General features: G+C 30.4%; 6 protein-coding genes across 19 annotated transcripts; 4 read left to right on the top strand and 2 right to left on the bottom strand.

Annotated features, from left to right (window-relative positions):
- The first annotated feature begins 4,603 nt into the window (after positions 1 to 4,603).
- Positions 4,604 to 6,089, top strand: LOC111294987 (uncharacterized). The gene has a single exon (XM_022888306.2). It carries the CDS (start codon positions 4,732 to 4,734, stop codon positions 5,893 to 5,895), a length of 1,164 nt encoding a protein of 387 aa, XP_022744041.2. The 5' UTR covers positions 4,604 to 4,731; the 3' UTR covers positions 5,896 to 6,089.
- A 1,142-nt stretch (positions 6,090 to 7,231) lies between these two features.
- On the bottom strand, positions 7,232 to 11,000 carry LOC111294946 (obscurin-like protein). Of its 2 annotated transcripts, XM_022888249.2 has the most exons (6): positions 10,885 to 11,000; positions 8,992 to 10,695; positions 8,674 to 8,824; positions 8,438 to 8,582; positions 8,096 to 8,341; positions 7,232 to 7,754 (listed from the first exon to the last, which is right to left on the bottom strand). In XM_022888249.2, exons 2-6 carry the CDS (start codon positions 10,667 to 10,669, stop codon positions 7,476 to 7,478), a joined length of 2,499 nt encoding a protein of 832 aa, XP_022743984.2. In that variant the 5' UTR covers positions 10,670 to 10,695; positions 10,885 to 11,000; the 3' UTR covers positions 7,232 to 7,475. The 2 variants fall into 2 exon arrangements, with proteins under 2 accessions (XP_022743984.2, XP_022743983.2); XM_022888248.2 differs by having other exon boundaries at positions 8,992 to 10,998.
- A 3,740-nt stretch (positions 11,001 to 14,740) lies between these two features.
- On the top strand, positions 14,741 to 21,072 carry LOC111293559 (calcium-dependent protein kinase 1-like). 6 transcript variants are annotated; one of them, XR_016327468.1, is made up of 9 exons: positions 14,741 to 14,821; positions 15,444 to 16,247; positions 17,248 to 17,391; positions 17,554 to 17,706; positions 18,481 to 18,596; positions 18,837 to 19,004; positions 19,924 to 20,148; positions 20,257 to 20,551; positions 20,649 to 21,072. XR_016327468.1 is itself a non-coding variant. In XM_022886294.2 (8 exons), the coding sequence occupies exons 2-8, from the start codon at positions 15,491 to 15,493 to the stop codon at positions 20,769 to 20,771; spliced, it is 1,686 nt and encodes a 561-aa protein (XP_022742029.1). In that variant the 5' UTR covers positions 14,741 to 14,821; positions 15,444 to 15,490; the 3' UTR covers positions 20,772 to 21,072. The 6 variants fall into 6 exon arrangements, 3 of the variants coding, with proteins under 3 accessions (XP_022742029.1, XP_089599503.1, XP_022742028.1); XR_016327470.1 differs by having other exon boundaries at positions 14,741 to 15,003; XR_016327469.1 differs by having other exon boundaries at positions 14,741 to 16,247.
- Positions 21,073 to 23,222: 2,150 nt separating this feature from the next.
- LOC111293557 (nuclear pore complex protein NUP1-like) lies at positions 23,223 to 33,848 on the top strand. Of its 7 annotated transcripts, none has more exons than XM_022886289.2 (10): positions 23,223 to 23,621; positions 24,350 to 24,396; positions 26,875 to 26,987; positions 27,462 to 27,651; positions 27,779 to 28,081; positions 28,164 to 28,256; positions 28,342 to 28,998; positions 29,274 to 29,797; positions 31,577 to 32,355; positions 32,431 to 33,848. In XM_022886289.2, exons 1-10 carry the CDS (start codon positions 23,336 to 23,338, stop codon positions 33,369 to 33,371), a joined length of 3,933 nt encoding a protein of 1,310 aa, XP_022742024.2. In that variant the 5' UTR covers positions 23,223 to 23,335; the 3' UTR covers positions 33,372 to 33,848. The 7 variants fall into 7 exon arrangements, with proteins under 7 accessions (XP_022742024.2, XP_089599501.1, XP_022742023.2 ...); XM_089743375.1 differs by having other exon boundaries at positions 27,751 to 28,081; XM_022886288.2 differs by having other exon boundaries at positions 31,577 to 33,848.
- A 2,269-nt stretch (positions 33,849 to 36,117) lies between these two features.
- On the bottom strand, positions 36,118 to 39,419 carry LOC111294112 (prefoldin subunit 1-like). The gene is made up of 6 exons (XM_022887290.2): positions 39,215 to 39,419; positions 39,040 to 39,093; positions 37,731 to 37,836; positions 37,482 to 37,488; positions 37,283 to 37,367; positions 36,118 to 36,405 (listed from the first exon to the last, which is right to left on the bottom strand). Exons 1-6 carry the CDS (start codon positions 39,236 to 39,238, stop codon positions 36,292 to 36,294), a joined length of 390 nt encoding a protein of 129 aa, XP_022743025.2. The 5' UTR covers positions 39,239 to 39,419; the 3' UTR covers positions 36,118 to 36,291.
- A 2,044-nt stretch (positions 39,420 to 41,463) lies between these two features.
- LOC111294403 (uncharacterized) lies at positions 41,464 to 47,466 on the top strand. Of its 2 annotated transcripts, XM_089743373.1 has the most exons (6): positions 41,464 to 41,647; positions 41,781 to 41,904; positions 41,995 to 42,152; positions 44,842 to 45,227; positions 45,299 to 46,430; positions 46,536 to 47,466. In XM_089743373.1, the coding sequence occupies exons 2-6, from the start codon at positions 41,795 to 41,797 to the stop codon at positions 47,060 to 47,062; spliced, it is 2,313 nt and encodes a 770-aa protein (XP_089599499.1). In that variant the 5' UTR covers positions 41,464 to 41,647; positions 41,781 to 41,794; the 3' UTR covers positions 47,063 to 47,466. The 2 variants fall into 2 exon arrangements, with proteins under 2 accessions (XP_089599499.1, XP_022743430.2); XM_022887695.2 differs by having other exon boundaries at positions 41,512 to 41,647; positions 45,299 to 47,466.
- The last annotated feature ends 4,366 nt before the right edge of the window (positions 47,467 to 51,832 follow it).

The following is a 51,832-nucleotide window of genomic DNA, read 5'->3' as shown; positions in this document are numbered from 1 at the left end:
TTAGTGTAGATTGCTGCTTAGGTTGCGTGGGTGTGTGAAATGAGAGAAAACACCTGAGATTGTGATTTTATCTACTAAGTGTATGAATGTATATGCTTTTGTGATTTAATCGGCCGTGATGACTGATGATTCATTTTTCCTGTAGTATGTTTTAAATATGAGTGTATTTAGTTTTTTTATTATAAAAGTAAAAAGTTGGTTACATATAAAATTTTTCTTTTATTTTCATTAGTGTGCATCGTACTTAGCTTTAAAGAGTTAACAATACTTGTAATCCTCAAATTTTAATTTAAATTTAATTTTGTTTTTTAAAGTTTAAAAAATTTTATTCGAATTATTAATTACCTAAAATTGCCTTATTTTGATTCTTTTGTTTATGGAATCATTAAATTGACGACAAATGCTAATTAAAATCTTACGTGATAGATGTTAAATCAAAATAAAATTTTCTCAAATTTAAAGAGCAAATATGAAACTATTTTAAAATTTTATATATTTTATACATATCTTATAAAAATATTAATTTTTAATTATATTTGTATTTTTTTGTTATAATATAACTTATTAGATAGATTTTTGTTTTAAATAAAAAATAGATGTTCAAAACTTAAAATTAAGTTAAAAATTTCAAATTCCTTTTTTAAAAATGTAATACATTTTAAAAGAAAAAAATTATTAAAAATATTATTTTACTCATAAGTCATAACAAAACATATTATTTTCTATCCCAAAACTTTATTTTTTAAAATAATAAGTATGTTTTATTTTTTCTCTTCAAATATATTTTATAAAATACATTTTATAAAAAAGAAAAAATAAAATTTGTTTTAAATTATATTTTTTTATTTTATATGAATATAAAATTTGTATGTTTTTGAATAGATTAATAAATCTATTTTTGAAAATAATCTAAAAATTTTTACATAATATTTTAACATTAGATATAGGTTTTATTTAATTTCTTAAATCATTATAAAAATTTTTACTTAATTTTTTAAAATGATATATAATTTTAATAAAATTATTTTCAAAATTTTAACTTAATTTTAATTTTTTGAAAATCTATTTTCTATTAAAAATATTATTTTATTGATAAATCATATCATAATAAAATTTTAAAAATATTTTAAATTATAATATTTATAAAATTTATTTGAAATATATAACAAGCAATTTTTTCTTGAATTATTTTTATCTTTTTCTTTAGTTATTTTTATAAAATAAATTTGAAAAAGGAAAATAAAATATATTTAATATTTTAAAAAATATATTTTATGGATAGAAAATAATATTTTTATTATGATTTATGATTAAAAAATATTTTTAATAGAAAATAATTTTTTGTTTTTAAAATGATATTGAATATTTTAAAAAAGAATTTGAATTTTTAAAAATTTATTTTCTATTAAAAACAAAAATAACTAATAAATTATATTAGAACAAGAATATAAAATTTTAATTTTAAATTTAATATTTATAAAATATATATAATATAAAATTTTGAGGTAATTTCATTTTTTGTTCTTAAAATTTGAGAGAATTTTATTTTGATTTTTTATCTACCATGTGAGATATTAGTTGATATTATCACTTTGTGTCAATTAGCATTTGTTAGCAATTTAGATGATTTTATAGACAAAAAGATCAAAATAAAATAACTTTGTGTAATTAAGGAGCTTATTAGAATTTTTTTAAGTTTAGAAGAAAAAAATTCAAAAAAAAATTTAGAAACTACATATACTATTAACCCTAACTCAAATTTAAAAGTTACCATTTTATTTGCAAGAGATATTTTACTAAAAAATATTAATATAATCTTTATTTATATGTGCTAAATTTAACATATGTTCTTGAAGGGATAGTTTATAGCAAAATTATTTTATACATTAATGGTAAAATTTTTAATTTCATAAATAATTATAAAAGATTATCGTTTGTTTCATTAATCATATATTAATTTATTAAAATTAATAAATTAATCATATTTTGAATCTTTGATCCTAAATAGTTTTTTTTTAACATATTCGATAATTTTAGTTTGAAAAAAAAAAGCATATTTTAATGGAATAGTAATTCATATGAGAGGAAAAAAATGCCACTAGAAAGAAGGAAAAAAGAAAAGGATGTGAAAAGAAATAAATAAGAAATAAGGCGTGGAAATTAAAGTCAAAATAAGTGATTAATTTAATTTGTATTAAATTGAAATTATATTGCGGGTCCCATTCAATGAGTATTTTTTTTAAGAAAAATATAAAATAGATAAATTATTTAAAGATTAAGATAAAATATATTGATAATTTAAAATAATTTAAAATAATTATTAAAATAATTATAATAAATAATTATCGATATGATTTAAACTTAAAATTATTTTAATTAAATAAATTAAATATTAATCAATTAAATCAATTAAAAAACAATCATTCAACGAGTATAATTGAGTATTTAGTGGGAAGCAACTTAATCACCAAAAAAGGAAAACGATATATTAATTATTGAACGGCTGATTTTAAAGAATTAAATAAACGGATGGGAATATAGGGCCATGATTAGGTAGTGCAAAAAAGCCGGGCAATCCGCGTATTGCACATGGAATTGTTTGTCTGTAAGGTAAAATCACGATCGTTGATTGATAATGACAGCACATTTTGTTCTCCACTCAGCCAAATAAATCTATTTTTTTGGGATTTTACAGGAGTAAGTTGACGTTTGGTGAATTAAGTTGTATAACAATTACATTTCGTGTTTGTTCGAAACGAAAAGGACAGCTTGCACAACTTTCTTTATGCAATTAGGGAGGAATGGAAAAAAAAAATCGAAAAAATTAAAAATTATTTTAAATTAAGGTGTTTGATTTGTTTTGAATTTGTTTTTATATTCGGTTTGAGTTAAATTCAAATATTATATATATTATATTTAAATTAAATTTTGAATCAAAAAATTAAAAATTAAAAAATGAATTAAATTATATATATTTATATATTTTTTATAAAAATAAAAATAATTATTTTATACTTATATATTTTTAAATATATTAAAAATTATATATAAATAAATAAAAATAAAATTTTAAAATCGATAAATCAATTCGAATTGAATCATTTAAATTTTATTATATTTTTAAAATTCATAATTTTATACAATATAAAATAAATCAAATCAAATCCATTTTAAACCGTTACTATTTTTACAATCTGATATCAAAACCAACTGAAGAAGAGTGAAGAAGCAACTACTCCCCAAACCAAGGAAAAGCTTCTTCTTCTTCTTCTTCTTCTTCTTCTTCTTAAATATCTTAATTTACCATCATTTTATAAATTAAAAAAAATCTAATTTTTTCTTTTATTTTTTTTAGGTTATTGGCATCACTTTGCTTTTTTTTTTTTTTTGTGTTGTTGAAGGTGTATGCTTATTGGTGATGATCCCTTGCACTGATGCTCATCAACTAGCACCACGAATGAAGAACTGGACAAAGTATTATATTAGCTTCAAGGCGCGCTTTGGGAGTTACCTTTTTAGACTTACTTGCTCTCATCTGTTCTTGGATGTAATAAGAATTTATTAAATAGTTTATAAGATAAAATGAAACATTATTATAATTTACTTTGCACTAATAAATTATTAGTGAATTTATTATCATAAAATAATTATTGTAACCAAGCGTGAGGCACTCAATTAGTATATATATTTAATAAAGGTCAAATTGTATAATTTAATTTTGGGATAATATCTAATTTGATTCTTAAACTATATTACTTTTTATGATTTAGTACTTAGAAAAAATTCATGATTTGATATTTAATTTTCATTTTGTCATGTTATTTTCCCAAGAGATCAACTCTAATAATAATGTACTGACGTGATAAGAAATTAATCAATACAATCATAACATGTGTCATATTTTTTATTGGTTAATATTTATCATATCATTATTTTATCTAACATATAATCTCTTTTTCTAATTTATATAAAATAATCATCTCACTCAAAATCACATTTAATTAATAATTTTTTATTAGAACTTTTATTTATTTTAATTTACCTAAAATTTTGAGAAATATTTTGTAGCAATAAAATTTATAATTTCACACCATTAACATTATTTTGTTTGAAGTTGGGCTAATTCGACTATTTATAAATGACACGAGATAATAATAAATAAATAAATAAGACCAAAAAATGAAAAATTTTATTAAAAGAGAAAAATAATAATAAAAAGGAGAAATGTCAACTTACTGTAAAAGGGGGGAAAAAACCTAAAAAGAACGGAGGGAAAGCTAATGAAAAAATGAAACATATCCTCGAGCAGTTGTTGGGCCCTTTAAAGGAAAGTATGACCGTTACCCGCTTCCTCATTTCTGCTTTACAAAATATTATAATTTCAACTAAACTCGCCTCTCTTTATCTCCCACGTGTCCATTTTAGATATTTCTTGAAATCAACTCTCCACGTGGCATTCATTTAATGGTTCAGTTAACTTATCCGGAAGAAACTTTCTGCTACTGTCTGCATTGGATTTTTGCCTGATTGAACAATTTCCATTTTTGAAATTTTAAAATATCAGCTTTCTAGCCGTTGAACCTCAGCTCATTCTTTGGTTTAATCATTTTCAACTGTTAGAGTTGAACACCAAATCACCAATTTTATTGTTATTTTTCTTGTGTTGTTCCACAAACCAGATCAAATTTAACATCTGGACCTTTACTGGGGTGAAAAATAAAAGGAAAAAGAATGAAGAGTGTGAAAGGAAAGCTCGTGAAGAAGCTGAAATCAATCAAGCCAGTTGGTTACCTAAAGCCAGATCGAGTTCTTCAAGTATTTGCAATAGATGGGTTTATTGATTCTTTTCCGAAGGCACCAAATCCCAATGAACAACCCAAGTTGTTCTGCAAAGAATCAGAGCAAGGAGAGATTAAAGAGAGCTGCGTAACAGTTGAAGTACAGCCTGAAATCATTGATGTAGCAGAGCTAATGCAAGATCTTGAAGCTGACAGCGACGAGGAAGAAATGGATTTGAATGAAGAGGTTGAGGACAAAGAGAATATCAGTCCAGCAATGAAGGCAAATATTGATGCAGTTGTTGAGAAAGAGAATGTGAATGTTCCCATGAAATTTGAGACAAGGAATTGTAGGCAGAACGCACCGTTATCAGAGATTGATGTCTCGTCTTTTCGGAAGCCGGATTTGAATTCTTGTACTCTCTTTGACCCTAACCTACTGGCTGCCTTTGAACAAGCTGTGAAGGAGCATATCAAGATGAGTGAAGAAGAGAGGAAAGTAAGAATTGAGCAAGAGAATATTGAGAAGAGCAGAGAAGGAGCAGAGAAGAAGGAGAGAATTGAGGAAGAGAGTCTTGAAAACGAGGCCCCACATAAAACTTGCCGGATTGATGAGAATGTTGATGGTGATAGTGACCCTCTATTAGGCTATGAAGAGAAGTGTCCCGCTGGAGGTGATGGATCAGTCATTCTTTACACAACGACTCTCAAAGGAATAAGAAAGACTTTCGAGGATTGTAACAGGGTTCGGTTTCTCATGGAGAGTTTCGGGGTGACTTTCTACGAAAGAGATATATCGATGCATACAGAATACAGGGAAGAGTTGTGGAGGATATTGGACGGAAAAATAATGCCTCCTAGGCTTTTCATAAAAGGGAGATATATCGGTGGAGCTGAAGAGGTTCTAACTTTGCATGAGCAAGGGAAGCTCAAGGTGCTCTTTCAAGGCATTCCTGTTGATAGTTCCAATGGCCCTTGTGAAGGCTGTGCTGGAGTTAGGTTCGTGCTTTGTTTCAAGTGCAATGGCAGTCATAGGATCCTTGCCGATGATGGGTTGTGGAGTAAATGCCTACAGTGCAATGAGAATGGTTTGATTGTTTGCCCCATTTGCTGCTGAAAAATGATTGTCACTGTGTTCTTTGCTTGTCTACTCTGGATTCCATTTCTTATATTTGGGTGTTATTATAGTCATTCTGTTCCCATTCCTTTTGTTGTTTTTGACCAGAAGATGGAAATTGCCGGATACACACTAATGTCAAATTGATAAATATACTGAATTAACGTATCATGCATTTCAAGCTTTTCTGTAAATACATGGACACTGCATACCAGGCTATGGAAATCACATCAACTGATAATGTGATTGTCTCCGAAAGTCCTTTCATGACATACACATTTGAGGAAATTATTTTGACATTTGAATCTTGGATTTCAACTCGGAAAATAGATTTTATGATAATTTAGGATTTTAATTTAAGACGGCTTGATCATCTGCCCTTAACCCAATAAGTCTGCTGCTAAAGATGACGAGATTCTTGAAGAAAACAACCACATACTTTGTCTTTGGGCATAACTACACAAACAAAGTTGCCTCTTCCGTTCTAAATCATGCAAGTAGCGGTGATAAAGGACAACAAACAATCAAGTTTATAGAATAAAGAGATATGGTGTGATTTGAAAATGTCCTTGGTACTTTTTTGACATAAAATGTCGATTCTGACAGTTAATGGTGGTGTTCAGTCGGAATCTGCACAATAAAGGTAAAGACGAGGTAGCAGAAAGCGGGTGATACCTTGGTGTACGATTCAAAAAGCTCCATTATAATGAGCGTCAAAGCGCTGCAATTCTTTTGAGTCTACTACATGTTACAAAAAGGTACAACCCTAGTGATTGCTGCTAGTAACGAAGGTTCAAGGTTCAGCGATCAGCCACGACTCCAAACCTTGTTGAAATGCAATTAAAAATATTATAGTACATGATATAAGAACAAGCCACTGTGTTTTTCAAATACAAAGAAGAACAAGCCACTTTGACAATACTCTTCCCTCAGATAAATCATCCAAATAACTACAAAGGCAAACCAGTTAGAAATTCAGAGCATGCTAAATATCACCAAAAATAGGATGCACAGATCTAAAAGAAGAATTAAAGGAATAGAATCCTCTCTCAGCAGGAAAAGTCGTATGACTTCATATATGCCAAAGGTCAAAGCCTAAATTCTAGCCTCACTGAGGTTGGCATATCAATGCAGGTATATAATATGAAGGTTGTTGGAAAATATATTGGTCTAGCTAGTATGTGTGTGTAACACTGAAGGAGAAACCGTAGAGAAATGAAGAATATCCCTATTCATTATTTCACTGCGAGTACAAAATACAAACCGCCTATTTGACTTGAAGAGGCAGTATTGTAATAATTACAAGTGGTTCCATTTATTCCGATATCAAGATGAATAAGAAAATATATATATATATATATATATTTAGAGAGAGAGAGAGAGTAATACAATATTAAGAGCATGATACAGATAAGGAACAAGAAACATTTATTAAGAACTGCAACTAGATGTCTCTGAGATAATCGGTCTGTAGGCCCAGAAGAAGCATGTGACATCATCAGATTTGGCAACCTACGCATGTTCTAGCCATCTATTGGAGAATTAGCTGTGCCATTTAGGAAGAACTGCACCTAGATGTCTCACAGACGTGAATTTGGTCTATCCCAGTTTGATGGTTCTATAGTCACAGAAGAAGCAGAGTTTTCTTTGCTTTCCCTCCCTTTGGAGATCACCACCTCACTTTTAGCTTGAGAACAAAGATAAGATAATGACTGCAGCCATGAAACTAACGTGGGTTTGCGTGTGACATCATCAGATTCAGCAACCTGGGCATATAAGTCATTAAGAACCATGTTCTGGCCAGTTTTTGGTAGTTGGACAATTAGCTGTGCCACTGACTTCATTAGAGCTGGTAGTACCTACACAAATGAGTAAATGCTAAGATTATCTGGCAAACAACAGAGTCATCATATACAAATAAGCAAATATTTTTCCAACAGCATCTAGTCCGAGCACTTCAGGTTGCAAATTGCAATATATCAGGGTAAACATTTCTAGAATATACATTTCCTGCTTAATTCTTAACAACATTGTTACATTTATTTCAAATGAAGTGGCATAAAAGCAACAGAATAGCCCTGATTTTAACTAGTCAAACCCTTTAAGGGAAAATAAAGGGAAAAAAGGATAAAAGAAAAGAATGCTGAAAAATTGTTTCTTATGCTCCAATAAAAATGAATTAGCATATGTAAGTATTTACCTGTATATCAACAAGGGAAATAAGACGGAAAAGCAACTCTAGGATTTTTTTACAAGGCTCCGGCCCTCCTTGCCAGTTCTTCCACTCATCAGCATTTAAAGTGAAAGCATCACTGCAGAGCTTATTAGCTCTATCAACAAGACAATGAATACAATAAAATGTTGATGGGCTACCAGCAGGAAGATGTCGAACCAACGCTGCAACCCCTGAAGCCATGCCCTCAAAAGGAGTAATGCCAGGATATCCCTATATTAATCATAATAAAAAGATTAATTTAGTCTCACACAAGTTTGATAACATGTTCCAGGTATTCCACTGTCAGGTTCAGTATATCTTATGTACCTCTAAAGATCTTTGCATGTAATAAAAAACAAGTTGCTCCTTCAGCAACACTCTTTCATCCTCAGAGTCTTTTCCTGAAGATATGAATGCTACAAACATAGAATGTGAGGCTCGAGCTACTTTTCCATTTGGATGTCCCATATATCTAATCGCCTTTGTTATCAGAAACCATAGTTTATATCATTTAATATGAATTATAAGTTTTCCAAGTAAATTAATCATGTATTTTAGGATACAGAAACATAGTTGGAGCAACGACTCCCCTAAACACAAGAGCAGGCAATCGATCAATGCAAGTTGGAATAACCCGCACATAAAACAAAATGCGAGCAGTTTGCACCTCATCCTTGGACCATTCATACTCCATTTTCTTCTTGGAGGAAAAGTCTACAAGATGAAATTCAAATCCCCATAAAACTAACAATTTATGGAACAATATGAAAACTCATCTGGGAACTTTAAACTGCAGAATTACTTGAACATGGTAAGCTAACACTCAATTAAAACGGTACAAAAACATCAGCTTGCCATGGCCAAAAAAAAAAAAAAATCACCTTGCCAAGTGGTCAAGTCAACATAGGTAGGCATCGATTCCACAAAAGAGGTGCAGGCAGACTTATTTTCCTGAACACATGCTACAACTCTTCGAATTGTATCCATATATTCTGGCAAACGCATACGTCGAAAATACTCTAAGCAAGAGAAAGAAACTAATATCTGGACTGATTTCTCCCGCTGCATTTCTTGAGAAAAGTTTGAGTTTAGTCTCTGCTTTGTTACAGCCAAAGCAAAAACCACAACCATAAGAAAAGCAGATTCTGCAATTTTCTCCAAATCGACTAGCAGCACATCCTTTCTTTCACGAAGCAACAAAGCAACCTGCCGGTGACCAGAATAGACATCCTGACAGTAGTCCCATAAAAGACTCTCCACTAAACTTTTGCTCTCCTCATCTGCTGAGACGTACTGATTGCAGAAAACACCAGTTATGGCACCTGCTTCCTTAAAAAGAACACTGTCTAGATGTTTCTTAATCTCATTGAGCTCCAACTCAGACCCACTGCTATGGAGGAACTGAAGAATCTGCTTAAATAAGTGCCTTAAGGGAAAGATTTCCCTTAACAAGGCTGAAGCAAGGCACACAAGCACAGGGGCACTGAAAGACACTGCACCACTTCGAGCCAAGGCTAATGATATACATTGTAGAAGGAGACTGCTAGCAGGATCACTGTCAGAGTTTATAAATCCTTTAGTTTTAGAAATCAAGTTTTGTGCTATAAAGACTATTCGATTTTCCGCAGAAATCCTTAGTGTGGAAACAATCTCTAGCCCCTGGACATTAGGTGAATGTCTACTAGCTCTCAATACTCCACCTGCAACCATAACAAGAGCAAACGGAGCATAGTTTGCCTTCAAAGTCCCTAAAGTCCCCTGTGAAAAGGCTTCAATTTTCTTAAAAGAACGTGATTTTATGTAACCAGATACAACCCATTCAACCAAATGCAGGATCATGAGTGCAGTATGAACCAAACTAGAAGGCCCATCTCCCTTTCCCCAAATTCCCAACAAAGAATCCAAAACTCTAACAAAATGAACATCCAGAGAAGAAGACAATGCATATCCAACCCCTGCCAGCACATCCGGGATAGTTTCTTCCCATGATTTAACCAATTGGTAATCTTCTTCCAACAGCCTACAAAGCAACTCCAAGCACACTATTTTCGAACTTTCAGACACAGAAGGCACGAATGAAATGGCCCCAAAAATAAGAATACCCCCAGCAAGAAAAGAAGGGCTTTTCTTCAAACCAAATTCGGTAGCAAATACACGAGAAAGCACATCCACGGTTGAATCAATGAGCGCAGTAGACGGCCTGACAGACTTTCTGACCCAAATATAAAGAAGCCTGAGCAAGATAGGATACGATTCGGAAGGAAGATGGAAACTTTGAGATGAGAGTAGAGATAAAAGAAGTTTGGCTTGAGGATCAGCTACATGAATAGAGGCTTGCGAGTTAAGGAGGGTTTTCAAAGATTGGAGGATGTGGGGATGAAATGTTTGGTTCTGAAGTGAATCTCTAAGCTCAGACCACGCTTGAATAATGGCACGAGCAGACGAAGACGAAGACGGAGACGAAGAAAAAGAATGTCCAGAAACAGCGTGGCTAATTATACCACCACTATTAGTTCTCAACCATTGTTCAAGAAAAAGGGTATTAACTTGTCCTGCCATTTTATGAATTATTATTTATTCCCAAACTGCAGAAACAGCAATACAACTAGCTTCAAAAGCCCAATCCAGCAAATCAAAGAAAAGTCGAAAATTACAAAAGCAAGCCGGGCAAATTTTCTACCATTAACTCATACTTCAATTTCCAGTCTTATAGTCTGAGACTTAACTAAAACCCAAAGAAAAGAACCAAGTGCAGATGTGCTTTGGCTACTTACCTTGAGACTGGGATTTTTTTTTCCCCTTCTTTTCCTTTTTTCTACTAAGCACCGGCTTCTTCTTCAAATCAGCTTTTCCATTCTCCGTCCTAATTTCTCTCCCAATTCTCTCCCTTTCTTCTCTCTGCTCTCCAGCCATTTGACTGTTTTTTATGCCTGGTCCATAACACGGCAACGTTTTATGATCTTCAAGTTAAAAAATAAAAATATTAAAAGTGAATATTTAATATCTAATAATTTAATAACATCACCCCATAACATTATTAAAATATTTTACGATGTGTGAAATAATTTAATATAAGACTAAATTAAATTTTTTTGTTCAATAAAATTTAGAAGAATTCTTTGATTTTCGGCTAAAAATAATATAATTTAGAATTAGATTAATTCGTATTTTTATGGAATATAATCTAAAATTATATTACTTCATATTAATATTGCGTAATAAAAATTTAATATCATAAGTTTCATTATTATTTAAGTTTTTATATACTTATTACTTTTAATATTATTTTAATTATTATTTTATAATTATATAATTTAATTAAATATGGTAATTTATATTTTTATGTTATGTCTTGTGTTGTATTTAACACATGTAATGATACGAATTATTGAAATATAAATATAACACGAATTATAAAAATGTTTAAATCTTAAAACATGATATATTTATTATACGTGTTATGTGCGACACAATACAATTAACATATGTACAATTAATCTATTTAAACATAATATAAATAAGCACGAATAATATGAATATACATGAACGACATAACTAACAAGAATATATATAAAAACACGATTAAAATAATAAATAGCTATAAATTATTTATCATTTACAATTTAATAAACTTGCATATTACTTGCATATTAAAAAGACTAAAAAAATTTGATACCCATTTAATATGTATTTAATATATATTTAGATTTTAATATATATTACATAATTATAGTAGTTTTTAGTATCAAATTCAAAATGGTGAATTACTAAAAATCAAATAATAAAATAATAATATATAGAATTAGTATTAATATTTATATTTTATTTATATCATTAGTAATAATAAATAATTTTATAATAATTATTAGATGAATATCATAATTAAATATTTAAAATAATCTTTTTATATGGTATTGAAAAGCTAATTAAATATTATAATTAAAAGATTAAAAATTAAAATAATATTTATATGTTTATATTAAATTAACATAAATATAAAAAACATGTTAAACGTGTATTCGTATAACAAGATTAACTTAAATATATTTTTTATGTCAAGTCACGTGTTAAACGTATATTCATGTGACATATTCATCTAAACGTGTTTTTCATGTTTCATACGTGTTTAAACATGTCAACATATATAAAACACGAATTGTAATTATCAAAATTCGTATTAACACGAATAAATATGAAATATGATTTTTTAAAACACATATAATATTTTTTTAGTATCATTTTTATATTATATCAATATGTCATGTTTGAAATTATCATATCTAAATTTAATGATAGCTAACTCTAATAGGAGTAATTAATAATATTTAATGCTACAATTAATAGTATTAAATAAAACAATTTAATTATGAATATAATATTACTTAAACAAAATACTTTTATTTATAAATAAAATATTTTTTATTTAAATATTTAAATTTGTATTTTATGTATTAAATTATTATAAAATTATAATTGATACATTATCAATGTATAAATTTTATACACTATCATTAAATTACATAATATCATCTCACAAAAATTTTATTTTTAAAATTCTAAAACATAAATACATTTAATTTTAAAATATATTTAAAATTAACCTTTTAATAAAACATTATTGCATAATTTATTGATAATGTATAGCATTATACATTAAAATGCATAAAATATAAATCCAATAATTATATTGCAACAATTTAAGTATTTGTTTCATATTTATAATAATATTGCATACCAAAAATGTTTTATCTTGAAAATTTTGAAGACAAAATAAAATACAACAAAAATAAATTTAAAAATAAAAAATGATACTAGACGATATAGTTAATAGATGATAATAAAATTAGTCAAATATAAGTTTTTTAAGAAAAAGAAAAAGAAAAGGAAAATTGACACTATTCTAATAAGGGAAATGTTGACAAGTCTTTTAGTAGCATTAGTTAAGGTGATATTTAAGAGAAAATGGTTAAATATATAAAGATTTTAAATATTATATATTTTTTTTATCAATTTAGTATTTTAAAAATTAAAGTTTGTAATTAAGTACATGAACTTTAATTTTATTGTACATTTTGATATTTTAAACTAATATTATTAGTCAAATTTATGATATGATATCAATATCCAATTAAATAATGACATGAGTGGAAAGTATCTAGTCATAGTGAAATCATCATTGTCACATTAATATACGACAGAAAAAATTTTGAAAAATTCTAAAAAAAAAAAAAAAAAAAAAAAATTCTAAAAGCTTTTGAAAAATCCAAAAAATCAAAACAATATTCTTAAAATTTTAAAAATGTGAACAATAAAAAAATATAAAAATATCCAAAAATAGTAAAAATTAAAAAAACTAAAAAATCTTAAAAAATCAAAATTTTAATTCCAAAAAAACTGAAAAAAATAACAAATTTAAAAAATTCAAAAACAATTTCTAAAAAAAAGAATTGAAAAAAATTCCCAAAAATTCACTAAATATGAAAATTTTAAAAAATAAAAAAAGTTAGAAAAAATGAAAAATTATAAAATTGAAAATTTAAATAAAAAATTGTAAAAATTATTAAAAACCAAAAAATTTAAAAAATATGAAAATTTAAAGAAATTAAAGAATATTAAAAATCCTAATTTTTTTAAAAATTGTAAAAATTATAAAATTATAAAAAAATCAAAAAAATTAAAATGTGAAAATTTCAACATATATCAAAATATAAAAATGAAAAATAAAAGTTGGCCATGTATAAATTTTTTTTTTATTTTTTTGCTTTTCAAAAATCTTGTTATTCATTTTCTTTAAAATTAAAATTTTTCGTTCATTCCCTTTTATAAAAATTTCAAATCCATTCATTCCTCAACTACTGTTAAAACAAAATTACGTGTAGTACCTGAGCACCGGTGCGAGTCAAAATTTTTTTGTTTTGTCATCTTTATTTATTAATTTTTATTATAAAATTTATTTAATTAAAAAATAAAATATGAAAAGTAAAAAAGACAAATAAAGATGATACTAACATTTTAATTAGATTCAAATTCTTACAAAAGTTATTTAATAGACAATTTAAAAAAAAAACAAAAGAAAAAAAAAATTCAGAACACCTTCTTCGAATCGTTCAACGCCTTCCAATTGTTTCCTTGTTTTATAAATCGGTCCATCCACTTAATAAGGCGTATAATCATCATAACAAAAATACCTTCGATCTTTACAAATTTTTATAATTCAAAACAATTATTTTTAAAACTTATTAAATATAAAAGTTTATTAATTTATAATTTTAAAAATAAAAAAATTACTATCTCGAAAGCCAAGCGAGGGAAAATGGAAGATTATCGTGTCAAAGTCAACATTTTTGTGGGACAGTTATCCAGACTCCAACACTTAAAAAATAAAAAGAAAACCTTTTTCTTTAAGCTTTCCTTAAAATAATGACCCTAAAGCGGACTAAACCGAAATCCCCGGAATTGAAAAAAAAAAAAAAAACCAAAGCCCGGCCATTCAGACAAACATCTGTCAAACGCGTTTTCCTGGGATTATGTCCAAACACACGTATTGGCCTCTTTCTAATTTTTTATACAATATAAAGTTCAGATAAGATATAAGCAAAGTCAAAACTATGCACCCTGTTTTAATACATTGGACAGCCATAGAGAGTTCAACACCAGGTGTAACCTCATTTTCTTCTTTTTTTCTACTATTAAGCCAAATCCCAAGACCTGGTAAACCATATCCCAAACCTTCTCTTAACTTTCTCCATTTGGGTTTCACTGTTTCTTCCTTGTTGAATTTTTCTTCTTTTTTTCCTAAGCATTCAAGTCGAATTGTTCACTTTTTCAGCTTTCTATGGTTTCTATTTTATGGTGCCAAGCTTTCGCTTACTGAATTTGAGATCCACGGATTTGTATGTATTTTTCTGTTGTAGCATAGGTGATGGATTTATTAGTTGGTAATCAATAATTGTGTTGACTTTTTTTTTTCTTTCCTTCTTTCAATAACTCAGGTTCTTAAACTTGCTTCTTCAATTTTGTTTCATAATTGTTGTAATCATTAGTGTTATTTTTATGGATTTTTTTTTAAGTATGGAGGTAAGTAATAAGTTCTTCTCTTTTGGTATCAATTTTTTGCTCATTTTGTAAGGTATGGTTCAAGTTTTGATTTTGATATAAAATTTTTACCTCAAAGTCTAGAGGAGAATATAGGGATGTTGGTTTGATTAGGAGGATCAGAACTTTATGTGTTGGATTGGCCTATCTATTGGTGTTGGATATTGATGTTAAAATTAGTAATAGTATTTTGAGGAAGAAATTCAATTGTAAGAGTAGATGGGCAATACTTGTGTAGGACCAAGCATTTCCAAAAATGGATTTTTCCAATCGGTTTCTGCTGCAATGTGGCGGTCCCGATCACCTGATGACTCAGTTTCTCATACTAATGGTGAAACTGCGAGTGAGATAGCATCTAAAGAACCTGAATCGCCGCTACCAGTCCAAAACAATCCTCCAGAACATATGACAATGCCGAAACCAGAGAACAAACAAGAGACTAAACCAGAGCCTAAACCAGAAACAAAACCTGAGGAACCAACAAAACCCAAGTCCCCTCGTATGATGAGGGTGTCGAGTGCAGGGCTTAGGACTGATTCAGTGTTACAAACAAGGACTGGTAATTTCAAGGAATATTATAGCCTGGGGAGGAAACTGGGACAAGGGCAATTCGGGACGACTGTCCTTTGTGTGGAGAAGTCAACTGGAAAAGAGTATGCTTGCAAATCGATTGCAAAGAGAAAGTTGTTAACTGATGAGGAGGTAGAGGATGTAAGAAGAGAAATTCAAATAATGCACCACTTGGCAGGGCATCCAAATGTTATATCAATAAAAGGGGCTTACGAGGATGCAATGGCAGTTCATGTTGTTATGGAATTATGTGCTGGTGGAGAGCTTTTTGATAGAATTATTCAGCGTGGACATTATTCAGAAAGAAAGGCAGCTGCACTTACGAGGACTATAGTCGGGGTTGTGGAAGCCTGCCATTCTTTGGGGGTTATGCATAGAGACCTTAAACCTGAGAATTTTCTTTTTGTCAATCAGCAGGAGGATTCACTTCTCAAGACAATCGATTTTGGATTATCAATATTCTTTAAGCCAGGTATAAACTGATTGATCTTATTCCCTTTGAATTACCCAAAAGTGGTAATGTTAGCGTTTTTTAAGTTACCTATTTTAAGCCATTTCTTCGCTGATCTGCTTTCATTAGCATACTAGAGTAGGGGAAGCATTTGTATAAGATACTTGAACTTTTAGTTTTACTTATAAATAAAAAGAAAGAAAAGGGAGGAAACACACTTTGTCAAGTATTTAATTTCTCAATCCATAAACGTTTTGGCTAACAAAATCTTTTCAATTTGATCTACATTTGCCCATCAAAACTACATGTTTTTCTTAACTTTAAAATTAACTGAGTTCTGTCAAAGTCCAATTATTGAATCAGCAGAATTAAGAAATTCTCTGCTACATAGAGTTTATTTATGCAAGTAATTCCTATCAGAAATATGAAATTACATTTGAATGCCTTGTAAAATTACAAAAAGATCAATCTTATGCATTGCATTTCAAATGGTTTCTGACAATGGGTGTCGTGATACGCTACTAGCCCCCTGGTGTAATTCTGCTGCCAGCGATCCACTTGGCTATGGTATTACTTGCACATCGATATCTTATGCTCTCATCATTGATTTAGGCTTGTAAGTTGTGTTAGATTCTTTAAATGTTTGTGGCAGACAAGGTTTTTCTCCGTTGTACTCTTATTTGGACACTATTGTATTGCATTATCTATTGAGTCTTAGAGTTCTACAAGTAAATAGGACTTTGAGTGCCAATCTGAAAGCAGGAGTTCTACAAGAAAGACAGATTATCTTTTAGTTAGCATTGGCATAAAATTTACCAGGCTTTTCTTTTGTTTATTTGTAAAAAATTATTTATAAAGCTTTTACTCTTGCTTTAATTTCACTCTTTCTTAGTTTGCATGGTCAATATAACAAAAACTCCTGGTAAATTTGACCTCCACTTGTATTTGTTGACATCAATAGTGGAATCAGAGAAGATTTACTTTTTTATTTCATAATCCTCTTGGTCACTTTCTCCTGTAGGTGAAACATTTAGAGATGTGGTTGGGAGCCCATACTATGTTGCTCCAGAAGTCTTACGAAAGCGTTATGGTCCAGAAGCAGATGTCTGGAGTGCAGGAGTAATTCTTTACATTCTCTTAAGTGGAGTTCCTCCCTTTTGGGCTGGTAAGAAATTGCTGGTGCATAAGATTTTTCCATTTTTGATTAATCACAACCGAGTGCAACCTAATTTAGCCAAGTGCAATTATTTTAGCAGCCCTTTTGTTTACACCATCATGATTATGTTTTGATCTTCACTATTTTCTCCTTTTTTTCCCCATGATGTAGAAACCGAGCAAGATATATTTGAACAGGTCTTGCATGGTGACCTTGATTTTGAGTCAGATCCTTGGCCTAGCATCTCTGAAGGTGCAAAAGATTTGGTGAGAAGAATGCTCCTTCGAGACCCCAGGAGACGGTTAACTGCACATGCCGTGTTGTGTAAGTTACATTCTTCTACTCCAGCTTTTATATTATCATTATTTTTTGTTCTTACTTATGCTACATGGGTCCTGCTATTGGCAAGTGGGTGCTTCCCATGCTATTGGCATGGTTGTAATTCCCTTTATTTCATTTGGTGCTTAGGCTTGGCATCCTTAGATTTTAGACTTGTTTCATGTGTCATAGGATGGTTTCCTTGTTAAAAAAAATAAATGTAATAATTGGTTAATTGTTAATAGTGTATGTGGGTTTCTTGATTTGATAGCTATGAATTGAGTAATGGAATCTATTATTATTGAAAGTCTGAAACAGATTCATACTGGAGCTCTAAAATGCAGCATTGAATCACATCATAATGTGGCTTTGTAGCATAATTCCTTGGGTAGACAAAAGTAAACATCTGGACTTCCTAGCGGCTTTCATTGACATATTATATAAGTTACATTTTAATTATTTGTTCATTTTAAATCAATTATACTATTGTGTTTTACTTTTCACTTTTGCTTTATAGCAATTCTTTAAAATGCAAATAGCAAAACTCCAACAGTAAATGCATCAACCAAATGGAGTCTTTTGCTGCATCTTTAACAGTATAGCTGTAGACTTAATTTTTGCAGTTCTTATTGCCTAGAAAGATTTTGGTCTGCCGTGTTATCCACAATGTGGGTGGCAACTATTTATATGATTAAATGTAGAAGGCAGTGACTATAAATTTCAGGAGGGAACTTTTTTTTTTTATTTCTCCATTGCTAATATTGTTTAACTTCGGTGCAGGCCACCCTTGGATACAGATAAATGGTGTTGCTCCTGACAAGCCTCTTGATTCTGCTGTTTTAAGTCGTTTGAAGCAATTTTCTGCAATGAATAAGCTCAAGAAAATGGCCCTTAGAGTAAGTCTCTTGAGATGCTAGACATAATATATGGGAAAAGGGGGCTGAGAAAGAGGGAGGGAGGGAGGGAGGGAGAGGGAAAGGATTGAACTATGTATATAGAATTGGAAGATTTCACACTTGAGTGGATACACAAGCTACCAAAACCTATTTATCATGACATGTTTTTTCTCAAAATTTTGTACTTTAGTTTTTCTAGTTATGTTGATGAGATGAATTTTTCTTTCTTTTCCCTTTTAGGTAATTGCAGAGAGCCTGTCTGAAGAAGAAATAGCTGGCCTCAAGGAAATGTTCAAGATGATAGACACTGACAACAGTGGTCAGATCACCTTCGAAGAACTTAAAGCAGGATTGAAAAGAGTTGGAGCTAACCTTAAGGAGTCTGAAATTTATGATCTTATGCAAGCGGTAAGTATGGGACTGAATTTGGATATAGCATATTGAGATAAACAACTCTGAGGGTTTCTCCTTTTCTACACACTCCTAGTCAGCCAGGACAAGCGTTATGTGGATTTGGGATGATTTTCATAAGGGATAATGAGCTAAGCATTTTTCCTCATTCTATATTGAAAGAGAAGCATAGTGCATTATCTCAGTTGCATGGACCCAAGAATCCCTCCAAGACTATAGAAAACCATTTCGTGACCTTCTACATCAAATCTAGGCACACCTAACAACCTCTCTGCTTGTTCCCAAAAAAATTGTAAAATATCTTCCTCATTCCACCCTCAAGGAACAAGCATAGAGGAGGTTGCTTCAAGAAGAAAAAATTTAGAAAGGAGACATGTTAAGGCAACTCATGGCTGGTTATGATCTTCCAAAGGCAGATAACTAAGGATAGTTTGTGAATTTGTAGAACTCTCTTGGTTTGGTTTCCTCTAAATTAGGATCTTTTGTGTTTGAATTCAACAAGATATAGACTTACATAGAGAAGGAAAGGAAGATAGACCATATGATATGGGGTATCTTTAACCATGAAGTCCATCTGGATTCTCTAAAGGCCTTAAGTCATCTAACAACTGGATCTGGCCCATGTCTCGAACAGTTTTGTATGCCTGCAAATTTGCATCTGGTACATGTAGTTCCATCTTGTTGTCCAAAGGTGGTAGTGGCAGACATGATTTTAGTTTCACAAAACTGATATCCAGAAAGGAGCAAATAGTTTTCAATGTTATCCTAAATTTGTGGTGATTTTCCTAAGGAATTGGACTGGAAATATAGTTTTTCTTCTTTTTATTTTTGATTTTCTTTGTTCTATACAGAATACAAAATTAATTGTGAATAAGCAATGATGAGTTGTCTCTAATGCACACGCCTTAAACTACAGGCTGATGTTGATAATAGCGGCACAATTGATTATGGGGAATTTGTAGCTGCTACACTGCACCTAAACAAAATTGAGAGAGAAGATTATTTATTTGCTGCCTTTTCCTACTTTGATAAGGATGGTAGTGGTTATATTACTTTAGATGAGCTCCAAGAAGCTTGCAAGGAGTTTGGCATAGAGGATATTCGCCTTGAAGAATTGATCCGAGAAGTTGATCAGGATAACGTAAGTGGTTTTTTTATTTTTCATTTTTAATTTGATCATATTATAACATAGATTAACTAAATCTAAGAATGGGAAAGATTTTCATATCTCTTGCCAAAATATATGCAGTGAAAAGCTGTGCTTCAGTGGTTGAGCAACAGTTCACCCAAATAAGTGATCTGGGGTTCAAATTCTTAAGTTAGCTCTGCTTGCTTAGCCAAGATTCAAATTGAGTTGGTAGTCAGTTTCGGTTTTCTTCACTACCGCATTCCTGATCTTTAAATAGTCAGCTCTTGAATCCTGTTTCTGGGTTTACAATAAAGTTGTCTAATTCTTATACTGAAGCCATCAATGCATCCATTTGCCATAACCCCGTTCCTCATTTCAAAGAAAAAATTTGATGCTTTTGCATAACAGAGTTGTGGTAAGAATTATCATATGGAAAATAAACTCTATTTAGCACTTTGTTGCCTATATCATTTGTCCACTGATAATATATATATTCTACCGATCATATGCAGGATGGAACCATAGATTACAATGAGTTTGTGGCCATGATGCAGAAAGGAAATGTTGCCGGTAATGGTAAGAAAGGCCTAGAAAATAGTTTCAGCATCCGATTTAGAGAAGCATTAAAACTTTGAGTACAGGCAACCATTCAAGTTCTTGTTCTTTCTTTCCTTTTTAAGTTTTGAGGGAACTGAAATTTGTATAGTAACAAGTAGCATACTCATTGTAAGGAGCATCGCGAAGCATGTTATTTACAATCCTTTTTTATTACAATCGTCCGATCACAATTTAAAATTATGTAGAGATTCATTACTTATAAGTGTAGGATACATAAAAAACATTGATGTACCCCACAAAATTTTAAATTGTGATTGGTTAATGGTAATATAATAAATGTATGTGATATGCTCTTAATAGGCAAAATCATTGGTATAGCTACGTTTCCAATTTCTATACTTTCATGCAAGAAATTTAGGCGTTATTTTATTTATTTGTTTATTTTTATCGTGTGTGTATATATATATATATATATATTTTTATTTATTCATTTATCCAACAAACTGCTACAAGGAATTAAATTTTTTATTTATAAATTCTTTATGAATATCTATGATAAAAAACTTTAAAATGATAATTTAAAAATATGAAAAATATATGTTTTCCTCAATTAAAGTTTTTACCTATGTCCATTTTATTTATTTTAAATAATAATTATATTTTCAATGTGTGTTGGATGTTGTACAAGACTGAAATTAATAAAGTGCATATTAATCAAAATTTGAATTAAAATATAAAGTTAATACCATGTGAAAGGTATGTCATATTAACATAAAATTTATTATTTTAACATAAATATAAAATTGGAATTATGACATAAAATAATTCAATGTAAACTTTAACTTATCTTTACTTATCAAATAAATTAATTTTAACGAAATTTTGTGAATGCAATTAGGGTTTTTTATTTATATATTAGATAACTTTATTAATATTTATAATTAAATTATTTAAAATGATAACTAAAAAATATAAACAAAAAGATATTTATTTTCATCAGTAAATTTTTTTCTAACATCCAATGCTTATAAATATATATATATTATAAATTATAGATATTTATATAAATGGATAAATATATATAAATAAAATATAAACATCAAATATATTTGTTTTCGTGAACAAATTTTTTCTAATTATGGGTAGTAAATATAGATATAGATAAATAGACAGATTAAAATTATAAATAAATTATGGAGTAGATATTATAAATAGATAGATTGTAAGTTATAATTATATAGATATATATAAATATAAAATTTATAATTTATATCAATATAGCTATAAATAAAAGAATAGATATGGAAAAACTTTTGAACTGACTATGATCCCTTTTGTTTATTGTATTTTTAAATTGTTATTGTAAATATTTTTTTGTTAATGGGATTTAACTAATTTATATGTAAGAATTTTCATTTCGATTTCATTAAAGATTTTTATTAGTAAATTTATTTAATTATAAATAAAGGAGTTAAATTTTTCATTACATTGTTTTATTTTAAGAGTTTTAATTTTCATTCTTTAAAAAATAAATGAAATTACTTGATAAATAAAAAATAGTTAAGTTTTATATTGATTTTTTATCTTTATAATTTTAGTTTCACATTGACATTAAAATAATAAATTTTATATTAATTTGATAAAATTTTCACATGAAACAAATCATGTTAATGCCAATTTTAGTTAATATACACTATTATATTTATTTATTTTTGGAACATATAATTATATATTTTAAAAATAAATAACAAACTAGTATTTATGTGTGACACATGTGACAATCATATATGATAATAAATAATAATATACATAAAAAATAAATATTAAAATTTTTTTAAAGCAATGGAAAATTTTTTTTGTTCTTTTTATTATAAATATTTTATATTAAATAAATATTAATAAAATTTTATTCAAGTTATAAAGAAAATGAACTTTTATTAAATAAATTTATTTGATTAAAAAAGGTTATCCAATTTACAAGTAATAATTTTAATTAAATATACGTGTTAATGAAAATTTCTATTAATATGTAAATTTCAAAATTTTATATAATATAAACAAATATATATTAAATATAATTTTAAAAAATAAATAAATAATATTTAAGTGCAATGACATAAAAAAAACTCAAATAAAATAAAATATAGGCACGAATAGGAAATGTATATATATAAAAGAAATAAAAAGAAAAGAGATTTGTAAGAGTTTTTTATAATTTTATTTTTAGTATGCATAATATAAGAGGTACTTTTAAAGTTAATTCCTAGGGAAAAAAAAATTAAAAGAGCACCGTCAAATCAGCACCGTCCAATTTCGGTCAAAATTTTCGATCATTAAATAAAACCCACCAACTTTTTCCCGCAGTTAATAAATAGTCCATACTCGCCTGTTACTTTCTTTACCACCACAGGTAGTAAGTTTATCACTGCTCTCCGACTAAGAAGATACCAAAAAAACGTATACTTTCCGTAGAAATACATTAGCACAGAGTTTTTTATTTTAATTTCTCTTTTCTTTTTCCTCTTTCTGCGTGCAATTTACATAAAAACCCTAATTAACGCTACGTTTCTCTCTCTTTCAAGATTTTTTCAACAAAATTCCCACACCCTAACTTTTATTTCCCCTTTCTATTTATTTTTCTATGGCGACGGCGCGTGAGGAGAGTAACCCGTACGATGGTGGACTAGGAGTCGGAGGAAAGTTCAGGAAACGGCCGTTTCGGAGGACAACGCATACGACGCCGTACGATAGACCGCCGACCTCGATAATGAACCCCACCATTACCGGCGATAGAAATGGTTGGTTATCAAAATTGGTGGATCCTGCGCAGAGGCTTATTACTTACAGTGCTCACATGCTCTTCGCCTCTGTCTTTAGAAAACGCCTTCCTCCTCCGCCGCCTCCTCCGCCGCAAGCGCCAGAGTCAGGTGAGGCTTATTCCGCGGCTCTCTTTTATTGTTTCTGAAATTAAAATACAGAGAAAAACATTTTTTTTTTCTTTTCTTTTTGTTGTGGAAATGGGTTCGTTTAGGTTGCTTTCATTGTTGGGGTTTTCTAGTGCTAGTTTGTTAACATTTGGTTCGGGAATTTGTAGTTTCTGATTGAGGAGGACATGTGGGGGTTTAGGTTTTAATTTTGCTTATCACCTTTAAAAGTTTGAGAATAAGGAATTATTTCTTATGAATAATAATTCTCTTTATAATTGTGTTGTTATTGAAATGAGAGCAGTTTCTTCTTTGGTTTTCTTTTTGGTGTATAATATTTCTTACTAGTTGATGTATGCTTCATTTAAAAATGAATAATAACTCCCCAACAACACAAATAATAGACAAGAACCGGTGCCTAATGTTGCTTTTAATCGGAAATTAATGTGTACTTAAAAAAATATATTAATGAATTATCGACAGGAAGATGTCAAATATGCTTAAGCATGTACAGTATTTTACTTCAATTTCTTCTTGTAAATTAATGCCTGGGATATGTTAACCATGAGTAAATTATAGATTGGCGATTATAATCTGTTAATGTTTTATGTATTATTTATGTCAGGCATATTTGAAGTTTAAATTACCATTAATTAGGTTTTTTTTTTTTTTTTTTTTTTTTCGGTATTTTGGTTATGTTGATTATGCGCTGCATGTAATAATGTCATCAGAGACTAATCAGGAAGTAAGGGAGAATCCACCCGCAGCAACTTCAACAGTAAGTATTTAAGTTGCATATTTAAACCTAGTTGTCTTTATGTTCCTGTCTGCTTGATTAAGGATCTCTGTCCAATTAGTTGCTTATTTTTGGTTTTAACATTTTCAGAGCTGAAAAATGAAAAACTATTAATTGCAATCTTTGAACACATAGACTATTTTTTGGAAACTTTGAACATATTGAACTAAATTTTTTTCTTTCTATTGCTATGTGGTAGTATTATCTTTGTGTTGCAAAAGTCTATTAGTGCAATATTATCAAGTTCAATCATTTTCTTTGGTGGAAGATTGGACTTTGGACTCTTAGGCTGCATTTAGATAATTGAGTTTGATAGAAGATATTTGGATTACAAATTTAGTGTAAACTTTTTGATTGTTCATAAAAACATGATTTTCATGATTGTTTTCAAATGTGTGGGTTTTTGCTAGTCCTCTACTTGGTGATAAATTTGAGGTGCATATGTCAAATAGGGAATTTAAAATTTGTATTCTTATACCCTCTCAAATACATAGATGTGGTGAATCTTTAACTAATTTTTACATATTATGTGCATTTATTCTCACAGTTTACTATAAGTAACCAAACCCAAAACTTAGATTATGTTCCCGAATATAGCATTAAAGTTTGCAATTGTGTTTTAAGTGCAGTCGCACCTTTGAATAAATTTTTAAGGCAATTATACCATGGCAATTTGAGGGTGTTTGTGGCTTCTTAAAACATTTTCTATTTGTGGTATTCCTTTTGGTTTTCTGAAAACATTTTTGATTGCTTATTTTTCGATTTCTTGAATATCCTTTCAGTATGTTAAATAACTGTTTTCAAAGAATGAAAATGGTGAACACATTTGGTATCGCAATTTTCTTATTATCACACAATAAGAATGTTTGATGAACATGAGTAATTTTAATATCCTTAAATTAAGAGTCTGTTTGGTTTGTCTGGCACTTCTGTAAGAAGCCTTATACTTTTATTTGATACTGTTCAAAAACTGTTGTAAAGAGAATCTAAAATAATGTTTGGCAAATTTAATATAGAAGTTCTGTAGGATGTAGAAAACTATTTGATAATGTTTAATTTATGTTACAAAATAAAAACCAAATACTTAAACTTCATTAAACCAAATAATAAGTTTTAAAATGAAAGAAATAAATTGGTGAAATAATTTTGTATTATTTAAAAATTAAAAAAAATGAAATTAGAAGAAAAATTGAACCAAATAAAAAAGGTGAATGTTGACAAATATAATCCTCCCAACAATTAATAAATTGTTGAAGGGTAAAGTGGGAATATAAAAAGAATCTCATTAGCACTTTTTATAAAAGCTTTGATTTGTTGTTTCGTCTGAATGCCAAATGGGCCTTCTGCATTAGCTAAAAATTTAAAAAATTTGTGTCAAATATTTTGCTTCTGCTTTTATTGTAGAAAAACTCTTCTATAAGCTAGGGCCCAACACCTCCTAAATTTAAGATTGCACATACTTCCAAACAAAGAATAAAGATGGGAAAGGTGCATAAAAATATGAAGTGAAACTTGGAGTGAAGATAATGATTAGTAAACAAAATTTTGATTAAATTTGTACATGATTATATGCTTTTCACTTGTTTGGCTTGATAAAATAAGAAAAAAATGTCTATAATAGTGTATATTTATGTTTATATATTTGTGTAAAGGTAGATTGATGTTTGTATGCCTGTTTTGTGTTCTATGAAGTCATCAAACTTTGCCTTTATGTTTATGTTTATATATTTGTGTAAAGGTAGATTGATGTGTGTATGTCTGTTTTGTGTTCTATGAAGTCATCAAACTTTGTCTCTAAGGCAAATTGATTTGTGTGAAGGTTAATTGCAATTTACAAAGCCAATCATGTTAGGATCCATTTTTTTTAAAGCCATCATGCTGTGGACTTAAATGTGAGGAATTCATATATATATATATATATATATATATATATATATATATATTGTAAGAGTGTCATTTCATCATTAAACATTTTCAGCTCTCTCTCTCATTTTGCTTGAAAAATAAGTTTATTCTTCTTTTTGTTTGAAACAACTAGACCTATTTCATTTCCATTTTTCAGATTCATTTTCTTTTCTATCCACCAAACACTTAATTGGATTTAATGCACTGTCTGCAAACTAAACAGAGAGCACTCTTTTTTTAAGAAAAAAAAAAACTCTACACATGCTTTTCTTTGTATGTTGCTTTTTATTGGGAGCAACAGAATGTAAGTAGTAGGTCACTGTCCTAAACGTTAGGGACAGACTTTGTCCAAAATTATCATATCTTACCTTTATTCATTATGAATTGTGGAAGTTACTTTAAGGTTATTTGTCCTTTTTTTTCTGGATGATATTATTCTTATGTGTTTATTTAAAATTTCCTCTTTGTGATTATTTAAAATTTCCCCTATGTGATTTTCTCGATGATGAACCCAACTTATATGCTTTGTTGTTTTATGTAAATTTGTCCACACAGAATCCTTCTGTTGTGCAAGGAGCCGATATGGGATGTGAGGATCCCAGTAATCATACTGATGAAGGTGGAGTTGCTGAACTTGAGAAAATTTTGAAGCAGAAGACATTTACCAGGCAAGATGATCTCAAATTGCATCTTATTGATGTCAAGTTGAAATGCATGGTTAATTGTGCTACTTTGTTTCAAGCGAACTTTGCTAAATTAAATTGGTGTCATTTACTCAGATAATTTGCATTTTGTGAATGTGTGCACGGATGCTTTAGGATTCTGAGGTTTCTATTTCTTTCAGTTTCCTTCAACTGGAAGAAAGGCCAAGAGTATGAATAAGATTGAATCTCTTCATGCATTGCAAATTATAGTTGTTCTTGCAACCTTTCTAGTTGGTTACTTTGCTATCCAATTTCCAATCTATACATGCTGTTATTATGCTTTTTAATTTTCCTTCATGCTTCAGCTTGAATGGGAATACACTTCACCGGCCATATTTTGGTGGGCTTGTCTTGTTTCTTTATGCTTGACTGGTAATTCTTTCAACATGGACTTTCTTGATGCTATAGATAATGAATATTATTATTATTCTTTTGCAGACCTGAAATTGATCATTTAACGAGTTTACTACGTTCAAGAACTGTTGATATTCCCAGTGGAAATGAAGAAAAGAGGTCTAAAGTTGAACCAGTAGTATCATATGACAAGAAAGAAAATTTTCCAAAGACTCCAGTTAGAGAAAATGGGACTGAGAACCATCTTATTTCAACACCTTTTGTCAGCTCAACTGTAAGGAAAAGTTTTTTTTCCTTCATTTTTCTTTTGGGGTAATATACCCGTAAGTGCTTTTTCTAGGTCTGCATAATTTTAATTTCATATATCGAAAAGGAAAAAAAAAACTTCCATGGTGTTGCAGGTTCTTGACGAGGATGTTGCTTCACCTGCTGAGCTTGCAAAAGCTTACATGGGCAGTAGGCCTTCAAAAGTATCTGTATCAATGCTTGGATTACACAATCAAGTGCCTAGCGGAGATTCAGCTTTGCCAAGCAATAAAATTTTCCCTTCTAAATCACCCATGATGTCACTTGTGCCAACATCGTCAGGCCATGTTGGGAGCCTCGGAAATGGTTCTGTGACCTCAAGATCACGGGGCAGGTCTGCTATATATAGCATGGCACGAACACCTTATTCCAGGGTTAACTCGGTTACTTTCCTTAAGGTTCATATGCTCAACAATCATTTTCTCTTTTATAATTGCTTTTTATTATATTTCTTATTCTAGTTGTTTGTATGTTCCATAGGGTGCTGGCACTGCAAATGATGCTTTTGGTGGACCATCATCATCATCTCAGAGTGCATGGGAGCAAAACAGAATTTCTGGCTCTAGACAAGGGGTACTAATTCAGGATCATTCTATTTCTCTCTTTCAGGATTTCCTCATCTAGAGAATGTCACTGGATATATTTCTTTCCCTTGCAGGTTTTAAAGCGCAGGAGTTCAGTATTAGAGAATGATATAGGATCAATTGGCCCTATTCGCCGGATTCGTCAAAAATATAATGTTCTTTCATCAAAAAACTTAAGTTTACCTGCTTCTACTTGTCCTCTATCTATCCACGTAGGTGGCACTAGTTCAGCTGGTTTAGATGCTCTAGCTGAGAATGGGGATAACTGCACTCCTGGCACGAGTTTTACCCCTGTTCCATCCAAGTCCAGTGAGATGGCTTCAAAAATATTACAGCAACTTGACAAGTTGGTTTCCCCAGGGGAAAAATCACCAACTAAGTTGTTACCATCTATGCTACGTGGGCAGTCTCTTAAAAGCCTTGAGAATGTAGATTCTTCTAAATTTCTGGAGAACATGCATGATAGTGAGAAGTTGAATGGTTCTCACACTGCACTGCCTGATATTCAAGACTCTAAGTCTCATAAGCGTGATGAGGTTAAAGAAAATGGCACAGAAACAGTGGTTGCTCTCCCTAACAAGTCACTTCCTGCAGTAAATGGTGTAGATACTGGTAGTTTAGTGAAGGCTAATAATGAGCCTAATGTTAAAGCTGCTGATTCCAGTGTGATCAAGTCTGTTGTACAGCTACCTCAACAAAAGAGACGGGCTTTTCAGATGAGCACGCATGAGGTATGCATTAATGAGTAAACAGATGTAATTGATGTCTTCTATCATCTTGGTTATGATTTTTTGGTGATCAAATAGGGCGAAGTATTAATGATGAAAATTCATCCTGTTTATTTTGTCTATCAAGTGCTATTGTTTTGATTCAAAGATGCTAGAAGAAAAGAGTCTGTCAAGTGCCTACTTTTGGATTGAGAAAGGAAATTTATAAGCTTCACCCCTTGTTTTTCCCCTTCTGTTTCCATTTTTATCAACTTAAAATTTTATGGTCTCTGTCACAGAATTACCTGGATCTGGATGATGATGACTTTCCTAATGGAGCCACATCTGCTACATTTGGTGAAGGGAGAGAGGGGTTGGATTATTGTGTAATGGGGAGCAAGAGTGCTGCTGCTGAAGCTATACTTGTAGAGAAGCCTTCTAGTCTTTCTGAAGTTAAGTTGGTTTCAAGTTCTGCATTCAACCAAGAACCTGATTTGAGAACATCTGATGAATCAGCACTTGATGAAAACAATGCTGGTGTTACTTTTCCACTTGCACAGGTGGCCACTTCATCTGTGCCAGCAGCATTGTTGGTATCTCTGTCAACTTCAACAGCCAATAAAGATTCTGCCTCTGGGGAACTAAAGTCCACTTCTCCTGTGCTTAGTTTTGGGGAGAAAGTTGCTCCAGCTAAGCAGTCAGATGCTGCCGCTTCCACATTTGGTTTTGGCCATACAAATGTTGTTGAGGTTTCATCAGCTGGTGGATCTTCAGGTGTTAAGCTTGCCACAAGTTCAGACCAAAAACTAGAGAACTCAAGCAGGTTGGTATATATTCATTACTCAACATGTCTTGCTTGGAAGGTCGTTTACTTCTGCCTTCTCTCTCCCTTTCTTTCTTTCTATGCCTCAAATGCAGGCATTATACGAGGAACTACTAATAATCGGTTGAATGGAATAGAGTAAGAGTTAGTTGATTGAAAGGGAGTAAAAGGTTTACCCTACCATGTTTTGGAGTTCTTATAAAAGGAGTGAGGGGATTTTGGAGGTGAATCTAACCCTTTCCACCTCCCTTGTGATTTCACTTTTAAATTCTGTGAAAATCCTTCTGATTTAAAAGTAGAGTAAAACATTTATTGATTTCTGCTTGGGATCATTTTTTTACCCTTTAAGGTTTATTTTAATAGTGATTTAATGTCAGTGTATGCTGTTAATAATGCATAAAAACTCTATCATCAAGTCCTTTTCATTCTCAAACAAGGTAAAGGAAAGTTGTTTCACTACTTTACTTATTTTTCTTATGCTCGCACCCATTACTTTACCTTCTTTTACATTCAAACTTTCAAATACACCACCTTGAGGTTAAGAAGAAAGAGAATGGGGGAATTCTCCTTCATTAGATTGATTAAAGCTGCTACTGTGACTTTTAGGAAATAGAAAATCAGGATTATGTTAATTGACATTTGATTGTTATAATTCTTGCATCACTTATGATAATTGACCTTTGATTGTTAGAATTCTTACATTACATAGCTGACTTCCAAGATGGTAGTTTTCATGTTTAAGTTTAATTTTTTGTCCATTTGATGATGTTTGGTTTTGCGTGGTGAGGTTGAGATAGTGCGACAAAAGTGTAAGCTCGCACTGCATGTAAGCATGTCAGGTGGTGATTATCTTGAACAATCCTTTATCATATGTTATTCAGCTATATCATTTTGACCATTGCATATATGTTACTTTACGGTCATAAGTATTAAAGCCTAATCTTTCTTTTGTTGGTGGAAATCTAATTCTGCAAGATCAGGTTGGGACTTGTGGGGGGGGGGGGGTGTTGAAGCGTAGTGTAAACAGTATAAATGATTTTGTAGTGGCCTACATTAAATTGCAGTGATATCTTTTGTAAAGACGTTTAAATACAATATCTTATAGAAAGTCATTAAGTGTATAGTTTTGAAAGGGTTAATTACATATTTGGCACTCAAACCATAATCAAATTCTCAATTTAGTACCTAAAGTTGAAAAATTCATAATTTGGTACTTGGAAGTTTGCTTCCATCTATTCATTTGCATACAAGACTACAACTGATATTCAAATGAATGGTGTGCCCCTAAACAACTAGGAACATGGTAAGTGTCTCAAAATGCACATGTCACAATTTTATTGGGAGTTTTGGATATGTTACCCATTTGAATAACAGTTTTAGTCTCGTGTAAATTGATAGACAGAAGTAAAGATCGAGTACCTGATTGCTAGTTCTTAAACTTTAGGTACCAAATTGAGAATTTGACTATAGTTCGTGTACCAAATTTGTAATTAACCCATTTGAAAATTGTTAATGGTTAAGTAAGCTAAGACTTTTCAAAGAGTAATAATAATAGATGAAGTTCTAGTAAGAAATGAAGGTGTGTATAGCAGTATATAGACAAAATTGCTTTTCTACTCAGGAATGTTTTAATAAGATTTAGCTTCTGTTTGGTATTTATAGTCACCTCCCTTTCACTTTTCTAACAATCACAAAAAATTGTTTCTTTTCAAAACAATGATTGATCATTATATGATTCTGGAGTATTATTCTTTAAAACCTTTAATGCTTTATGTGCAGCTTTGCTACTACTGTTCCTGGTACAACCAATTATTTGTCAGATAAAACTGATAAGGAGAACACTCTGAATGGGATCTTCTTCGGGACACCTGAAACTGCAATATCCTGTGCTGTATCCACTTCAACATCAGCTGGATTCATCTTCAAGTCTGGTGATTCGAAAAATGGTTCTACTTTGAATAATGGGTCTCTTGCTTCAAGTCCTTTTTCTTTCTCTTCGCCAATGCCATCTCTAGTCCCCAATAATGGTCAGAGTTCATCCAGTAGTTCTACCAACTATATGTCCTTCACCACCAATAGTGACACTTTAGCTGCTGCCACCACCACTTCCACAACTGCCGATGTCACTGCCGGCAGTACTAGCATCTCTATGGATGTCTCAGTCTCTTCCTTTACAGCTGCACCTGTTTTCAAATTTGCATCATCTGGGGACCCATCAGCTTCAGTTTCAACATTATCAGCAACTTCGGGAGAAGCAACTGAAGCTAAGACCCAGGATACAAGCTGTGGCAATGTAGCCATTGTTCCTTTTGGTGGTGCATCAGCTTTTCCTAGCTTTGGAAGTAATATTTTTGGTAGTACATCTGCAATTACAGGCACTGTGAGCAGCACTTCTGGTTGTCCAGCAGCTGTGGTCACAAGCTCCGGATATAGCAGTTTCAATGGTACACCTTCCAACATCACAAACTCTGGAAGTGGCTTCTTCAGCAGCACATTGTCCACAGGGACAAACACGGGCAATGGTATCTTTAGTGGTACATCTGCAGTTACAGACACAGGTAGTAGTGTTTTTGGTGGTACATCTTTGTCAATAGCTAGTACAGGAAGTAATATTTTTTCCACTGCACCTGCAGTCAGAAGCACAGGAAGTAGTATTTTTTCCACTACACCTGCAATCACAAGCACAGGAAGCAACATATTTGGATTCAGTGCTCCAGCTGCATCCAGATCTACTACACAGACTCAGGGTTTAAATCCTTTTAATGCTGTTAATACCCAAGCATCTGCTGCTGGAACTGGGATTGGTACCTCAACTCAAAGCATGCCCATTCAATTTTCTTCGTCCGCATCATCTCCATCATTTGGACTGGTTGGGAATACAACTTTTTCATCTGGCAATTCAGTGTTTGAATCGTCAGCATCTGTAGCTAAACCTTTTGGTTCTGGGGCTACATTTGGGATGAGTTCTTCATCTTCAGAAACCAACTCTCTAAGCTCTAGTAGTGGCATTGCTTCTGGCACATTTGGTTCCAATTGGCAAGCCCCTAAGACGCCCATATTTGGTTCATTGTCATCGGGGTTTTCCTTGGGATCATCAGCTTCTGTTACTGCACTTAGCAGTGCACCTACTATCCTTGGGTCATCCACTGGTGCCTCTTCAAGTTCTATATTTTCGTTCACTTCAGCTGCAGCTTCTACTCCATCACAGTCTGTGTTTGGTAACACTAGTCCTGGCTCGATGTTTGGGTCAACTCCCTCTGGTAATAATGATCAAATGGAGGATAGTATGGCAGAGGACACAGTTCAGGCTTCTTCGCCAACTGTTCCAACATTTGGTCAACAGCCAATCTCACCACCAGCATCTGGGTTTGTTTTTGGTGCATCAAACCCATCAGGAGCAAGTTCTTTCCAATTTGGAGGACAACCAAGCATAGCCACACCAGCTAATCCATCTCCATTTCAGGCTTCTGGTAGTCTGGAATTTGGTGCTGGAGGGAGCTTCTCATTGGGCACCGGTGGCAGTGACAAGTCTGCCAGAAAATATGTGAAGGTCCGCAGGCAGCGGAAGAAGTAAAAAAGGTCTGGTTACGGTAGTGAACTGGTTTAATGTGGGAGGTTCTTGTGATTGATTGAATTATCAGGGAAGAGGAGACAACCGGCAGATTGTTGTTTTTTGTGGTAGCCATCTGAAATCGTTTAGTGCCGGCGGAAGGATTGACTGGTCACTTCGAACTTTGAAAATTGGTGCTGATTATGCTTGGTCATTTGCAGTTTTCCTAATTTTTTTTGTGTTGCTGGCAGAAGCTTGTCACAATTTTGTATGGCCTTTCCTAGTAGCATTTGAGAAAAGATTTGTACTGTACTAGTATAATTAGCTGATAGATTTTCAGGCTTGAACAACTGTGCCTTTGGCCCTGTTCTTTTCACCCTTGTCATATGTAACATGAAAAAAAAAAAAAAAACAATGACAATGGTTATGAATTTCGTTTTTAGAGAGAGAATATCTTGAGCTCCTCTTCATGAATGAAATTATGTATGGCTAATTCTTGTATCATCAGTTTCAGTTGTCTCGTGCTTGCTAAATATCTCGGGTTTTAGAATTTGATGATGATGTTTTATATCCCTTCTAAATATAATATATATGTATATATGTATATATATATATATATATATATATATGTGCACACACGGTATGTTTGGTTCGTGGAATAGAGGAGAATGGTGGAACATACAATAGAACAGAGAGACTGATTCGTGGAATGAAATAAAAGGAAAAGGTGCAAGAAGTATTCTTTGTACCATTTCAATGTTCTTGTTATACTCGTTAGACCATTTAGCAAGTCCAAAATTTTCAATTAAATAGTTGCTTGCAATTTTCAATTAAAGAGCTGCTTGCAATTTTTAAGATTTTATAGGGATGCAAATTATTTTGTATGATAATTATAAATAATCTTTTATACCTTTTAATTTATATTAAGGTGATTGAGTTTAAAATTATAATGAGGATTATATTCTCTTCGTATAAAATAATTTAATCCTGTTATGATATAAAAATTATTTTTAATTCATGAGATTAAATTTATATGTTTTATTATACTTTTAAAAATTATATTAATAATTTAAATTATATAAATTAAAAAAATAATTTTGATTAATAAATAAATTATCATATTTTAATCTTTATACACATCAAATATAAAATATAATGATATTCTTTTTATTTTTTTATTTATAATATCATTTTATTATATTCTATCGTAATTTTATGTACCAAATATAACTTATATGACTTAAAATTTGAATATTAAATTTATCAAATATTATTTTTTAAAAATGATAAAACAATTAAAAATTATTATTCTATTTCAATATTAGAGTGACAAAGAAAACCACACTCATCTGATATTGAAATAGCTAGTACCATTTAATACAGATGACTTTCATCATTCAAGATAAAGTTTGTTTATTGTAATCTGATATATCGTATTCTTTAGCCTATTATCTTGTGTGCTTATCATGTAATCTCACAACTAGGATAAGTGGAGTAGTCTTGCAATCATTATGCCAGACCTTGAATTGTTTCTTCGTGTACTGTTTAAAATTTTTTATTTTTTTATTATTTTTTTAAAGAGCAAGTGAGAATTTAAAAGATTATTGTACGAACTTCTTATCCTATTACTTATATATATATATATACCGTAAAGGGTGTCTAACCACTAGCTAATCCTATTGGTGGAGGTAAAACGGTGTGCTAGATATTTTTTATTTGAAATAAATCTTCATAAATTCATTGCTTTTTTAGATTGAAGTTGAATTTTGGAATCTTTACTATTTCAATTTTTTTTTTCATTTTAATGAATTTAAATCTTACACTCTTTATTAAAAGTCGACTTAAAAACAATTAAAAACAATTTGGTTGATATGACATTTTAATGGTTACTTTCCTGTTGAAATTGATTAATTTGTTGGCTGCATAACACGCTAATAAAAATATCTTATTTATTTTAATTAAATAATAATTAATATTTTGAAATTAAAAAAACATTTTTAATTACTTTTTTTCTTCGAAAAATGAAAGTTTTTTTTTTTTTCATATTAATATATGACACGTGATAAAAAAAATTCATGTTAGTATGTCATGTTATCAACAAAAAGCCACCAATTTGAATCTAATTATAAAAGTGTTTCTTAATTCGATATTTTATAAAATATATAAATATTAAATTCATTAAAATTAAGTTCATGAACTAAAATCGAACTTTGATACCTTTTTATTTAATTATTTATTGGTTTTTCCAGTAACCAACAATAAAATCCTTGATATTTATTGATACCCTTTAGAAATCTGTGTTATTATTTCCTGATCCATGATTTTTCATACAGTTTTTTGTTTGTGTATGTGCGCGCTATTATTCTTATCTACTTTCAGGCTAAATCACAAACCCGTATTCGAATTAATTAAGTAAAATCCTAAATCTTATAGCTAATGGGTTTTTTTTTTTTTGGTAAAAATATAAATCAATGAAACAAAATGAAAAAAATCCTGTATTATTCTCATATTATTTGACAATAAAATTACTCAAACAAGTATAATTAATCTTTGAAATCAGGTAATTAACCTTCCTAAAATCTCATAAAAATATAAAAATAAATAAAATTAATCAAAATTTGATATCCAACTGATTTCCAAGTTATCAAAGAGATTAATGGTTTATAAATGACTCAATCTTTGAATTTTTTATTAATGGCTGAAGTACCAAAAAGTAAGCCCCCCCCCCCCCCCCTTTTTTTTTTGTTTCGTTTTTCTTTACTTCACACCATAAAGGCAAGACATGGAGATTGATAGATTGAAGAACAGGAAGTTGCTGATGTAGCTAAGTCAGAACACGGCCACGCAAATTAGACCCAAAATGGGATATGATAGTCGTTTTTGTTTCGCTCACAGTGCTAAAGGAACACAAGAAACCAAGATATTTTCAACGAGAGAGAGAAAATCAAATTACACTCATGGACATTATCTGACGAGCGAGACCTGGATCTTGCTGCAGCAGCTCCCTCAAGTTGTTCTCCACCTCGGCTATCTGTTTTTCCAAGTACTCCTTCGAGGTCTGTCGAAAACCAATATGTTAGGTTACTTTCAAAGACGTACACTGTTTAAAAGTGTGGGTCTTATAGAATTTTTTTATGGACCCCATACAATATTAAATTTTGATTTGTTAATTATACTGCAGCAATTGTGGGTGATATGTTTCCGTAAAAACTGCACTCGAGTTGAATAACAATTTCAAGACGAGAATGAGAATGAGAATGCAAGTGAGAGCAAAGCCAAGGCAGGTAACTATTTGCTTACTTAGGTTCATTTGTAGCATTTAAACCAACTACCACGCAGCACATAATGCCCCATTCGGAATCAAGAATTCACTCTCATTTGAAGAAAGTTGCAAGCTTGCCTACAACCACTTTAATCTAGCCACCAATCAACAACTAGGTCCTAAACTTTTCTACAAATTGTCATACTGAAATTTGGATAATTCATTTACATGTACAAAAGATGTGCATTTACATTATTCTTTCCTTCTTTCCCTTTTTGGTAAAACTTAAAGGGCACAAACAACAGAACGCTTCTAAAAACTTGTAAAGTTCTTAGAACTAATTAAGCTAAGGAACAAACTTTTGTAAGATTGAACAAAAGCCATAATAAATCCAAATAATAGAAGCCGTAAAATCACTAAAAAATCTCATGATGTCTTAACATACGGTAGTTATAGCATATAACAAAACAATAAGAGTAAAACATGGTGAGACGACCCGTTAAACATATGGCAGTTTAGCAGACTTTGTTATTTTGATAAATAGGTAAAATATTCCGACCAGTAGTAAAATAGGATATAACAGTTAAAAAGCAAAATGGACACAAATGAAAACAGATTATTCAAACGGGGAAAATGCATGCACAAAAAGGTTTAGACAAACAAAGAAAACTACCTGTAATGAAGCAATTGCAGACTCACTATCTTTCAGCTTCTGTTCTTGTTCATTCATTAAAACTGACTTAGGCTCTAAAACAAACCTGGACAGATGATGAAAGAGAGCCAAACAAAAATGTTCATCAGTCCATGTCATGTATTATTCCCCACAGGTCATTAACCATGATTAACATTTAATTAAGTTATCAGGTACTCACGTTCTCCCTGCAAAACAATAGACAAACAGGTTATTGCTCTGCACATTTGGCACAATCAAACTATAATGCAGCTACAACAGCTGCTCATAGGTCACAACATATGAAACAGCCCCATACATAATGCCAGTTCTGAAACTAAAAAGAAGCCTAAACCTAGCATCCATATGTGTGAATTTAAAACCATTTTGAATAAGTAAACAGAACACTAATATCTCATGCCAAAGCAAAATCACAGCTTGAATATCATACCTATGGATTTGTACGTATTTGTATCATGAGACAGCTGACCTAGCTCCTCCAACGTTAAGAAAGCACGCTTCTTTTCTCCTTCCTTGTTTCGCATCTGGTTTTGCAACTAGAAGTCATAGGATTCACTCACTTCAGTACCAGAGGTTAAAAGATAATTCACAAGTCTTTCGAGAAAATTATAATGGGGTAAAAGATCACAATAAAAATGACATCAACTGTACAACAGCCACTCTTGCACCTAAACACTGAAAGAAAATTTATTTTGAGGGCCTTTTTTTTTAAAAAAAAATTGCACAACATCAAGCAATACAAGATTGAGGATGCACTCAACCGTGAGATTCACCCAACCAAGAATTGCTTGGATGCAGGAATATGACAAAATGTCAGGAGGTCTGCTCTTTGCCATATATCCCACAAAAGTGCATAATCCATCGAGTTTGACATCAAAGTTGAACAAAAATTTCAATTTCAGATTACCATTTCACTGTATGTGAAATAAGTGTATTTATATTTCAAAGAACTCCGATACACTCTAAAATGCAAAAGAAACATAGACTGTTCAGATGTAAAATCACACAACACAATATTTCAGAACTACATTTAGGCACACATATGAGGATAACTGTAAGGCAAAAATTTTTGCAGCTTGAGGGGGCAGCAGCCATTCTACATCCTGGACATCCTTAAAAATGACATAGGATCAATTATCAGAAATATAAAGTTTGCTTGAAGTCACACAACAACAGGAATCATACAAATTGCCCGATCATGCGATTGCTTAATCCAGTATACCCCTCCATGGGTTGACTCGAAGGATGCAAATGCTTTTTCACGAATATCACTCAGTTATAAAATCTACTTTTTTCCCACAACCCCAATAACTATTACCACATCTTATGTGCCTTCAACAGGACATATTGTCCTTTATCCCAGCCAAAAAATAAATAAAATAAAAAACCTCTTTAATATGAAGCTATACTTCAACTGTGATTGTGGTCATCCTAGGTTTAAGTTCAAGAAGACATTCTCCACACTTCATAAAGCAAAGAATATGCTTACTTAAATCAAACTCGTAGCAACTTTTGTCCCTCCAAAAGTTGCAGTTTCAAGTTAGCTCAACAGAAGGTCAACAGCGACATATAATCAGAGAGATCGAGAAAAATCAAATCTCTGTTTCAATCTATTTCTATTGGTTCCTTTGTTTAAAAAAAAAAAATCATGAGATAAAATCTTCGGCTATGAGAGAACATAGATTCCAAGCAAGAGGCTACAGAGCCATACTACTAATCTAAAGGAAAATCATACTTACCTGTTTCAATTTGCCAGTGAGCTCAATCATTCGACCTTGAATCTCTAAAAATGCCTGTTATCCAACATAAGTCATTAACACTGTGAGATTTCACTTTTTCAACTTTGCCGGCAGTCAAATCAAAAAAGAAATTTCAGAAAACAATCCAAAAAAAAAAAAAAGATTTCGTTCTTACAGTTTTGTTAACTTCGTCGGCCATATCAGAGGATTCAAGCGTTAAAAATCAAAATTATATGGAAAACAATAAAATTAGAGTAAAAGGAAAAGAAGGGGTTAAGGTTGGAGATAGGGGTTATGGGGTAAACATATATCGGAGTGTGGGGCGGGAGTGAGAAGTACAGAGATCGGAGATATGTTGTATTTGATGAAACTATAATAATAAAAATCACATTTATTTTTAAGAGATTAAAAAAATAATATAGTCCGAAATATAATTTAGTAAGGGTAATTGGGAGAAATGTTTCACTTTTTTTTTTTAATTTAAAAAAAGAGTGCTGCTAGATGCATCATACCATTTTTTCTTTACACTTCAATTTTTTTATATTTTGTAAATGAAATTATTTAATTATTTTTTAAATGAAATTATTTAATTATTTTTTATTTTTCATACAAGTTTTTAAAAATAAATTTTTAAAAATTTAAATTTCAAAAAAAGTTTATGACTTTTCAAAATTTTATTTTTGAAAAAATCTATAATTTTTTGAAAATCAATTTTTGATAAATTAAATGACTTTTTAAAAATTTATTTTCAAAAAATTATAAAACTCTATAAAGTTATGAGAACGGTAATTAAGTAATTTTATTTAAAAAAATTTTGAAAAAAAAAAACTGAAGTATGAAGAGAGAAAATGAAAGTGCATTTAATAACACTCTTAAAGAAAAAAGAAAGTTTTTTATTTCTACTACTTTTTTTTTTATACTGTTAAGATTATAAGAATAAAAAACTACTCATTATTCTCTTTTAGCATTGTTATGGTACTTATTTGGAAAAAAAAAAGGATTATTATTTTTTTGGTGCTACCAGAATTATTATTTCCCTTTAATATCTTATTGGGAAAAAAAAAGAAAAAAAATCCCTTTCGTACCTTGTTCTTTCATTCTCTCTTTATTTTTGTTTTTATTTTTCACAATTTCTAATAGTTTAATTAGATTAATAATTCATGTGTTTGTATCATATACAATAATAAAAAATTTATATATTGATGTAATATTTTACATAAAAATTATATATCATAATTTTTATTGATATAAAATATATAAAATATTAAAGTAGTATTATTTCACATCTAATAAATATTTAATTTTTTATAATTTTATATTCAAGTTAGATCTCTCCACTTACTGTAAATTAATTTTAAGTTAGATACTTAATATGATATCATACTCATAATTTTTTTGTTGTTATTTTCAAATTTATCACGTGGTAGGCTTATTTTATTTTTGCCTACACATAATAAGAATCTATTAAAGTGATATTATCTCATATCTAATAAATATTTAATTTCATGTAATTTTATATTTAAATTAGATCTCTCAACTTATTGTTAATTGATTTTAAGATGGATATTTAATGTAAAATATATTTTTTTATTTTTATTAACATTTTAACTTATATATTTCTATTTTTTATATCAATTTCATATTATTGTAATGTGCTTTAAATTATCATATGTCTAAGTGTTCATTTGGATGAAGAGTGAGTTTAACTCTCGTGAGATTAAAAACAACAGCAGATGCAAGATTAATTATTATAATAATAAAATTTAAATTAATGGTAAAATATATGTTTGGATGTATAAACTGCAATGGCAATGAGATAAATTATAAGGAGAATAGAAAATGATCATTAAAGACATTAACTAAAAATTATATGTATTAAAAATTTTAAATTATTTAATATTTATAAAATTAATAAATAATTGATAAATATAAATTGTTTTAAAATAAAATAATAATTTTGTTAATAAATAATTAAAACTTATTTATTAATTTATTATATAATAAAATTTATTTTACATTAAGTTAACAACATTACTTTATAAATTTTAAATAAAATCAAAATAGAAAAAATAAATGTAAAGTATTGAAGTTGTTAACTTAAAGGAGAGAAGTGGAAAAAAAAATGCAATTGCGTTGAGTCACTAAAAATTTTATGTCCAGTGAAAAATTGACGTGCATTATACCTTGTTTGGATTTATTTGTTTGAATTTATAAATTATGATTGACACAATTTTTCATAACAATTGAACTTATGCTGGATGCACGTTTCGGTCCAAACGCACCCTAAATTTAATACACGACTTAAAAGTAAAAAGTAAGATAAGATGGCTTAAAGCTAAATGGTTTTAAGTAATAAGCTTTAAAAAAAAAAAGAAAGAAAGAAAGAAAGAAAGAAAAGACCAAGAAATGCTAAGTCAGAGAAGAATTCATGGGAAAGGAAAAGACTTGATTTTCAAAATTAATAACATTTGGAACGCTAGGAAATTGGGACTATAAATATATTAGAAGTAGACGGAAGAGCAAGTGTGATTTTAAACCCCAAACCTTGCTCTCGACGTTCTACCGATACTATCTTTTATTAGCACATATCATCTGATAACGGAAGAAGGTATTCATATAGCTTCACCTTTTAATCTCTTCTCTGTTAATGCTCCATTTTCTTTTGCCTTTCCATTTTATTTGTTAATGGAAAGAAAAGTAAGCCTTTGAATTAACTTTTTGTTTTAATTTTTCAAGTGCAGTGGATAGTCAGTCGATGGATATTAATCGACGACTGAGGAAATTCACATGGAGGATCGAGAATTTCTCGAGTATTGAAGACAAGAAGCTCTACTCCAAAAATTTCGATGTCGGTGACACTAGATGGTAATTTTGATCTTCTTTTACAGGTTATATTTTACTTTCTTTTTTTTTTTTAATCTATCAATGATTACATGTGCAATTATATTTTGACAGGCGACTTCTTATTTTTCCCAAGGGGAACCGTGTGGATTATTTATCAATTTATGTAGACGTTGCAGATTCAGCAACTTTGCCTTACGGATGGAGTAGGTATGCGCAATTCAGATTAGCTGTCGTCAACCAAATTGATCGTAAAAGTTCTATTACAGAAGGTATTTTACTCTACCACTTGAATATATTCTCATGTTCTGACTTCTTTTCGATTCAAAAACCGGATGTTGGAAACTCGATCAATTTTCATATTCGAGCTCCATTCAATAGATAAACTCAATCTGGTTCAATAAATTATAAATATTGATTTTTTTATTATATTTATATTAAAAAAATAAAATTTTGGTTAGATTTATAAAATTTTCTAATTGAATATTAAAATTTTTAAGTTGAATATTAAATTATTCGAATTAAGAGTGATATTGATTAGGATTAAATTAAATTTAATTAATTTTTTTAGATAATGTATAATATTATAAAATTTTAAAATTTAATTAAAATTTGAATTGATTTTTCGTATTATATAATTCAAATCAAATTGAATTAAATCGATTTGATTTGATTTATCGATTTTTAAAATTATTTTTTTATTTTTATATAAAATTTTAATATACATAAATAAATTTTGCTATAAAACAATTATTTTTATTTATAAAAATGTAAAATATATATATAAATTAATAAAAAATATAATTTAATTTGGTTCATTTATTTGGTTTTTTACTTCTAAATTCAAAATTCGATTAAATCCAAATCATATATATATTTAATATCCAAACTTAATTTAAATATAATAAAAAAAATTTAAATTAAACTAAATATTATGATTTTAAATTAATTTTTTATTTTTTTCACTTCTAATTAAATTAATTCAAATTCAAACTCTATTCAACAATAACAATTCAAACTCCAATTTTTTTGAATTATACCTAAATAACTCACGAATAATTTGATTCATTTAAATCTCAAATATAATTTACTAGATCTAAAATAAAAGAAAAAAAAAAGAAAAGAATTGAATTAGATGTCTAGCCATATTTAAGACTACATAAGTGCGAGCACTTGACTTACTCCTTTTTACCTTTGAGCATTTTCTTAATTATGAAGTAGTTAAAGTATAGCCCCTTCTTTTTTTTCTTTGCATTATTCAATGCTTTAGGAAAGAAGTTTGTTATAAAGTAGTAAAATTTACTTTTTGAAGAGAAGACAACTTGCTGCCATTTTCTTGCTTATTGGCATCCAGATCTTGCATAGTGGCAAATCTTAGTGTACACGAACAGGTCGCTTTTCATTTATATATTGTTTTATTGTTAAATATTAAAATATTATTTTTATATTAATATTTTATAATTTTAAAATTAAATTAAATATATCAATTAATTCTTAAATAATTAATCGAATTGAGTGAGTTTGAATCTAATAATCTATGTTCAAAGTCGAATCAGGCTTCGAAGTGGTCTTACCCTTAAACGCCGTGGATGTTGACAAAAATGATTTGGTTGGACCACAACTTTAATCATTTTAACAAAAATTTTAATTTTATTTGCAAATTACTTTATTCAAATGAGCATTCTATAAATTTCGAAATCTATTAATCTATTCATTCCAAATTGATGTCCTTTTTCAAATGGTACACAATTTTAGGAACGAGGTATTTTGTTATTGATTTTAAAATATTGCCTTTAAAAGTTGTAAAAACAAAAGTTAAATTCTGTTTGGTTTGAAAAAAAAAAATTTTATTTTTTTATTTTTTAAAAAATAGTTTTTGTTTTTTATCTTTGGTGAATGAAAACATAAATTGTTTTCTAAAAATACAAAAATACAAAAGAAAAATAAGTAATTATGGAAATAATTATTATTAATGGTATCTAATTGTAAATATATAATATATTTATTAATGTAGAGTAATCAATTTACACAAAAAAAAGTTTTATATTTTTTTAATTATTGATTTTAATAAATCTAAAGGATGAAATTAAATTATTTTTTTATTTTTTGATTTATTTTTCTTATTTTTTAAATCTATTAAAATTAACGGATACAAAAAATAAAACTAAAATATTTTATGTCAGTGTAAGTTGATCTATTTTTTTATTAATTAATAACTTCAATGTATTCAAATATAAGTCAACTTCTTAACTTGTAAAATATAAGTAAAAATATAAGAAAAAAGTAATTAACATTTCTTATTTTCTTCATTAAAAACATCTTCTTCTTTTTTCACATTTGAATCTATTTTCATTTTCATTTTTTAAAAATTTATTTTCATTTTTCATTACCAAAAACATTTTTACTTTTATTTTTCATCTTTCAAAAAAATAAAAATAAAAAATATCTTTATTTTCTAAAACCAAATACTACCTTAATATTTCAACAATGGTGACATTGGAAAACTGTTTTTGTCTTGGAAAATGAATAATATTTTGCAACATCTTAAAAAAAATGGTAAGATGGATATTCAATTGAGATGCAAGGAAAAATTATTTTTAGTTAAAATCTTTTGACTGATTATTTTTATGAGATTTACTACTTTTTAAATTTAATTACTTTTTACGCGAGTTATTACTTGGTTTTAACTCTTGGGTGCTGTTTTATTGAGGATAAGACCTCTATGAATAAATAAAATATTGTAAAATTTATTTCCAATGATATAAAAATTGACAAAATTGAAATTTGGATAAAAGCAAAAGGTGGTTTAGTTTTCATAAAAGTTTCACAACCCTTAATCCACATTTATATATGGTTAGAGCTGTCAAAATTGATTTGAATCTGAAAAACTTAAATCAATTTGCTCTAATTCAAACTCTATCTAACTTGGTTAATATGGATTGACACTCCTGCTTTTGGTAGTCGCTCAGCATGAGTTTAACGCAAAGAAGAGTGATTGGGGCTTCACTAGATTCTTACCTCTCAGTGAATTCCACGACCCTAAGAAAGGCTACCTCGTGGATGATGCATGCTTAGTTGAAGCCGACATTTCCACTGATAGGACTATTGATTGGGAGTCGCATGAATTTATAGTTGAAGCTCGTTCCGATGAACTGAAGTGCAAGGAAGCTGACTGTGGTAAGGCAGGCATAGACAACCAGAAAACCTTAGTAACAAAACCAGAAGAAACTACTACTCCTTCACCAGCTATTCTTGCAGCTCCTGCTGTTCTATCTTCTCCAAGGCAAGATAAGGCAAATTCTACCAACCAAAACTTGCCGACTGCTCAGTCTTCTTCCCAGAGTGAGGTAAATCATCCATATTGTTAATATTTACGCATCTATGTATCTCTATTATTAATTTCTTTCCTCCATTTCAGACCATTGAACCTGAAGACTCTAGTGGGAAAGATATGGACACCTTCTTTACTAGCTTAGAGTCTGAGCTTGCACGCTCTAACACTGTTTCTTCTGAAGAAGCAAAGGAAGCTCTGGCCAAAATAGAGGAAGCCTTGAATATGGACCCTGCTAATTTTTTTGATTCAAGGGAATCTTCTCCTCTTAATCAAGCATTCAAGATCCTATCTAATTTTGATTGTTCATCTACCCTTACAATTGAGCAAAAAAATCAGTTGTTGGCCATGGAGGAAAACTTTAAAGAACTACCTGACCGAGCAGCAAAAGCGGTGCAGGACAAGAATCTCGTTACTGAGAAGGAATCTGTCAAGCTGACCCTTACTCGTAATTTGGAGCGTAGTGTAATCAAATTCAAAGAGGCCAAGGCGGAGGTGAAACAAGTGGAGCAAGAAATTGCTGCCCTCCATGAGCAAGTTGATGAGGCACAAAAGAAGAGGGAGCATATCTTGGCTGAGCTGAAGCAAATTTTTAAAATTTCCAAGGCATTGAAAATGGAGCTGGAAGCACTGGAAAAGCAATTGCCAGAGTATGAGGCCAAGGCCAAGCTTGCTGAGGAGGAGGAGAAGACTGTTGAGGCAGAATGGGGTAGAATGAAGGATTTCATTTCTTCTATGTGCAGCTTTGCTGCTACTGCTCCTGGTACAACCAATTATTTGTCAGATAAAACTGATAAGGAGAACACTCTGAACGGGATCTTCTTCAGGACATCTGAAATTGCAATATCCTGTGCTGTATCCACTTCAACATCAGCTGGAAGCATCTTCAAGTTTGGTGTCGGAAAATGGTTCTACTTTGAATATTGGGTCAGTTGCTTCAAGTCCTTTTTCTTTCTCTTTGCCCATGCCATCTCTAGTCTCCAAGGTCAATGTTCATCCAGTAGCTCTACCAATTATATGTCCTTCACCACCAATAGTGACACTTTAGCTGCTGCCACCACTTCCACAAATTCCAATGTCAATGCCGGTAGTACTACCACCTATGTGGAGGCCTCAGTCTCTTCCTTTAAAACTGCAACTGTTTTCAAATTTGCGTCATCTGGGGACCCATCAGTTTCAGTTTCAACATTATCAGCAACTTCAGGAGAAGCAACTGAAGGTAAGACCCAGGATACAAGCTCCGGCAATGCACCCATTGTTCCTTTCGGTAGTACATCCGCTTTTCCTACCTCTGGAAGTAATATTTTTTGTGGTACATCTGCAGTTACAGGCACTGTGAGCAGCACTTCTGGTTGTACAACAGCTGTAGTCACAAGCTTTGGAAACAGCAGTTTAAGTGGTACATCGTCCAATATTACAAGCTTTGGAAACAGCAGTTTCAGCAGTTTCGTCGGCAGCACATTTTCCACAGGGACAAACACGGGCAATGGTATCTTTAGTGGTACATCTGCAACTACTGACACAGGCAGTAGTGTTTTTGGTGGTACATCTTTGTCAATAGCTAGTACAGGAAGTAGTATCTTTTCCACTATACCTGCAATCACAAGCACAGGAAGCAACATTTTTGCTGCATCATTCCCATCAGGAGCAAGTTCTTTCCAATTTGGAGGCCAACCAAGCGTAGCCACACGGCCCACACCACCTAATCCATCTCCATTTCAGGCTTCTGGTAGTCTGGAATTTGGTGGTGGAGGGAGCTTCTCATTGGGCAGCGGTGGCGGTTACAAGTCTGCCATAAAATATGCGAGGGTCCGCAGGCACGGAAGAAGTAAAAAGGTCTGGTTACGATAGGGAACTGTTTCATGTGGGAGATTCTTGTGATTGATTGAATAATTATTAAGGGAGAGGAGAACACCGGCTTATTGTCGCCTTATGTGGTAGCCATCTGAAATTGTTGAGTGCCGGCAGAAGGATTGGCTGGTCACTTCGAACTTGAAAATCGGTGCTGATTATGCTTGGTCATTTACAGTTTTCCTATATTCTTTGCGTTGCTGGCAGAAGCTTGTCACAAATTTGTATGCACTTTCCTAGTAACATTTGAGAAAAGAATTGTACTGTACGAGTATAATTAGCTGATAGAATTTCAGGTTTGAACAATTGTGCTTTTGACCCTGTACTGTTCACCCTTGTCATATGTAACATTAAAAAAAAAAAAAGAAACAATGAAAATGGTTATGAATATCACTTTTAGAGAGAACATCTTGACTCCTCTTCAGGAAATATCATGAATGAAATTATGTCTTGCTAAGATTTGTATCATCAGATTCAGTTATCTCTTGCTAAATATCTCTAATTTTAGAATTTGATGAAAATTTTTTATATCCCCGCTAAATATAATATATATCATTTATCATTTATATATAAAATTATGAATTCTAAAAATATTAATAGTAATTGACTTAAATACTCATATAAATTTTTAAATTAATAAATTTATCTTTAAATATATAATTTTATCAATTTATTTAAATTTAATTTAAATCAACTAAATAATTACCAAAAATATATAATAAATTATCAAAAAGTTACTAAAATTATAAAAAAATTTATTAAAATTTTATAAAAAATTATCAAAATTATATCAAAAGTTATCAGAAAGTTAATAACTAAAATTACATCAAGAGGTTACCAAAATTTTATCAATTGTTACCAAAATTATATCATAAGTTACCAAACTAATATTGAAAGTTACCAAAATTATATTGAATGTTACTAAAGTTTTATCAAAAGTTATAAAAATCAAAATTATATCAATAGTTATTAAATTTTACTTCAATTATACCAAAATAAAAATAAAATTATTAGTATTTATCATTGTTATCATAATATGTATATATATATATATATTTACGGTATGTTTGGTTCATAAAATAAGAAAAGATAATAGAATAGAGGGGAATAGTGGAACGAACAATGGAACATAGGAAATAGAATAGAGGGATGGTGGTTCGTGGCAAGAAATAAAAGAGAATGGTGTAAGACGTGTTCTTTGATTTCAGACCATTTCCATGTTCTTGTTATACTCGTTAGACCATTTAATACGTCCAAAATTTTCAATCAAAGAGTTGCTTGCAATTTTCAATTAAAGAACTGCTTGTAATTGTTAAAATTTTATACGGGTGCAAATTATTTTGTATGATAATTATAAATAATCTTTGACACCTTTAAATTTATATTAAAGTGATTGAGTCCAAAGCTATAAGTCTGAATGACGTCAACTTAATGGATTAAAATTTCATAAAAATCTATAAAAGTAAAATTTGTAAAAGAATATAAAGAAATAAGGATTGATATATTCTAAATTTTTTTATCAAATTTAGAGGTTGGATATCATTCTTTTATATGTCAAAGGTTGAAGTATTCTCAAGCTCTAAAGGTGTCAATTACTTTGATTTCTTTTTCAAAAGGGTTCATAATTTGTTGAGCTTATAGCAATGGATGTTGAAGCTTTTCTCTTTCCATGCATATCTGATATAAAAGCATTTTTCAAACTGAAGACGAAAATTAAAACAAAAAATAAATAAAGGGTTAAATTAGTTATTAATAATGAATATATATAAAACTTTCACATACTTGCTAGGTCTTTCTACATATTTGTTGTAAACATTTATGTACTGTCAAGGGCTTTGATCTTTAAGTCTAAGCTACATGCGACTTTAGGGAATTAATTTTGTATTTCTGAGTCAGCCCACAAACATTCAAGAGTGTAGGTACACAAAGAACATCGAAAGGCTAAAAGAATAAGAAAACAAAGCTCACAAAGAGATAAGTTGGAATGCTCTTGTATTGTACAAGTGTTGGATGATACAAATGAGGGTGTGGTGGTTTACTATTTATACTTAAGACCCGAATACATCTATGGCAGTTTTTAATATCAAGGGATTACATTTTAAATACAAGATACAATCATATCTCCTTGATTCCAGGGATTAACCAAATCCCTATAATAATACCCTTTATTTGGGGATATGCTACAACACCTTTTAGGAATATCCTCGAGCTTTGATCCTACTAGAAAGTTTTGGATTTGCACCCCTTTCGTCAACCTTTTTAGAAATTATATTGGTGTGGTTTGGACGTTGATGTTGTGGTGCAAGCAAATTTGGGTTTGGATCTTGTGGTGTGGGCAGCTCTAATGTCTGTGGCCTGACTATCGCATGAACTTCATGATCTATTCTTGTTGAGCGAGCCTTAGCTGCTGGTGTCTGGGCCTTGGCTCCTACTATACCCACAAGGTGCATGACATTCTCCGCGATCTCGTAATGCTCTCGTCGTGTTTTCTACGTGAAACTATTTGATTTGGTCCTCAAACTACCACAGCTCTACTGTTGGTTCCCAGTTAGCTTCACTATCTGGAAGCCCTTTCCATTGCACCATGTACTCATGTCTTAGTTTGTAATACTGCAACCTAACAACTCAGTTAGCAAGTATGCACTAGACCTTTTTCTCGTATGAAGCATTGGCTCCCAATAGTGCACACCATGACTCTATTCATCTTAGATCTCTTTGGTCATCATTGAACTACTTAAGCATGCTGACATGAAAAATCAGATATACCTTTTGATTTTGGTGACATATCCAATTTGTAAGCAACCTTGCCTACTCTCTTAAGAACTCTAAAAGATCCCCCATACCTCTGAACTAGGCCATTAAGTAGACCATTTCTCTCTCTCTTGGTTTTCTTACAACCCATTTTTATGGTATTGCAAACTTTGTTGAAAAAATTAAGCTTAAAAAATGGCACTCTAAGTTTTCTTCCATCATCAAATGATTTATGAAAGAAACTGTGGTTGATTTCTTCTTCTACTTAATATATAAATAGTTCTAACGATACAAAGTGCAAACATTCATTTATTTTATATTACAATGTTCTTTCAATGATCTATTTTTTTACATAAGAGATTATAATCTAAAAATAAAAAAATATATTATATATACTAATATTCGAATCTCAAATCTATCTAAAGTTACTTTTTTAAAATGATAAAATAATTAAAAGATTACTATTTTATTTCAATGTTTGAATGACAAAACAAGCAAGACTCGTCACCTCATATGATATTGGAATAGCTATTACCATTTAGCACAGATAGTTTTCATCATTCAAGATAAATTTTGATTATTATAATATGATATATACAACAATCATCATAAAAGATTATGGGGTTGCCACGTTTCTAGTCTTTTGGGGTTTGGTTTCTCACGATTTTTTCATTTTTTTGAATGGGTTTGGTTCACTTTGATTTTCATACTTACTTTTTGCTTCTTCTGAAAATTTCTTTAGTGGTTTCTTCTTTTTTTTATCACATTTTATCATCCACCATGAGAGGAAAAAATGGGTAAAAATCTAATCTAGCTCGTGACAATAACAGGGAAAAGTAAAAAGTCGCTACCAAAGGTATTCTAAAGTTTATCCTCTCTTCTTTTCCATCTCTTATCTATCTAGGTTTTTTTTTTTTAACTTCTCTTTTTGTTAGATCTATTCTTGATCTTAAGTTTTACTTTGTTTTATTTTTATTTTGGTAAGAAGCCTACTTGAGTCTAACAAGAATGCCATGACCATTTAAGTAATATCTTTGCATACTCAGCTCGCATTTGTTTGTTTGATTTAACACTATCTTTACTTTTGGAAAAATTTTCTTTCTGGTTTTTGAGTTTGGTTTTGAAAAAGGTTCATTTACTTTTTTTGCAAAGTTATCGAGGATGACATTTTTTTATTTTTCTTCTTCTTTGAATAAACTATGAAATTCTATAAGGTTTTGTAACTACAAAGCTTTTCTTTTAATGGGTGACAAAATTTTTGGGTTTTTGATTTTCAGTGATATTTCTAAGATAAGAGGTTTGTTGATTTTTTTATTTTTTGTTGTGTTTGTATATTTGGCAGAAAATTATTTGGGTAGATCTTTTTTTTTTTTTTGTTGTATGTTATTGAGAAAAATTTTGCTTTAATTTGGTGAGTGCTTTGTAGAAAATTATTTGGGTGAGTTTTTTTTGTTGCATGTTATTAAGAAGAATTTTGCTTTAATTTGATGAGTATTTTATTTTTTTCGTAAGAATTGTTAAAGGTTTGAGAAAGACAGAGTGGAGTACAAGAATGGTAGATAAAATCGTGTTCTTTAAACTGAACACATGAGCTAAGATCCCTTTTGTGGGTTTGGGTACCTATAGTGCCAAACATGGTATTATCTAATACACTATCATCACTGACATTAAGGTAACTCTTTTGTTTTAGTCTATTTTAGGGTTTTTTTTTATTTGTTTGTTTGCTTATTTGTTTTTTTTTTGTTCCCCCCGTTATTCACTTTTGTTTCAACTTGGTTTTAGGCTTTTTTTTCTCTTTTCGAAGGCTCGTACTTTACTTATTTAATCTATATTACATTGAAGTTCAAATGTGCTGATCACTTGCCTGAAGATGTATTGAAAGCATTGAATAAAACTCTACGGGATTTATAACTTGACTATGTCGATCTCTACCATGCATATGTAACTCATAACTCTGTTTTTATTTATTGCATTGAAAAAAAAAATACAAGACATTTGGTTTTGGCTAAAGTTATACTT

Source organism: Durio zibethinus, chromosome 14, assembly GCF_047325235.1.
Source record: "Durio zibethinus cultivar Kanyao isolate XHJ-2024 chromosome 14, ASM4732523v1, whole genome shotgun sequence".
Classification (NCBI taxonomy): domain Eukaryota; kingdom Viridiplantae; phylum Streptophyta; class Magnoliopsida; order Malvales; family Malvaceae; genus Durio; species Durio zibethinus.
This window is presented reverse-complemented; position numbering and strand designations above follow the sequence as displayed.

Excerpts from the sequence above, each read along its gene's own strand:
- LOC111294987 (XM_022888306.2), top strand. The coding sequence starts at position 4,732 with ATGAAGAGTGTGAAAGGAAAGCTCGTGAAGAAGCTGAAATCAATCAAG.
- LOC111294946 (XM_022888249.2), bottom strand. The coding sequence starts at position 10,669 with ATGGCAGGACAAGTTAATACCCTTTTTCTTGAACAATGGTTGAGAACT. Across the intron at positions 8,825-8,991 it reads TGACTTGACCACTTGGCAAG|ACTTTTCCTCCAAGAAGAAA; the intron begins GTGATTTTTTTT and ends TTCATCTTGTAG. Across the intron at positions 8,583-8,673 it reads GTTGCTCCAACTATGTTTCT|ATATATGGGACATCCAAATG; the intron begins GTATCCTAAAAT and ends AAAGGCGATTAG.
- LOC111293559 (XM_022886293.2), top strand. The coding sequence starts at position 15,425 with ATGGGCAATACTTGTGTAGGACCAAGCATTTCCAAAAATGGATTTTTC. Across the intron at positions 17,392-17,553 it reads AGTTCCTCCCTTTTGGGCTG|AAACCGAGCAAGATATATTT; the intron begins GTAAGAAATTGC and ends CCCATGATGTAG. Across the intron at positions 17,707-18,480 it reads AACTGCACATGCCGTGTTGT|GCCACCCTTGGATACAGATA; the intron begins GTAAGTTACATT and ends ACTTCGGTGCAG.
- LOC111293557 (XM_022886288.2), top strand. The coding sequence starts at position 23,336 with ATGGCGACGGCGCGTGAGGAGAGTAACCCGTACGATGGTGGACTAGGA. Across the intron at positions 27,652-27,778 it reads CACCTTTTGTCAGCTCAACT|GTTCTTGACGAGGATGTTGC; the intron begins GTAAGGAAAAGT and ends ATGGTGTTGCAG. Across the intron at positions 28,999-29,273 it reads TTCAGATGAGCACGCATGAG|AATTACCTGGATCTGGATGA; the intron begins GTATGCATTAAT and ends TCTCTGTCACAG.
- LOC111294112 (XM_022887290.2), bottom strand. The coding sequence starts at position 39,238 with ATGGCCGACGAAGTTAACAAAACT. Across the intron at positions 39,094-39,214 it reads CCGACGAAGTTAACAAAACT|GCATTTTTAGAGATTCAAGG; the intron begins GTAAGAACGAAA and ends GTTGGATAACAG. Across the intron at positions 36,406-37,282 it reads CTGCAATTGCTTCATTACAG|ACCTCGAAGGAGTACTTGGA; the intron begins GTAGTTTTCTTT and ends GGTTTTCGACAG.
- LOC111294403 (XM_022887695.2), top strand. The coding sequence starts at position 41,795 with ATGGATATTAATCGACGACTGAGGAAATTCACATGGAGGATCGAGAAT. Across the intron at positions 41,905-41,994 it reads GATGTCGGTGACACTAGATG|GCGACTTCTTATTTTTCCCA; the intron begins GTAATTTTGATC and ends ATATTTTGACAG. Across the intron at positions 42,153-44,841 it reads TAAAAGTTCTATTACAGAAG|TCGCTCAGCATGAGTTTAAC; the intron begins GTATTTTACTCT and ends TGCTTTTGGTAG.